General features: G+C 49.0%; 2 protein-coding genes across 3 annotated transcripts; one reads left to right on the top strand and one right to left on the bottom strand.

Annotated features, from left to right (window-relative positions):
- Positions 1-28,795: 28,795 nt before the first annotated feature.
- On the bottom strand, positions 28,796-44,788 carry ZIC4 (Zic family member 4). Of its 2 annotated transcripts, XM_040074157.2 has the most exons (5): positions 44,730-44,788; positions 41,734-41,818; positions 36,140-36,757; positions 31,316-31,640; positions 28,796-29,450 (listed from the first exon to the last, which is right to left on the bottom strand). In XM_040074157.2, coding segments are annotated over exons 1-5 (1,068 nt in total). In that variant the 5' UTR covers positions 44,769-44,788; the 3' UTR covers positions 28,796-29,449. The 2 variants fall into 2 exon arrangements, with proteins under 2 accessions (XP_039930091.1, XP_039930089.1); XM_040074155.2 differs by lacking the exons at positions 41,734-41,818; positions 44,730-44,788 and having other exon boundaries at positions 36,140-37,334.
- A 3,365-nt stretch (positions 44,789-48,153) lies between these two features.
- Positions 48,154-52,457, top strand: ZIC1 (Zic family member 1). The gene is made up of 3 exons (XM_040074115.2): positions 48,154-49,279; positions 50,486-50,649; positions 51,066-52,457. Exons 1-3 carry the CDS (start codon positions 48,304-48,306, stop codon positions 51,261-51,263), a joined length of 1,338 nt encoding a protein of 445 aa, XP_039930049.1. The 5' UTR covers positions 48,154-48,303; the 3' UTR covers positions 51,264-52,457.
- Positions 52,458-70,520: the final 18,063 nt, after the last annotated feature.

Below are 70,520 nucleotides of genomic sequence, written 5' to 3' on the forward strand. Positions count from 1 at the left end.
CACTCCCCAGGCCAGCGCTGCGGCTGCCGCGGGCGGGCAGGGCCAGCGGGGAAGGTGCCTCGGCCCGGGCCGGCCGCTCGGGAGGGCTGGGCACGGGTGGGAGCGGAGCCCGGGTACACGAGTGGGAGCAGAACCGCTGGGCACGGGTGGGAGCGGAGCCGCTGGCACGGGTGGACACGAAACTCGCTGGGCACGGGTGGGAGCAGAGCCCCTGGACATGGGAGGGAGCGGAGCCCCTGGACACGGGTGGGAGCGGAGCCCGGCGCACACGCACCCGCAGCCCGCCGAGAGCTGCCCGACGCCGCGGCCGCGCAGAGCCCGCGGAGCAGCGCGCCCGCGGCTCGCTCCTGGTCCTACGCCCGTCCCGCACCCGCAGCCGGCCGAGCCGGTGGGTCCGAGCCCCGCGTGTCCCTTCGAAGGGCTTTCAGCGCGATGCACACGCCCGCGGGGCTGTTTGCCCACGCTTCCGAAATCACGCAGCGGTGTGAGTCGAGTCGGCTTTTTCCGATTGTGAAATCTTTAAGACAAAGAGTCTCCTTAAATCATGAGACTGACAGACTTGAAAGAGAAAATTGATAATGTTAATAAGTGGAGTTTGCTGGGAAGATGACATTTAGAAAAGGGTGAGATGCCTCAAATTGAATTTGCGCTGGCGATTCTAAAAGGCCACAGATGAGATAATTGTTATTAAACATTTGCACTATTTTAGAAGATAAACCATAATTCATCTGCACTAAAATTTAACGACTTCGATTCATCAGAAAAGTTTACTCTTGGACTCCGCTTCAAAGACGGAACAACAACCCAAATGACAGGCTATAATGATTTTGCCTGTCTGATTTGCAGTGGGCTGGTGTGTTCTTGTGCCCAGACCGAAGATTCATGTTCAAACCCCAAAGTCATAAAATTTAGACTTTCGCATTTGTCTTTTTCAAACCAAAACTTGACCAAACCAGAGTCCAGGATCAAAAGCGCACAAGAGCTATCACTTTCTCAGGGGACTGCAAAAGACACTATCCGCAGATACTCTGGCTGTATTGAGGGCAATTGGGGAAACATTGGGCAACGCGTGTTGTCCCTGGGAACCAAGTTGCGCTGCTTCTCCTGAGGTTTCCCTGTCAGCTCTGGTTCAACAAAAATTGTCTTCGGGAGGTTTTCTCGGGAAAGACGTGCAAGGCTCCATGTTGGACATAGAGGATGGGCAGAGTCAGGGAGGTGTGTGTGCTCTTGGGACTTGGCATCTTTTCCCCCGTACCGCGGTTCCTTTTTAACTTTTTTTTTTTTTCTTTTTTTCTTTTTTTTTTTTTTTCCCTCCAGTGACATTAAATCAAGAAAGAGAAGTGCAGAACTAAAGATGAGTTCAAGGTGGTGATGCCGAGGCTTTGGCTGACAAGTGAGACATCATTCTCCAAACGTGTATCCTTTTCTGGGGGGGCGGCTGCAGGAGAAAGTGATGTGTTCTCTCACGACAATATCTGATCACCCAAGGGAGAACATCACCTGGATGACAGCCCCGAGGCACAGCCCGGCTCCCACGGCCGGGACAGCTCAGCCCTGGCACCTCCGCTGTCCTACGGGAAAAGTGTATTCTGTTATTGAACAGGGTGTTCCTAACAACACCACCCTGACGCGTTCACCTCAGTCCCCGTGTGAGCAGGGCTCTGCAGAAAACAGACTGGCCTGTGTTTGTTCTTCAGGCTTGGAATAAAAAGAAACGGTCTCGTTGCTTCTTGATCTTTTCATTTCCTTTCTCTGGCTCGGGCGGAATCCCCTGCCCGCCCCGCACATTTTAAGCCGTGTCTGCGGGACTCCAACTAACCCCAGATCTGTTTTTTCAAAGTATTTAAGCTGCAGAATTTGCTGACACATAAATAAGCCATCAAGGCTCTCGGAAGCTCATGAATCTTTGACTGTGAGGACTTACACACTTGTTCCACGCCGTGATACTTTAAAAACTTTTACAAAGAAGACTCTGGACGACAGAAAAAAAAAAAAAAAAAAAAAAAAAAAAAAAAAAAAAAAAAAGCGCACCTCTGTTTAACAAGATAATTCTTGCTTTCAGTTTTATTTCTATTTTCAACTTCCTATTCTTTTGTCCCGTGACATGGCGCTTTTTTCCCCCTCGGGGACTCCTTTTTCTTCTTTCTCCCCTTCCATTCTGAGCTGTTTTACAGCCCCGCTTTGTTACTGTCAGGAAAAAATGTCTGGAGAGCCCTGTCTCCTAAAGAAGGAACAGAAAAGGGAGGACTGGAGCTGCAATGTTGCCTATGCATGCAGAACATCCCAATCTGTTTTTGTGCATTGAGTTGGGGAGAGGGCAGCAGGGAGCGTGCACCCAGCCTCCTCCCGGACAAAGGGAGGCCGGACAGCTGCGCACCCGCCACAAAAGATTCACTCTTCTGTCAACTCTGTTTACTTAGTGTTGTTTCTGACCTCTGTGCTACACTTGTTGCTAATACATATGCTTATCAAACCATTTTAATTGGCTTTCTTCATAACAGTAGTCACAGCGCTTTTTTTTTTTTTTTTTTTTTTTTTCCCCTGCATGTGTTTCCAAACAACTTAATTGACTTCTCTAATATTCATCTTCTTAGGCTCTAAACAAGGCGTTTCTCCCGCCACACTTCCCGGCCTCCGGGAAAAAGGGCCAGGGGTGTCTGCATGGAAAAACTTCACCTTCCAGGAGACACGGCAGTGCAGGGAGATGAGCCCCCGCACCCCGAGGGGACAGCCGTGTCACCGGCGTCGCTCCGGCCGGCACAGAGGGTCCGGGCCGCGCCTGATGAAGTGTCCGCTGGTCGATAGGCGAGCCGACTGTCCCCGTCCCGTCTCAAACGTGGTTTTGCTTTCTTCGTGGCGCACTGTGGACCGGTGCCAACCTGAGAGGACCCGTAGCCCCCCCGGGAGCTGCCCACGGATCAGGAGCGCAGCCCGGCGCTCCGCGGGCAGAGCCCGCACCCGCGCAGGTAGAGCGGCCAGGCTCGGGGCCGCCCCGCTCCCCCACCCCGCTCCGGCCCCCTGCGGCCGGGACAGCCGGCGGGGAGGCGCCGAGAGCCGGGATCGGCCGGCCTGGGATGCTGGGATGCAGGGAGTGGCGGAGAGCAGCCAACCTGCCCCCCAAACCGCAGAGCCCCGAACACCACTCCCCGCAGCCTTTGCCATCTATATTCATCGCTTCGCTTGAGCCTCGCCCTTTTTCTTTTTTTTTTTTTTTTTTTTTCTTTCTCTTTTTTTTTTTTTTTTTTTTTTCCCCTCAATTTCGTAATTAATTGTTGCACTCGGGTTTGTAATGGAAACAATCCTGCCGGGCCGGATGGCTGTTATGATTTGCTTTCTTTAGCTTTTCTTCCCCTTCGCGAGCATTGTTCGCGGTGACTGTCTGGGCTCAGATATGATGTTGGGACAGCGCCTCCCTTGAAATGGAAACAGAGGCCTGAATAAAGAAGGGTGGAAAAAAAGTACTTTGTAGTCTGCATCGTCCATCTTTAATTCAGAGACGCATCTATACTCCTGGGAGCGCTGCCTTTGATCTCTTTGATTTTTACACCAGATCTGTTATGGACTAAAATTCCTAGGTTTTCCATAGAAACATCTCCATTCCTTCGGGATATTGATGTTTTCTTCTTCCTAGGGGTTATGATATGGTAAATCAGATTCAGAAAAGCATGGACAATGCCAGCATTCATGGGTCGGGGGGCGGGGGTGGGGGGGGCGGGAGCCTCTCTCTCTTCTCCCAATGAATCAAAATATTGTTTATTCTGTTGCTCTTTAAGCCCAGTCACTTCAGCTGCCTTTCAGTGCCTTCAACTCTGGAAGAGGGGCAGCAGCAGCAGCAGCAGCAGGTTGCGTTGCCATGGGGACCTTACTGTATGGCAGCAGCGCCAGCCCCAAAGACAATGCCTCGCAAAGCGGCTTGAAAAGTGAGGTTTCTGCCTTTGCCACGCAGCCACTTCCGATGGAGCAAGCATTCTCCTTTCGGGACCCTCATCTTGTCACTAGAACAATGTCTATCTTCGCCTGCCAATTTTTTTTTTTTCTCTATCCTGCCTTTGATCTATAAAAAATCAAAAGAACAAAGTCAGGGGAGAAGAGGGGGCTTTTTTTTAGTTGTTGTTGTTGCTGATGCACAGAACAGGCTTTTATAATTTGAGTCTACTTTTGTGCCTGAGAATTTCAGGGGCAGGGAAGGAGGGTAGTTTATTCATGTGTTGGGCTCTCTCCAGTCCTGACGACCCTGGGCATGGCGTGTGCCAAAGGCCCCCCTCCCTGTCCCCTCCTCCTCCCCAAAGCAGCCCAACCAAGTAAGCACGGGTGCTGCCCACCCTGGGCACACCCCACTCCTCAGCCTCGGCCCTCAGCCTCTCCTACAGGTTGGGGCCTTCCCACCTGCTGGGCCCAGGACACCGCTGGGGTGACCATGACCCTTGCTTAGGGCCCAGAGAAGTTCACCCAAACCTACTAATTAATGCTGATTTTAATAACAGATGTGTACGATGAAAAGCACGCCCATCACACTACATTTCAACAAATGATGCAAAATTATGCTGTGTCCCAATTTACGGTTTTGTGTAAATGTCAGAGGCATGAATGTGAGACCAACACCCTTTTCTAAAAAGTCAGACAATTCTTGACCATGTGAGATGCTGAAATGTTGGAAAAAGAACTGGAGTGTTCATGCAAATATGCCAGTGTGCATTTGACTTCTTTGTAAGTGGCAACAGTCATTGTCGCATGTGTGGGACAGGCTATAAATAATCCTAGATGAAAAACTGGGGCTAGTTTTGGTTCTTTCCAGGAGAACAAGTGGCTGGTTGAGTTCACATGTGACTCCATGCATGTAAGCCTCCTGGCATCTCATGATCTAAACCCAGCTCAGCTCTTTGCCTTGCTTCAAATAGCGGGAAGTGTTGATTTCTCCAAAAGGATTGCATTACAGCCAGTTCCTTTTCATTACAATGCCGGCAGAGGAAACAACAGAAAAGACTGGTCAGTGCCATATCAGTTTCACTGGCTTTGGTGCCCTGGCTAAAACGTGTTCCTGCACGATTCACTTGATTAACTCCATCACAGGCTGGTTTCCTACTCTGAAGGAGTCAGTTTCTGGGCGAGATAATATGGTACGTTAGGAGAGAGTGGAAGTTAGAAGAAGGTTTATTATGAAACTCAGACATCCTTGGTGAGAGCTTGTTCTCTCTCTGGCTACCTTTTCTTAGTTATTTTTGAAAGTATATCACCAGCTTCAAAATGCCTAGTTGAAGTCAATTAATTTAGACAAGGGCATCAGACCCCTAGTCTGGGTTTATGCTGCTGGGAAATATTTGCTGTGGGCTGCACATGGAGGCAGATACACCCCTCACTGGAGGGCTGGAAGCAGGGGGTGGTGCTTGGATGGCTTCCTGGGGCTCAGGGACCTCACTTCAGCACTTACGTCAGCCAGCCATAAAACAGGGTGACAGAGCCCTTTTCCAGCAGGACAGAGTCATGGGTGGGAACATGGTTGTTACAGCATCGTATGTCTCAGCAATGTGCTGTGGCAATTTCCAGTCTGGCTGTAGATCACAACTGGAATGTTCTGGTACCGTCCCATACATGGAGAGAGCCAAGTCCCCACTGCTGCATCTCCCTGACATCACCTAACCTTTACCTTGCCTACAACTGGCACTGGATATTTGAACCCAGATCCCATGCCATGCGACAAAAGTCATCCTCTCAGTGCCCAAGAGTCTGCCATCTGGAGCATCCCCATTCCTCACAGGCAGCGCCCAGAAACCACAGAAGTGAGTCTGTCACAAAAATGGTCACTGAGGTAGTGGGTTTGCATGGCGCTGGGAGGACTTGGGGACACATCCACACTGTCCACATCCACACCATCCACTGGCAGGCAGTACCTGGGCTTTCCAGAGAAGGGATGGGAGAGGGTTGTGTTTAACCCCTCTGAAAGATAACCACTGAAAGAAGATGTGGCAGGCCTGAGGCTCAAGATCAATTCCCCTTCCCTCCTCCTCCTGTCCTGCACACCCACCCCAGGGAACCGACTTCCCATCCTATCTGGTCATCTGGTCACATTCTCTTCCCAAGATTAATTGTTGGGTCAGGGCAGATTCACCATTGTATCAGCCTGCAAGTGAAGTGCCTTAGTGCCTTTCTCTTTTTTTTTTTTTTTTGTAAGTGCGCTTTAGTCAAACTTCAGCCCCCCCTCTTTTCCCTCCTCCCCCCTCTTTTAAGGCGGGGGGCTGCTACCCTGATCCGACCTTCTGAGCTGAGAGGCATCATCAGCCGTGCCTTTTAACTGTACAATTATGCATACTCGCTAAATGTTGCTTTAATAACAAAGTTTTTTAAAAAGCGTCCGCGGGTCAGTATTTAGGAAAGCAGCGAGATGTCTGGAGCATCTCGCTCTACCCCTTAAACACGCTTGGGACGGCTTTGTGGGGGCACGGTGAAGGTGCACCCACCCCGAGATGGGTGACACCGTCTCCGCGGGAAGTCCCGGGTCCCTCCGGGCTGCAGCGGCCCTGGAAGGGGCGGGTAGGGGGATGCAGGGAGGCGGCCTGGGAAAACAGCAGCCTGACCGTGGAGCTGGGATCCACGGAGAGCCACGCACGGCCCCGAGGAGAGCCGAGGGCGCGGGGAGGCGGCGTCTCGGCGCTGACTTCAGCGCAGTGGATGGGACCGGGCGATTCACCCTCTGCAGCCGGCAGAGCCGCGCAGCCCGGCGGGGAACGGGGCAGGGCTGCGTGCCCGGCCCCCTGCCGCCCTCCGCACCTGCCCCTTGGCCCCGCCACCGGCACACGAGCAGCGGGGCCCCCCCGGCAGCCCGTCCGGCTCTCCCCGGCCCCGGCAGCCCGTCCGGCTCTCCCCGGCCCCGGCAGCCCGTCCGGCTCTCCCCGGCCCCGCAGCCCGTCCGGCTCTCCCCGGCCCCGGCAGCCCGTCCGGCTCTCCCCGGCCCGGCAGCCCGTCCGGCTCTCCCCGGCCCGGCAGCCCGTCCGGCTCTCCCCGGCCCGGCAGCCCGTCCGGCTCTCCCCGGCCCCGCCGCTCACGGGGTCTGTCCCGGGGAAATTCCCACCCAGTCCTCGCTGCCGTCTGTGGGGTTACAGAGCCTGCCACTCATTTCCCTTCCAAAGCAGCCCTGTAAGGGGTGCTGGGAAGGAGAGCCAGACACCTTCATATCTCAATTTTTCTTCTTTGGACAGGAAATGTGTGTGGAGGGGGGGTCGAGATCGTAAATTTCATTGATTACTTGCAGACTGTACAGAGTATATTCAAGCTTTCATGACAGCTTCTGGAGACATAACGACTGGACAATATTGCCCGAGCACTACAAACTCTCTTTAACAGCTACAAAGAAATCAGCAGGTAATTATAGGCTCGATTGTATACATAATAGGCATCGGAAATCGGAGAATAACTGTAGGCAGCGATTCTGAACTAGAAGAAGAACTGTCGTGCTTCAAACTCTCATACAAAGGCTGTTCATTGTGCTGGGTGCCTTATTCTAATTACAGATACCTGCACAGCATAGCAAATATAGAAGAGAGACGCTTCCTTGATTTTCCTGCCAGAAAAACCGCATCCTTTAGAAATTAAAGATACAAAGGTAAAGCAAGTCATGTGGGTATTCCTGAAACAGTCTGAGCTGTGCCCTCTGCTCTGGAAGAGCCCTTTAATGTGCAAAAGGAGCAGAATTTCTGACCGGAACTGGACTGCTGGGAAAAAAAAACCAAACCCAAAACAAAACACCCCCACACACCACCAACCAAACCCACACTTTTCTCTAAGTGCATGGAGAATTATCTTTTCCACAGACAAAGCTAATAAATATAAAAGAGCGCCCGACCAAAATCAGCCGAAAACAAAAATCATTTCGGGAACACAACAAGCCCTTTTTTGAAATAGAGGTTTATAATATTCGAAATTATTTTTTCTTGACACTCGGGAAAAAAAAAATAGACACACTTGCTTTTCTATACCTAAGGGAATATAAATATTTAATTCTGATATAGAGATTTTTCCCTTTTTAAAATATGGTTTTGTTTTGAAACCATTATTGACAGTGCCTGCGCAGAATAATCTGTCTCTCCTTTAACCGACGATTTCTCCTTCCAAAGGATTCTAAATCCCAATAAAATCATGGAGAACACTCCTAAACACTCTAAAAAGCCTCCCGGTGTCGATGCCCATTCCATTCGAGCGCTTCCTCAATCCCCGTTTCTTTCAGGTGAAGTTTTCCAACGGGTTCCCTGGCCACAAGCCGAGGCGGTGCCTGGCGTGTGCGGCTGTGCGTGGGTGAAGCCACGCACCGCCCGTCCCCGCGGGTCCGATCCCTGTCCTCTCTGGCAGAAACGAGCCCCGGCGCTCTCCGCACAACTTCGCTTTGAATATCATCTGGCCTGAAAGTTCACTTCGGTTGTTTTGCCTCTAGGGGTACGTGCTATGTTATTCTAGGTCACTCGTGACTCACGAGCTTAAATAAACATGCGTTCGCATCAAAACGCGGCCACACAGAGGCGAACAACGCAAGGTATCATTTCAGCCTGCGGGAAAGGTTGTTTCCACCGGGTCAGGTTGGGCTCTGTCAGGAGGCAGAGCGGAGCGAGCCGAGGAGCGCCGAGCAGGGGCTGCGCACCCCCGGCAGCGGCGGGGGCGGCGCTCGGCGGGCGCTGACCTTTGCCGTCGGTTTGACTGCGGAGCGACCCGGGGAGCGCGGGGCGCGCAGGGCTGGGCACGCCCCCCACGCGTGTCCGTGGGGTGGGAAATACACTCATCGGGGAGCAGGCAGCCTGCAAAGATATTAGATCTGGATTCCTTTCAATTGCAAGTATCTTATTCGTGAAGTCCGATCGCTGTTTTTCTAAACGGCGTTTTCCACATTGTTGTAAACGAGATAATATAATTGTCGATTTAAAAAATTCAGATATTTATAAAAATAAATTCTCTGTCTAACTGGCAACGAGTGATAGCTAAATGTCTCACTCGGTGCCATTCAATCCTGCTTCTGCAACTACTGTTCTGGCTAAGCTAGGTTGCTGGTTTCAGCCTATCTGGATTTAATGCCAGGTTAACGTTAGATCTGAAGAAAGATGTTCCTATAAACGTGAATCAGTTTTTTCAAAATGCTCCTGACTAAATCGTGACGTGAAAATAAAACACAGAGAGAGAGAGAAGGAGGGGAAGTGCTGTTTCCCAAAATTGAAAGACAGTAAAAAATTTATCATCAAAAAAAGCCCCTCCAGATGAAGACAGTAAAGGTAAATCAAAGTAGAGCAACTGTTTGCAATATCACTTGTACTTTTCCTGTTGGGCTGCGCAGTATTTTACGGACTGGAAGTGCTAGCAAGATGTGCAGGTATCCGCTTACATCAGAAACTGCATTTGGTATAAATATTCTGTTCCAGAGAACCGCTTTATCACGTTTCCAAATAATAAAAAAAAGAAGTATCCTTTGAAACAAAAGCCGCACATCAGGTGTCATTCCATCAATGAATGATGCGCTGCCTCATAAATATGAAGAGTGGCTGTATTTATGAAAGGTGGCTGTTTTCTGCCCTCTCTGCCGCCCGTCCCGTCCCGTCCCGTCCTCTGCCGCCTCTGGCGCGGAGTCCCGGCCGCCGCCCTGCCCGTCCGGCTCCACAGTGCCTTCCGAGCGGGCTCCAGGGCGATGCCTTGGGCTCCGGGCTGCAGCGATCAAATTCACTCACAAAACACTCCCGCCAAATGGCAACTTCTGTTTGTTCCCCTAAAGTTTTGTGGTGTTTGCCCAATTTCAGCAAGAGAGGCTCGTGAGAAGAAGGATGGGTCAGGTTTACATCGGGGTAACCTGCCTGCCTCCATCCTTTTGCCTGTGTCACCCGTGAATTTCTCAGGTGCGCGGTTGCACCTTTGCCCACGCACCTGTGCCATCAGCGGTGTCGGGACAGGGACAGCGCCCGGGCTGAGAGGATCTGTGCCATGATATGTTTGTCATAGCCGGTCCCAAACCTCAGCTGCTAGTGCAGCTCGGCAAAGCCACGCCGTGGATTGGGCAGATTAAGAATCTGTTGCTCGCCCTGGCCACGAGTTCGCTTTTCTGACCTTCTATCTCCGTACAGCCGATCCTTTGGTTTGGTCTGATTTGGGCTTTTTAAAGCCGACTCTTATTTTACGTGCTAAATAGTCGGCTCTTTAACCAGCAACTAGCAATCATCAGACATTAATTTATACGGCTTTTACAAATACCTAAGCTATTTAAAATGCTGAACTGGGTTGTGTGTGGCAGGGAACATCTATCTATTGAATAGGCAGTGTCACACGGTAGCATGCTCTCTTGTCAAGGGTGATTGTGTTTTAGGCAAACATTTGAGCAAACATAAAGGCAAAGGTCAAGTACTGTTCAGTTGCAGTGTGTGCTAATTCACCTAGCTAACCAATGGGGCAAAAGTTGCATTTTCTGCGAGCACCGCCGACCAAACCTCTGCGAAGGTCATTATTAGCTGTGAGCCGGCTGTGATCGTTTCCAGACAGCTCCCGGGTGGAAGGGCTGGAAGCTCGGAGGGTGCCCGGGGTGCAGCTACTGCACCATCACCTCCCGTTGCTAACAAGTGCCTTCCAATAAGCTGGTGGTTTTTGTTCTGTTCTGACCTCATACTTTTTTTTTTTTTCTTTTTCTTTTTTCCTTTTTTTTTTTTTTTTTTTTTTTTTTTTTTTTTCCCCTCTTTTCCGTGCTCTTTATTTCTTTCCCGGTATTTGCTTCCTCTCCCTCCCCATTCCCCGGACAAACGAAGATGGGCTGTCCATCGCCAGCCGGCTCGGTGCACTGAGCAGCTCCTGAGGAACTGGGCGAGCAGAGACCGGTGGCAGGGAAGTGCAGTTTGGCTCATCATTGAAAGTGAAAAGGGGAGGAGGGGGAGGAGGAACTGAATTACTTTATTATCTTCATTCCTCCCCATGTCGTCGCAATTAAAAAAAAAAAAAAAAAAAAATGGTCATGTTTTGAATAGGAAAGGCTGGAATTTATTTCTGAGAGTGATATACCTGCCGATTTTTCCAAGCAAACCTTATTATTTCTCATAGATTTTTTTAGCCTGTGATCTTTAAAAAAAAAAAAAAAAAAAAAAAAAAAAAAAAAAAAAAAAAAAGAAGATGACCCATTCCTTCCTTCTCAGTTCAGCCTGGAGGGCTCGCACTTTGAATAAATAGTCATTTTATTTGAACCAATGGCTGCGCTTCCACCCAGGCTGTACGTACAGTACTTTTCATAATAAACAGGGAGTTCACAGTTGTGGTCTTAAGGCACTCAGGTCTGGGGGAATGCACGTGCAAAACAAATAAACAAACAAACAAACAAACAACATGACAGTGGGCTGAGAAAGAAATCAACCAAAAAAAGAAACCTCTAACAAAATGCCAAATAAAAACGATTATTTTGGACCCAGGCGAAGGCTCATGAAATTCTTACTTGTTGCCTTGTGGCACTCGCCTCCCAGTCCCGCACCGTGGGATCTGGCTCTGCCTAGCTCTGCTGCTGGGAGAAGCAGGAGGATTTTTTCTTTTTTTGACAAAACTCCAGGAAGAGCATCAACAACATTAGAGACGTAATTCTGAACGCAAAACTGGTTTATGGCTAAAATGACATTAAAATCACGAGGGCATATTTTCTTTGCAACGTAAACTTTAAACACATGCATACACTCATGAGAAAACACGTTGAAAAATAATAATAAACTTACCCCCGCCTGCCAAATCATCACAATTTGTGGGACTCTTCTTAAGTGCTGCAGACAACTTGACCCTTCAAGCCCTGCATTAAACACGGTGGATACAGTGAAACAGGAATAAAATTAAGGGGGAAAAAATTGTTTTGTCATGTATTTCTAAATAGTCTAATGTTCAACTGTCTCGGATTACTTTACAACTCACTGGCTACGGTCCTATAAACACCACCTGGGCAGTTTCACAAGCTTTAAAGTTTTGTGCGAGTGTGTGTGTGTGCGTGTGTGTGTGTGTGCGCGCGTGTGTGTGTGCAGTAAGTTGTTTAAAAGGCATCGTTGCCATTCAGAGGTATAAAAGTGTTGCCCTGATCTTTGGCGTGATGGGATTTGGGTTTTGGATTTGGAAGGGGTTTCTTTTACATGCACCTCTCATTTTACTTAACTTTTTTAAAATGGGAAAAGCTGAAAGCTTTAGTTTTCGAGAGACTTTTCTCGTTATTCATCTGTTTGGTCTCCTTAGCTGCACAAAAGCGTATCAGCTGCGTTATGAAAAATGGCCTAAGCCCAGAGAATGTCACAGTGGTCGACTTATTATTTTAGCCCTTCTTAAAAAAAAAAAAAAAAAAAAAAAAGAAAAAAAAAAAAGAAAAAAAAAAAAGAAACTCAGGGAAAGTTTGCTTTTGATGAATTCAATAAAAGCGGCACTGCAACGGAAGAGATTTTAAGCTAAAATCATACAGCATGGGGGCAAAAGCTTAAATCAGCCAGATGGCCAAAGGTACATAGAGTCTGCCCACTTTAAACCAATCCACCGAAGTTACAGTCCTCCAGACTTTTAGCTTCTCATTATGTGTTTTGTGCTACTTCCCCCCTCGCCCTTAAAAGTGTCTTAACAAACAAATAAACAAAAGTAAACTTTTGCAATTCATATGTCACAAACAGTTTCTTTCCTCCTTAACTCAGAATTTTTCTCTCTTCCCCCCCCCCCCTTGTTTTTTTTTTTACTTTTGCTTTGGGGTTGTTTTTGTTTGTTTTTTGTTAGTTATTATAAATATATTTTTTCTCTTTTTTTTTTTTTTTTTTTAAAAAAAAAGGACACGGCATTCATAGCCCCTGAGCAAGGTGTTACTTTTTAATTTACCAGCACCTCATGTCTCGCCTTCAGGGAGGGCTTCCCGGCCGTAACCCGAAAGGACAGGTCTAAGGGACTGCAGGGATTGCAGCTGAAGGCTGTGCTGTGAATCAGCTCCTGTCCTTCTGCTGAGTAATAAATAGATCTAAATAATACCTGAGATTAATAATTTTAACAAAAATACCACAGGCTAGACACTCTGTGGGGCAGGGGTTTGAATTCGGTGTGGGCTTTGTTTATTGGTAGGAAACACCCATCAACAGCCCTAAAACCATTAGTAAACTCTAATCTCCTCTGTCATAAGAAGCTTTGCAATTCATGTGATCTCAGCGGCACTCGGAGACGCCATTGGCTTCCAGAAGTTGTCCTGGCTGTAAGCGAGGGCAGAGATGTGGAGCCTTATCCTGGGTCCGAGGCTGCGCCCACCTGCTTTAGCAGCAGGACAGTTTCTGGTGCCGCTGGACAGAAGGAGATCGTTCTGGCTGTGCAGGGGTGACAATAATCTGCGGGGGCAGTGCGGACTGAAAGCTCCTTGTCAGCCCTGCCAGTCCTGTCCGGGCTGCTCTCGCCCCGCACCCTTTCTTCCATAATTCTCCCATCCTGCGGAAGAAGTGTCCTCGCCTCGCCGTAGGAGGGGGGCTGCAGCCGCCCGCAAGTGCCTAAAGCCCTAAAGCCGAGCTGTCCCCTCCTCACCTCTGTCCGTGCGCCGCGGGACCGGGACCCTGCGCACCGGGCCGGGCCGCGCAGCCGGCGGGCGGAGGGGCCGAGGCCGGAGCACCCCGGTGCCCGCAGCCCCCCGTGCCCCCACGGCCTGGGAGCCCCCCACCCGCGCAGGTAACCCGGGGGCCGGAGCGCGGGTCCCCGAGGGGCTGCCGCCTCCCCACGGGGAACCGCCGAGCCCACGCGCGGAGGCTGCAGGTGCTGCCAGGCACCGAGGGGCCCCCAGGTCCCGCCTGTGGTCCAGTCTGCGGGCAGTGCCCGGGAGCCGAGGGTTATCCCCGAGAGCCGCCTGTTTCCCTGGGACAGTGGGGATTTCAGCTCTCGATATTTGGCTTAATTTGTAAACGATTAAACGAAATAGAAGGAGAGTAACCGTCTACTCTGCTCAAAGCCACCTGAGGAGTGGAGGAAAGAGGGTGGTTTTGCTTGTCCGAGTGGTCGAGTCGCGCACTGGACACCGTCCCCTTTCAAAGAATAAATTTACTACGGAGTTTCCTGACGTCTAAGGACCTCCGGGAATGGCTCCCCGACAGGCGCAGCCGGGGTGAAGGCGGCACCCGTCACGACAGTGGTCAGGAGCAGAAACCAGTTTACAGTCGCTTCCCCGCTGGCACAGTGGCTTACGAGAAGCGCTGAAATAGGAGTGAAAAGATACTGGCAGGAAAAACTTTGGGAAAAGCAGCTCCCCCACTCGTGGGTGGGGAGCTGAGCAGCCCCGGGAACCGGGCTGTGGGGGGACACCTGTGTCCCACTGAGCAACCCCTGAGCTTGAGCAGCCCCCGTCGCTGCCCAGCGCAAGGGTCTAACTTGTGTTCCTGCCTCCACCTGTGGCTGCGTTTAACGGGTCACCTCGATTTGGGCAGGAGAGGTGTCCGGGGGAATCCTGATGATCTTCTAGACGCCTCTTTTCCCAAAAGGCTTGAGAAATCCGTTAAATCAAAGACCCCGAGAGGCTGGAAATCGCCCCTTGCATCCCTAAAGAAAGCAGGCTGGGTAAATTTGGAGAGCCTTCATCTTGCTGGAAATGACAGGGCACCATCGAAGGGCGTTTAGAAAATTTGGAGGAAGCGGTTAAATCGGTCGACCAAGGAATTTTTAGTTCTGATTTAGTAATATTTTGTTGCCCATAAAATAAAATCGATTCTGAGAGGTTTTACAGAAAAGGGGGTAAATCGGAGGATAAAGGGGTGCGATCCAGTCGCATGCTGCCAGAAGCGTACCTGCCCCTGTTTACACAAATTATCAGGACAGAGAACCCCGCTGCCCCTCGGAGCTGCCCTCTTGGCTCTTCCTCCCCAGCTCTTCCCTCTGCGTGGGACAGGTCCCTCCGCCTCCTCCAGCGCCGCTCAGCCCCGGCTGCGAAGCCTGCGCAGAGCGCTTGGAGAACCCGCGGGGATGCGGGATCCCGAGAGTGCTTCCCGCGGCATCTTCACCCCCGGGTCCCTCGAGGGACGAGGCGGGCCAGCCCCGCAGTTTGGAGAGGGTGAGGGGGCCTGAGCACTGCCGTCTGGGCTGGCCGGCCCCACCCTGGCCACCCCATTCTGGCCACCGGCTGACTGGTCTCTGCCGACACGTTGTGACCCGACTCCATCGGGACCCGGCCGGGAGCCAGCCCACAGTCGCGTCCCGGGACTCAGCCTCGCCGCTGCCCTGTAGGAAATACGGACATGTGGTCATGTTTACCGTGTGCAAGATATCGGATGGGCTGGTGTGTCCTTCCAGACGTAGGCAGCCCGTGAAACGCTGGTGTTCAATCCCCGCCCCGCTATGTTACGGTTCCTCTGCTCTGCAAGGAAACTCGCTCTGGCTCTGAGGCCCCTTGCTCTGGACTTCACACCTTCTGAGGACCGATTCTGGAGCTCCAAACCAACACAAACTTCCCTGAAGCAAAGAACAATAAGGGGTTTTTTTCTCTTTTAATCTTCTGAGCTTTTTCGCAAGTCGGCACTCAGCCAAGGAACGGAGAAAGGTGGAGGCCGTTCCCTCCGGCTGCCCGCTGCCTGCTAAGGACGGGCTCGGGGTCAGAGGCGTCCCCGGCAGTCCTCGCAGTTCTCCAAGGCTGTGCCTTGTTTCAATGTTTACTTCCCGTACTACAAATGTCACCAGAATGCAACTTTAGTGCTTTGTGGTTAATATTTTTCGCCCGAGGTCTATCACTGGCATTAATTGTCCCAATAAATTGAGATATAGTGCGCATAATGCAATGTAACAATATGGTTATATTCCACGTGTATGACTTAATTAAGCTATTTGCAGCCTGATGCTGCAAGTCAACGGGTGTGCAAGTGGATTAACAATGTACTGTTCTCGTATCCTCAGGATGGTGCATAATTACTTTACTGGTGGTACATATCAATTTTTGATGATTGCGGAACACATGCTCACTTTACCAACAAGCTCTTTAATAACTCTCCGTTGTGTTTTTAAAAAGCGTTGTTTGGAAATATTTGGAAGCCTCTGCAAATAATGTTCTAGGTTCGCGGCTCGAGGTTTAGACCCGACCTCTGATGGAGTGCGGAGGTTGCGAAGCAGCGCCCAAGCTCGCTGCCCGCTCCCGGGGCCGGGAGGAGCGCCGGGCCGGACCGGCCGTCGAGGCGCCCGGCAGGTCCCCGGGGACGGGGGCGTGCGGAGAGACGGGGGTAGCGTGCCCCAACACATGCTCCTGACATTTGCCAGCGGAGTAATGAAATTAGGAAACTCGATTACAGAGCGGCGGCGAGGCTGGGGAGCCCCGGGTCTTTGTTCCCGGGAAGATGGCGCCAGGGTCTGGCCGGTGGGTTATAGCGTGTGCCGCTCCAGGCAAAGGTGGAGGAGGACGGGTGCCGGCCTTTCTGGGGACGGGTTAATTTCTGCAGCCTAATGGCCTTGGGGAGGAGGATATCCCCCGTGAGAGCGAGCTCCCTGCGCCACGCCGAGCGAGGCCGGGCACCGCCGCCGGCCCAGCGCACTCAGCACCCGGAGCGGCCCGTCAGGAACACGACAAAAGAGCGAACGCGGCGCTCAGAGCTGGCTCATGACACCGGCACGCTCGGGCGTCCCTCGGGACCCCGACAGGGGTGGGTGGCCTCGAGGGGCCGGGCTGGGTGCGCCCGTCTGCGGGCTGGGCTCGGGCTCCGCCGTAACCAAAGGCAGATGGGTTCCTTGGCTTGGGAGGGCGTGCAGCAGCTCCCGCCGGCCGGAGAGTGGGCTGCCAGCCCGGCCGGGGTGGCGAGCAGCCCGTGGTGCCGGGCGACGACAGCAGCGCACGGCCTGTGCCAGCCCCGGCCCCCTGCTCCGCGCCCCGCTCCGCGCCCAGGCGCGGTGTCGCTGCTGCTCCGGAGGAAGAAGACGATTTGTTCTTGTACCTGAAGCAGGTGATGTTTATGCAGAGACATCTGAATGACAGCAGGAGTGAAGGACAAATCTAATAAAGCCTAATAAACCGTGAGAGTCTAAATGTCATTAAACTTACAAAGATGAGAATCCAAATCACCAAAAAGGTAAATGTCTTCATTAGCCTGATCTCTGAAGACTGTCGAACATTTCATTAATTTATAATTTATGATTGTTTGACAAATATTGAAAAGTATGTAAATATGAGGGGGATAATGTCTTTTCTGCGGGAGATAAGGAAATGACCCAAACTGTACGTGCCTGCTAGATTACACACGAGGTTCCATCTATCTGTTATCAAACTGTGCTTTCCCTTTATACAACATATTGTGCAACTGACAAGTGAAATAGTGCAGATAAACCAATGGTTTAAAACGTAATAAAGACAACAGCCATTTGCATTTTTTACATTTTATTACAAAGGTAATTTACTATGACACATTTCTGAATGTAATTTATGAAAACATTTTAAGGCAATTATATAATGTATACAGCACTCGGAGACACAGAAAGTCAGATAAATAATAATCTTATGGATCTTCAGAGACTTTCTATAACGCTGAAAATATAGACTTTCGCAGGAACAGCAGTAAAACATAAAATCATAGAAATAAAATGCAGAATGATGTAATAAAGAGTAAATGGGAGTACTTCGAACTGGAATTGCAACATTAGATATTCAAGGAAACAAATTCATCTATTCCAAATAACTAGATAATCTCAGACTATTATTTTTTTTTTCCTTCCTCTGCATTGTGTGATGGGCTTCTAAAAGAAAAGAAGGTTTCTGAGCAAGACGTCTCTCGCCCCAGTGCTCCTTGGTGGACCAAGGAGTGGACGTTCCACTGGGGACCCCGGGGAGGCAGGGAACGGCCTCCCTTTGCTCTCCTGCGGCAAAGGCGAATTGCGAGTTTATTATCACTCCTCGGAGAGAAAGGGCAGCAGGCGCGGTTCGGAGTGGGCACAGGAGGCTGCACGGGGCCGGGGTTGCCCGCCCTCTCCGCATCCCACCGGCTGCACCGGGGGAAGGTTTCCACATTCCCCCCGCTTCTCTGCACAGCGCACACTTGCTCACGCCCCAGTGAAGTGCACGGCGAGGTGGCCGCTCTTTTGGTGGGCGAGGGGCACAGCGTGGCCGTCCGGGTGGGCTCCTGCGCCACCTCCGCCCGCGCCCCCGGCCGGCACAGGAGCGCTTCGGTGCTTACCGTGGAGAGCAGGGAGATGCCCAGGAGATGAGAGGGGACGGCATCCCCCGATAAATGTCTCCGTGTGCCTCCAGGGTATTTGCACTCGGAGGGGCAGCGACCCATGGCGTTCAACTGCCTTGAGTTTGGGGTTTGTGTTTGAGCGGTTTTTTTCCCCCAAGCCACCCAGTAGACAATAAGCCACGGAGCAGAGTTTTTAAAAAGCCCCGCATTTCCCAGAATGGGCTCTGTGTCTTTGTCTTTACATAAAATAGTGCCCGTTGGCCAAATGTGCCTGTAACGAGCTTGTAAAACAAACCAGAAATCTCAGCCCTTCCTCGAGACTAAAACCAAGTGGCTTTATGCCCAAATCTCGCAAATATGTTAGGAGTGTTAGAAGTGGGACTAAAAAGCCTCCTAGCAGAGCTGCTTACCTGCTGTGAGCCTCACTGCCACAGATCCTTTCACCAGATATATTAAATCTCTTACCCTAAGAAAACAGGCACTTGTCACAATCGAAACCCGACGTACCGGGGCAGCGGGATGTAAGAGTTTAGGGAACTCTGTATTTTCACCGGAGGCCCTCCCGAGCGGTGGCCTCCCTTTGCAAGAGGCCTGCGGGATCTGCCCAACGTTTCTGAGGGCCATGTCCAGAGAGCCTTCTGGAGAGGTGACCCTTGACGTCCTCCCTGCGCACGGCCAGCGCCTCGCACCTGGACTGGTGCTTAGCTGTTCATGGAGTGAAAGGTTTCGCGGAGATGGCAGGTGACTTCCCCCCCGGAACCTCCTTTGTTACTCTCCCTCTCTCCATCGGGCTGTCCCCTCGACGGCAGATCCCGGTGCCTGTCCCACGCTCGGGGCCGTAGGGCACGGCCGGCGCTGTCCGGCCTTGGGAATCGCCACCCCGGCCCCCCAGCAGCCGGGGCGGGGGGCCGCCGGCTCTCCTCTCCCCGCCCTTGGGCAGCAGCACGCTGGCATTCTTTCCCATCTCTGAAGTGTGTGTTTTATTACAAATCATTTCATTTGATGAACAACATTCCCACCGCCTTGAGCGGAGTCTAAGTGGAAAAAGGTTTATTTGGCATTGTGAAACAATTTCAATGATAATAGTTAAAAAAATAAAGAGTCGACTACGCGCACGCAAGAATATCTAAATATCGCCAGACGGGCTGAGCTGACTTCCACACACGGACCTGGGCTGCAAGGTTTTTCACCTAAACTACAAACTATCCTTTTTTTTTTTTTTTTTTTTTTTTTTTTTTTTTTTTTTTTTTTTACCTCCTGGTGGAGACAAGGAACAAGAGGTCTCCTGTCCCACCATCTCACTTCTAGGGCAGGTCCTCCTCGTCCAGTCCTCACACGGTTGCTCCTGACCATCTTGGATAAAGACTGGCAATTGTTCAAAACTGGCAAAATGTCTCCTGTAGTTTAAGTTCAATATGTGCCAGGCGGAGGAAAGACAGTGGCAACCTTTTGGGGTTTTTTAGGGCTTAAATGATTTCTTACAACACTCTCGGGTTTGTAACTTACAACGAAAGGAGGAAAAAAGGCAGAGACGGCCGGAGGCTGGGCTGGGAGAAGCCCACCGATCCCTGAGTCATAAAAGCGTTCTGTGAAAGGGCTTTATTGTCTCTCGTTAAGCAGTTCATAAGTGACCCCGTTTATTTCTGAATAGCCATGTTTTGATGACTTATAGTATATGCAAAAACAAACTTTCCCGCGGTGTTTTTTTCTCCGTCATGCTTTTCTTTTCAAACAGCCAGATGATTTTAAAAAGAAAAACACCCAGAAATGATAAATCGCGTCGCATAGCTAATGGCTGGAGGGCGCGTTTACCAATTCATAATCATTTATTCTTGGTGATGTATGACCCTTACTCTTAAATCTCAAAAGCTTCTATTTGAAGGTGTAAATAGCTTTCCCCCCCCCTTGCAGTAAACCTTACTGCATTAGCAGTGATTGATCTCCTGTACAATTCGTCCCAGAGTGCTATTTTAGAGGGGGAACACTGGCTTTTGGAGATTAACTGGGGAGTCTGTTACATATTAATGAACCTAGGAGATATACTAACGTTTTGGTAATTTAGTTATTTGTGTCTATAGCTTTCGCCGTTATTTTCTCTTAGACCCCCGCGGTTGTTATACATCGAATTAAAAAGTGGTCCTTCAGCATCATTTTTTCAGTGGCAACTAAACGCCATTTAATGTGAAAAACAAATGTTGACTTGTCTCTTGAAGGAAGTGTGTTTCTTGGCAAGACATCAAAGTGTTTTAAACTGTATTAGAAGGGTTTGTTAGTTTTCTTACCCGGAGCCTACGGTAATGTAAGGAAGCAGCCTCTCGGTGGAAGCACCCGTCGGAGGGGGGAGCGGGCGCTGCGCAGTGCTGCGCATAGGTGCACGCTCGAGAGGCGGCTTTAGCTGCGGCAGGAATGCACAGGCACCTCTTCGCTGGGATTACAGCCTTGATTAACGTGCTAATGAATAGGGATTTTAAAGAGTCGTCCGGAAACCCGTCTGTGAGAAGGAGGAGTGAGAAACTCCTAGGTTGGGCTTAGCCTGCAGAGAGAGCAACTTCACTGAAATGCCATTAACCTACTGCTCCTCAGCACACACTCGGGCAAAGCACCTCGGAGATGTCTGAGAAAGGGCTGAGGTGGAAGCAGGGGGTGGAATCCCTGCTGGCCTCTCGCCTCTGCCCCCGCAGCTGATGCGGGGCTGCGGAGAGGGCAGGGCAGCCTGGAGCCACCGGGCCGGGCACCGCACACTCGGGGCCGGGGCAGCAGCTGCCCCATTCCTCGGCCGAAAAATAGTGTAGAGGAGATGGAGGGGTGCGGGAGAAAGGAGCCCGGCGGTGTTTTTCAGCGGTTCCTCTCCCTATTAACCGTGACATCTTTCTCAGATTTATAAATTAGAGTTCATTATCCTCGAAGATCGCTAAAGTAGGCAGGTCGGCTAAGAATTAGTGCGTGCAAACCCGCTCGCTACAGCTGGCTTCGCCCTGAGCTGTCTGGTGGGCTCAGGAAGCTGGCGGAGGCTTCAACCACTCCAGTGGTCAAAGAGAGATACCGGTCCCTTCTGCCCTCCTCCTCCTCGCCATTTATCGCCGGTAGAAGGTTGAAACGCGGCTGCCCTCCAGCCTGGAGAGAGCAGCAAGCACATCCCCAAGGCAAATGGACCTGCGCTTATTTTTGAAGGAAACGAACATGTTTCTCCCCCCGCGTCCTGTCCCAGAGTTAAACGTTTGTTTAGGACAAACTCGAGAAGCAACAGTCTTTGCGAGAACTTTGTTTTCCCCTTCTCCTTGTGAATAACAAAGTAGTCATAGGCTACTCGGCCAGTTGGCGAGGAGAGAACTTTTGTTTTCTGGGGCGATTTATGTTCTTTATAAATATGTGGTTTGGAAAATAAAAAGAGACTTGAAAACGTTGTTACAATGAAAAAGGACAAATTAGAAGACATTTTCTGTGATCAAAGGAGGAAGAGAAAGCGAGTAGGGGTATTCAAAAAGCTTGACTTATTCACACAACTCCTTTGGAGCCCAGGGGCAACAAGCGTGTCTTACATTGAAAAGGCGGCTCTATTCAGAGTGCAGGTGCGAAGTGGTGTGGCACATTCTGCCACATTATGTAAAGGTTGTTGGAGATTAGTGTTCAGACTTAATAACTAAAGCGCTTGATTTACATTGGAAAAAAGCCCCCTCATCCGTGAAAGCAAAATAATTTAACGCGTGATCATTTCGAGTGCTGCTGATATCCTAATACTTGCATTGTTCTCGGCCAAGTACTAGAGGAGCGCGGATTGATGCTTTTGGGAACCTATCATTTACAGCCACTGAACTCTGCTCAGAACTGGAGGTCTGGAGGGGAGATAAAAGAGGGGCACAAGAGAAAAGTTTCGCATTAGGGAAAAAAAAGGGGAAAAAAAAAAAAAAAAGACAGAAAGAGAGAGAGAGAGAGAGAACAATATAAACGTGACAGTTCTCCTCCTCCCCTCAGAGGACTCCCTGCTTCCTGTCCACTGCCAGGGCGAAGCAGCGTCCAGGTCTACGGAGACGAAAATTGGACTCAGGTCTCAGGCTCTTCCTTACTCCGCCTTCTCCCGTCGGAGCAGAATTACTTACCTTACTAATTATTCATATTTATGTAAATGTCATTAGTTAATGTAACTTTCTATAAAAAGATAATCAGGCGAGAACGGAGCATAGGTATTACCTTAAGTGCATTGGCTCTGGTTGTTTCATTCATATGTTAATACACGTGATGCAGTCGTGCCAGGCGTGGGGAGGGTGGAGAGGAGGGGAGAGAAGGAAGGCAAGGGAAAGAAATTAAATAATAATCACAAAGCCCCACAAAGGCTTTAAGTTTGCATCGCGGGACCAAGGAACACGATGCCTTCTGATGCGCTGAACAAAGGGGGACCCGGCGCCTTCCCAGCCGCGGCGGCTGTCCGGGCATTCCGGCAACTTTGGGTGGCTTTTTGTTTGTTTGTTTGTGTCTCCTCCTCTCCTGAAGGAGAATTTTATTCTTCAAACCGTTTCGATCTACTCGAACCCTCGTGCCGAGCCTAGTGCCCCAATTCCCGACCGACCCGAATTAAAGTATCTTTGTACGCGACACGCACCAATTAAAATCGCAATACCTTTTTGCATCTCCCTCTTTAGTGTAAGCATTTTAGGGCCATTTCCATAAATTCTCTGCGAGAATAAAGGCTATAATGGGAACAAGGTGAGAAAGCTGTTAACCATTGTTTCAGCAAGAAAAGGTCGTAAGTCAGGCAATTGGTGTCTGACCTGTCAGGATAAGGTATAAAGGCTTTATTCATGCAGTCGCTCACGATTTTCTCAGCCCTCACAAAAGTGTTTTTATGGTTCTGTTTTCTTACCTCGTTCCTTAATTAAAAAGCTGAATGATTAGAATAGCACCTGCATAATGTCTGAACGACGCCTGCATACTAATTCGCGAGTCTTTACATCTAGTAATTATAACATAAAATCAGAGATTGAATAAAACAGAAGGATTTTGCCCCTAAAGCCCTGCTAATCCTCTTTTAAAAGAGTCTGCTGAAATAATTCAGAACAGTTTCCGGAAGTTGGATTACCGACTCTTTTTTGACTATTTACAATGAAATGATATTTCACACTTAAAGGACTCTCTGTATTTCTACAACAGGTTTTTTAAGGTGGCCTGTTTTCTAGACAATAACAATCCAGTGATTCCTTTCTTTTCCTACCCGTTTTTTTCCCCTCTTCCTCCCAGCAAGGTCTTCATCTTTATCAAGTATATGCGAGGATTAATCTGTCCTCAGGTAGGGATAACAAAACCTCCCCCCTTGAAACCTCCCTTTGACTCCCCACTCCGGGACTCCCCGTGAAGAGGGAAGAGGGAGGGCTGCGGGCGGGCAGCCCAGTTGTGCCCAAGTTCAGACGCACCCTGTTTCCCTGCCCCTCGCCGGAGCAGGCGGTGGAGCGGGGAGCTCGCATTGCTTCACTGTTGCCCCCCACCCAGGGCAGAGGATAATTTAAGCCAGCAGCTTTGACCAGCGACCGGTCAAAAGTTGAGCAATGATTTTTCTGTGTGTCTTCCCGAGACGGCTGTGGGGAGGATGGGTGGTGTCCGCGCTTTTGTCTGATTTTCAGGGCGTGCTGTGTCAGGTATCCTCAAGGGCAGCAGCGAGGCAGGGGAGGCAAGCGGGGCAAGAGGGAGCTGCTGGCGGAGGGCAGCGCCGTGCCAGGGCCTCCCCCGGGCCGGGCGGGAGGCGCAGCCCCGCAGGGATCAGCCCGGCCCCCCGGGTGGCTTCCCCGGTCCAGGCAACCCGCAATGACCCGGGCATGGGTTTTACGGCAGTATAGAGCCGATCCTCTGCGTACCATGGACTAGGGGGAAAGAAAACGCAATCTGCCGATCTGTTAGAGCGTCCTATTTATTTTAGGAAAAAGGTTTTCTTGTAGACCGGTGAGCTCCAGCCCGGCCATGAGGTTGGCTGCCTCATGACGAAGAAGAAAACGAAGTTGATGCACGGATTTTTGAAACGCGGGAGCTGCTGCCCGCACCCTCTGCAGTTCCGCGGGGTCTCGGCGCCTGATCCAAAAGAGCCAGTGTGGTCCTGGCCTCGGAGCGGGGTGGATCCAAATGGAGAAGAAGCTGAGAATAGTCAGCCTCACGGGAAGTTGCAGTGGTTTCTCTGAGACGTTGACATCATTAAGAACACCTTAATCTGTTGTGCTATTTGTTTTAAAATGTTAAAGAAATGCTTTTGCGGTGACTTTTGCCCTTCCCCTTCTCCTTCTCCTCCCATAGTGTAATCCTGTAAAAAACTCTGAATCATCTATGAGAAAATGGAGTCAATGTGTCATTCAGCATTAAAAATCTAGGGGCTTTAACTAAAAGCTTTAATTGCTATCCTGGACCCATTATAACCATGGGAACGATATACTCTGTTGGAAACTCAGAAACGTTACATATCGCTTTAGCAGCCGCTGCCCTTGTTTGTTTACTGTAGCTTACTTTCATTTATATCCCAGGAATATTATTTCACTAGGAGACACACGAAAAGACAAAGGGTGTAAATAAACTAACATATGGCCCAGAGGTTTTAGAGGAGCTGGAGCCGCTTAGTAAGTCATGTGGGTGATACTGGGAATCCGTCTTCTGTCCTTCCCCCGCTCCCTCATAACCTCCTTCTCCCTGCGTATTCCTTCTACCTTCTCACGATAAGTCCCGTTTGTGTCGCGACCGGCTTTGGGGCACCAGATGGTTTTTCCTTCTGACCGCAAGAATCTGGGCAGCGCAGGGGTGGGGAGGGATGGACGCAGGTCCGTGTGCCTGCGCTTCTACGCGCAGCTGGAGAAAACCCGTTTGACATAAAACGTGTGTGGGGATGTGTGTGCACACGCACACCAGCCCCGCACACGGTCGCTCCCGGGTGGGGGCCCCGGCCGCGGGCCGGGCCGCTCCGGACTGGGCTGCCCCTTGGAGCGGGCTGATGGCGAGGCTCCGAGCAGGGTCGAGCAATCTGGCACCCACAGAGACACTTCACAACCTTTTTGTTGTTGTTGTTGCTGTTGTTTTCAATTGTCATCAGTTTCAGGATTTCTCTCCCAAAAAAGCCCAACCGGAGCTGAGCCCCGCTCCTTCCGGGAGGTGCGGTGTTTAACCGCACGCTGCACCTCCTTCCCCTCCGCTTCTCCGGTAAGGTGGCGGAAACGGGTCTCGGTTACTGATTCATATTTCTAATCTTCCTTTCCTGAACATACAATGTGCTTTGTTAAATGAATGGTCTTTAATTAATGCACTTGCACAATGCAGGGCCTTGCATGGGGATCGATGATAGGAAGCAACAGGGGATGGTTCCCTCCAAAATGGTTTGTCAGCATTGAGAAAGAAAAGGCAATGTCTATAAAAGGGCCACTAATAATGCCCACACGTCTCTCACCATGTTGTCCGAGGGGACATTCCTTCCCTTGTTGACAGTCAAGTGCAATAAGTACATGTCTTCGCTCAATCATTATAGACCATAGAATTGTATTCTTTAATTAGCATGTACTGTTAGCCCTCCTTTCCTTTATGGGCCAGTTTTTGTCTTTTACAGACCAGCAAAAATGTTTTCCTTCATTTCTTTTTCTTGAATTCTATTATTTCTTAAATTATTTTCTTTCTTTCTCTCTCTCCCTTCATGCAGTCAAATGTACCCTCTATTGACAATATTCCTGGCAGCTAAAGCCAACTTTTTGTCATCTCTCTGTGTTAGGCAACTTCTTTCAAGTTTTCCTTTTCTACCAGGAGTCAAGGCAGCGCATGCGCGGGGCGCCCGCCGGGTTGGGGCCGCGGTGTGCCCGGGGCTGCTGCATCCCTCCAAACAGCAAAGCTGGCGTTTGCCATGCCAAGGGAGCCCGGAGCAGGCTCGGGAGCTGCGAACCCTGATCGTTTTAACATTGATCAGGAGAATGCGCAAGGCAAAGAAGTCTTACTTTCAGATTACTTTATCTGGCGAAAGAATTCCCTCTCTTAAAAAAAGAAATAAAATGCCCTAAATCCTCCTAGGAACTTTATAAATAGGTTTTATTTCGCTGTGAAGGGGACTCATTGTGGGGGGGGGGGGGGTGGGGGTGGATGGGAGGGGGGGGGGTGGTGTCGGAATTCTTCAAAAGGACACTTGCGTCCTGCGAAACAACAACTCTTCGGTCGAGGGGAGCAGCAGCCTCTCGGGGTGGCCCCGCTGAAAAGTCACGCCGAAACTCACGGCCCGAGTGTTGGTGCCCAAGATCCCAGTGCCAGTGTCCCCAGAGTGGCACAGTGCCCGCACAGGGCGCCGCTGCGGAGGGAACCGGGACACGCACCCACCCCCCAGGGGGACAGGGCTCCGCCTGGGTGACGCCGGGCTCTGTTTCCGCACCCCGCACCTCGGTCAATGCTTAAAGTACAACTGGTTTGAAGTCTGCGATCTGAAAAATGTCTCAGAAATGAAGCCAAAGAAGGGGTTTGTTTTGTTCTGTTCTTTTAATGGAAATGCCAACCTAAAACGATTAACATTAAAAAAGGTTAAAGACCAACGAAAAAACCCCACTAATTAATACTTGATTGTACACCACATTAATAGTACACAGGCTTGGGCAATTTTTTTTTTTTCAACTAATATAAAAACCAACAGAAAGAAAAGGTTGATTACACAGTTTTTAAGGAATGGCTCGGTATTATCAGTACAAACACATATTTAAAAAGTGCACATTTGTAAAAATAGCCATAGAAATGAAATACTTATAAATATTTATTGTAAAAAAAATCCAAATATTAAAAATAAATAGTACGTGCAAGCACACAACAGAACATTCCTTCATTGCCAAACATGTGATAAAGCAAAATAAGGAATATAAGAAGTCTGGAAAGAGATACAGCATACCAACATTGTGAATGTTTTTCTGCAAGCTACATTTTTCAGAGGCTTCTTCTCTGTACAGTTCACAAAGAATGTGCTAGATTTTCCCATAAATATGACAATACCAAAAAATAATAACAATAAAAATAGTAATACCCACTCCACTCTAATTCGACTGTCTTTACTCAGAAAAGGTCCCATTAAATTAAAGGTTTGTCTTAGAATGGCAGTATTGGGCTCAGATAATTCTTTAACAACTAAAACAGAGCTACACTGATGAGTTACAACTTCAAGGAATTCATATTCCGAACAGGGCATTGCATGATATCCAATGAGAAACTACTAAATAAAACTTGATCAGGGAATCATTTCAGTACAACACCGTTATGTTTATAAAATGAAGATACAAAAGGGATGCAGTTCGACTATCCTTACACGTACAGACAATAAAACATGAGAGCATATGGAAGCCATCACTTTGAATGCGTTAACAACTTCGATACATTGCAGTATATACATGCTTGATAGGTATTCGGACTGTTAAATGATCAAAGAATTTATTCGATGTCTACGCTCTTGCTTTCACTCTACTGGAATAAAAACATTTGTTGGTCACAAAGTGATGTTAATGAAACCCAACATTGCTGCCTTCGCTCAAGAATCGCATTCTGTGCAGAGTGTGTGTAGGAATAATTTATTAGACGGAAAAGTTTGGAGGATGAAATGCAAAAACAATGGACATAATTTCAACTTTCGAACTGTAAGGTCATACAGACATCTATGGACATCTGTACACAGTCAGAGTTTCACGCAGACACATATATCCAGATATATGTCTATACACAGGATTCGATAGTTTGGTATTTTCTGCACCCTCTGGGCCCCTAAAGTTACCTTTAAAAGTTTGATTTTATCTCTTTAGAAACGGTTTAAAGCTAACGGGCAGGGTGAGTTTGACAGAGAGGAGAACAAATCGCTGACAAAGAACCTTTTACGTTTCATCAGCGTTGTTAGGACGACGAGCAGGAATTTCTCAGATAATAACTCCCACTTCAAAGATTTCTCAGCTCAATAGAAATTGGACCATCCTTTTTATTCAACCACAAGGGCTGGCACTAAAGACGACTCAACTGTTTGAATTTTTTCCCCCCGTGTTTATTTTTCCCCTATTCACTAGGGTACTTGGATAAAATAAACAACAAGACAATTACTGGAACATAGACTTCTAACTTTCCCGGGCCCATGGCCCAGCGCCCATGGCCCCGGCCATACGTGTGTCAAGTTCCCCCGCACCGCGGAGCCTCCGCTCGCTGTCGAGCAGCGGCAGCGGGACCGGGCGAAGTGGGAAGGGGGTACTGCCAATCCCCCCTGACCTCACTCCGCTTTCCAGGTCCTGGGGGCCTTCCATCGGGACACCTCCTCCCTGAGACAGAGGCAGCCCAAGGAGGGGGGATCTTCCAGTCCCCATCCTATCCTCCCCTCTCACGTTTGGTGGGGAGGAAAGGGAAACAATTCTCAGGCTTCTTGGGCAGTTTTGCTGCTGGAAGCTGGTCAGAAAGGCCAGGGACAGCGGGCGGGAGGTGCCGCCGATTTTGGGGGGCTGGCATTCCCTTTCTGGGGAGAAGGGGACCGGGGTTAAGGCGTCGGAACGGAGCCCGCCTCGGGGTGGGGGGGGGAGGGGTGTGGTGCGGTGCAAAGCCCGGCAAAACCCAGCTCCGCCGAAGTGCATTAGGTGGAGGAAGTCTATCTCTAGCGGGGAGCAGATTGAGTGTATTAAGCTAGCATGAAACCAAAGGTCAGTGCAAATGTATCTTAATAGACTGTCTCAAATGGAGTGTGCCTCCTTTGAAGGCCGCTTGCTATTGCTCTCCTCATTACCATAGCGATCCTAACGTGGCATGCTGATGCACCATAAAACTCACACTTTCAACCCCAAAATCAGGCCCTTTGAACAACCCGAGCTTGATTAGACCTTTCTCCTTTTCTTTCCCCCCTTAAAAACCATTTCCTTGCCTTTAGAAACTCGCCCTCAAATCCCAAATGCATTCTCTGATCCTGGCAGAAAGCAGAAACAAAAGTGAGCTGAGGCGACGGTTCAAGCGGGCCTTTTCTTCCTGACAGTCTTATCCATTTTTATTATGGTCTGGAACAAGTGCCCTGTTCGCGTGGGTTTTGTTTACCGGAAATTAAATGAAAATGATTTAGTTCACGTCAAACAAAAATATATACTTGTATACACAAGAAAAAGGGCCTGTTAGACGTAAATATTATGTCCTTAATGAAAAGACTGGACGGGCTCCAGACTTCGCCTTTCACTATTTAAGTATGACTTGCCTATTGCCATAGAAATCCTAACTTACCATGAAGATTCACCGTTGTGAAGAAATACTTCTTTGTGCGAGCTTGCTTTGATGTCTAAGGCATAAGATTCAGGCTTTCAGCTGCGTCTGTCTAGATTACCTTGAGAGCAACGGGGTAGACATCTGTAACAAGCAAATGAAAAATTAAAGGTGATTAGCCTGCACAACCAAATACTGCTGTAAATAGAGAAATAAAGAAATAAACAGATCTCAGGACATGATGGAAACATCCTCCCTACCCGCATCTCGCTTCTGCATTTCTCGATTTCCATGCCACAAGTTTCAGGGGTTGGAGAGGGGCACAACCGTCCCCTGTTTAGGTTCCTCTTTCACACATTGCTCTCACCTAGCTAATTCCCTAAGTGCATTACCGTTAGCGGCATGCTGTTGTGTTTAAATAGAAAAATCCGTGGTGTTTAAATAAAAAAAAATTGTTCCGTTTGGGGGAATGAAGAAAGGAACGCCGACTTGGTGCCTTGGGAGAAAAATACGGGTGTATAAGTAAGGAAAGCAATGGGCATTGGGTTGTTTTTGTCACTGACCAGCTATTTATTTTCCTGTCGTTTTTATATTTCTCGGTATCAACATACACGTGCACAGTTGTACACACAGAGTAGCCCCAGTCACCTGCGTGCGGAGGTGATCTGTCAGGCACGAGAGGATGCGGTTACAGCAGCCTTCTCCCTGCTCTCCACAAGCCGCAGAAACCCTTTCCAGCAGCCTATGCTATTTATTTGCCTATACTATCCGGTATTCTTAAACATCATTAAAGTAATTAAAACGGCACCGTTCGGTAGTTTCAAGCTACCCCAGTGGAGAGGTTTGTTTATTTATTTTGGGGTTTGTTTATTTTTTTACCCTCCTCCCTTTTTTCTCTGAACCAGCGCGGTGAACCCTGTAGGTTTGAGACTCTGGGACAGGATGGAGATGCTAAAGCCGCGTTGTGGGAGCGGTTCATTTCTCCTCGGGGCTGTTGGCAGGGCAGAGCCGCGGAGCAGCGGCCCCAGGTCCCCGCGCTGCCGGGGGCTGCCCGGCCCCCGCCCTGGCAGTGACGTCAGAGAACGATCTCCCCCCACCCCGTCAGAACCGCCCCCCCCGGGGGCTTCAGCGCCCACGGTTCAACAGGAGCCGCACTCTGGGTGGGGACGGGATGTTTAGGTATTAGAAGTCATTACCAGTGGGAGCTAAAATGGACAGTCAATCATCGCACCCCCCTGGGCCTTTCTTTATTAGCGACTACTGGGTGGGGGGAGGAAATATATATATATGTATTTATGTACAGAAAGAGGGAAAAGTAAGGAGATTATTTACAGAAACGTCCATCGAACGGGTTAATTAATCAAAAAATTTAATGGATCCATTTTGTACAAATTGGTAACAAATAATAGTTTATATATATATATATATATATATATATATATATTTCTTTTAAAAACCACACTCTCACAGAAAATCCTGGGGGAACAGAACAGTGCAGCACACAGTATTATTGACAAGAGAAAACCTGTACAGAGAAAATCTGTATGAAACCACTGAAGGAAAGGGGAAAGGAAAACGGGAAGAGGAAGGGGAAGGGATAGGGAAAGGAAGGGAAGAGGACAGGGATAAGGAAAGGGAATGCAAATCAGCTGGCATGTAAACAGACCGGAGCAAGGCGGTCAGAGCAGGGGTGTGTGGCACGGCGGGAGGAGGTGGCAGCGCCCCGGCCGAGGCGAGCGCAGCCCTCCCGTGTGCGCGGTGCCGGGGGCGCGGGCAGGGCCCACCCGCGCGCTCCGCAGCCTCTCTCCCTCCGCCGAGCGCCTCTCGCAGCCGCTCCCGCTCGGCTTCCCCGTGCCCGGCGCGGCGCTCCCCGTGCCGGCCGGGCCGGGCCGCCTGCCGCAGCCGGCGCGCCCTAGCAGCGGGGCCGGGGCTCGGCGGGGAGGCGCGGCGGCGGGGAGGCGCCGGGGGGCCCGGGGGGGCCGCGGGGCCCCGCGCCTTGACACACGTACCATTCGCTCAGGTTGGCGGCGGGCTGCGCGGGCGCGGAGGGCTCTGCGTGGGAGCAGGAGGCGGGGGGCTCACGGCCGGAGTCCGAGGAGGGGGACACCAAGGAGGGCGTGGAGGACTCGTAGCCGGAGCTGGGAGGAGGGGATTTGCAGTGCACTTTCATGTGTTTTCTCAGGGAGCTGGGGTGGGTGTAGGACTTGTCGCAGCCTCTCACTTTGCAGTTGTAGGGCTTGTCGCTGGTGTGGACGTGCGAGTGCTTCTTCCTGTCGCTGCTGTTGGCGAAGCGCCTGTCACAGCCCTCGAATTCACATTTGAACGGCTTCTCCCCTGCAGGAGGCAATGGGCGAGCACAGCCATTAGCGGCGGCGGCGGGGCCGGGAGCAGTGCATCCCTCACCCCCACAGCCCACGGCCTCCCCGAACCCATGTCTCTGGCCCTGCCACGGCTCCTGTCCCCGCGGAATCTCCTCTCACTAGCTCTGCCCTTCCCCGCGGGCCCGGCCGAGCATCCCCCGGAGCCGCCGCTCCGTGCCCACCCTGATCCGGGGCCGGCTCCGCACGCGGAGCGCCCTGCCAGGCTGGCTTCTTCTCTTTCCCCTGCCCTGGGTGTGTGTGACATCGTGGGGATTTGTGCAAAAGACAAAGCTCCGAAACAAGGAAAACTTAGAGGAGAGCTGCTCGTTCCGAGCAAACTTATGCGGTCCCTGCAGATTCCGAAGTCCTGCAGAAAGAGCGGTCAGTGATTTATCCCTTCGAAGGCTTTTACGTTAAATACATTTCTCACAGTCCCCCAGGCACGTGGAAATATTTTTCATAACCTGGCTAGATCATATTTCATGCATTTCATACTTGCACTGATTACAATGCCATGGAAGATCCACATCCCCGCTCTTCCTTTCCCCGCTCCCCAGCTTGCTGATACAGTAAGCTAAAGTACGAAATATTTCAGAAAGACATTGATTGTGGGGGGGAAAACGATAAAGATTCAGCAGAAAGATGACTAGGCTAGTGCACGGCACTGTCGTGAGGGTAGGATTCCCTTTCCGTTTCAACCTACACAGTCACTGAAGGAATTGCAATCGGGATTAAACAGTCTGATCATACAATAAGTGATGTTACGCATAATAGAAATACAATCGTGTTGCTGGAGTCCTGTGAAAGTTTAACCTCGAATCGTGTGGACCTAGCACGGTAGACGATATACAGGAGGTTTTCAAGGAAATGCACCGCAGCCAGATGCAGGATGAAATGCTGACGGCATTATTGTCGCTGACAATAGCAAACTGCAAAATCGTGCTTGCCGAGGGGTACCCAGGTCCTGTACCAACCGACTATGAAAATATCCTCCTCACCGGTCAAAAGTAAAAAAAAAATATATATATCAGGACGGAGAGGACTTCACAAAAATACATGGCCTAACCTTAACGTGAAGTGCAAACAAAGCAACTGTGCTCACCATCATGGCGCATGTAGCCAAAATGACTTCCAATACTTGGTTTTGTGTGTTTGTTTTGGTGTTTGGTTGTTTTTTTTTTTTTTTTTTTTTTTTTTAATTTCTTGGGTTGCGCGTTTGTGGTCGTCGTTTTTATTTTCTTCCCCTCTCAATTCATCATGATTGAATTTAGGAGAGACTCAGCCTACATCGGGCTCGGCTGCGAGCAAAGGCAAATAAAGGAAGGCATTCCAAATATTTCACATGAATGCACTTTATGCAAGGTGGGTGGGAAAGGCTCACGGCTCCGCGTTTAAAGTATGCCCTTTCCGCACTGTAATAGTCAATGAGGAGCACTGACGTCCTGCGCCGCTAACATTTGCACAGAGGATGGGTAAATACCTGGCGTTGGAGGGAAGGGAGGGAAAAGGTTAAAAATAAGGTCTCTCACAAAACGATGTGGATTCTGTAACCAAGTACTGTCGATATACAGCGGTGCATATGCATAGACACACGCCCGCCTATAATCTAATTAGAGTTCCACGAAAGGAAATAATTTGACCTTCAGCATCTAAGTTGAGACAACAAATCAAGGATATTAGTGTAGTACAAGCAAGCAGTAAGTTAGGAGACCCCAGGGAAAGCCATCCTCATAAGCACTCCGCTTGTGCAGGGTTCCATTCAGGTAAAGGCGGGCTGCGCCGCACCGCGCTTTGCCGAGTTGAAAAATGTTCAACTTCGCTTAACCTTTCCCTGAAAGAGCCACTGAAAGGTCCGTCCGTGCAGCCGGGTTTCAAGTGGGAAGAGGGCAGCATTTTCTCAGCTGTCCGGGTTGCATTCCCTGAACGCCTCAATAGAGAGGAGACATCCGAGCCATTTGCGAGTATTCCTTCCGCGAGAGCAGGTTTTCTTACGCGTAAATCCCGGCCCGGCAGGGAGAGGACACCGCACAGGTCCCGGCTGCCGCAGCCCGGGCACGGAGCCGCAGCCACGCACAAAGTTCCGCGGGCGATGGAGACTCAACCGCCATTTTACCCCCACACTTGTAGCTGGGCAAAAGTGTTCAGTGAAATTCAGCATGGAATTTGTGGCATAATCCCCCGTCTCCGGGAGTGGATTAAGGTATTTACCAACTTCTCCGGGTGAGTGGTGGTGGGGGGAAGCCGGAGCTGGCGGCTCCCGGGTTGCGGACGAGGCGCGGGGGCTGCGGGGGCCGCAGGGAGGGAGCGGGGCTCCGTCCCACGCCTCGCACTATTGTTCCTGGCCCTCAGGGAAGGCGGTGAAGTGATCCCAGCCCGTCCTGCTCGTCCCGTTGCCGCCGCCTTAACGGCCTTATCCTCCAACCTGGAAAACTCGTACATCGCCAGATATCCCTCTGCCTGCTCCCCAGCCTCGGAGAAATCAGAAGTCATTAATATTTAAGGAGGCAATAATTTTCCTGTTGAATCTAGAACTGTCTTCATGAATAATTCGTACTGACTTCTATTAGGGTTTCAGAAACATTGCGTTTTTGACAACTTCTGGGTGTTTAATAGAAACGGTAGAACCATAAAGGCCCTGCAGGAGTTTGCACAATACAGCAATTAATCACCGAGAAAGTTAAAGCCAAAAGTACAGACGCGCCGAATGGTGTTTAATAAACGCAAATCTCCGCTCTTGGGTTTGCCCTGAACCTGCATCTCCGATGTAGGTCAGTTTTCCCAAGAATTTAACCATTTTCTGCTTCAGAGACTTCAAACAGTGATGCCGTTAAAGAGCAGTAAAAGTTTGTTTACTTAAGAAAAACACTGTCATTAAGAGATGAGCTCTCCCGGTTAATGGCCGTACCTGTGCTGATTCAACAAGGAACTGGCTGGGATACAAGTTACATGACCCGGGGATACCCCTTTTTCGAGGAAAAAGGGGGCCAAGAAGGCAGCCGAGGAACACAACTATGCTGTCGTCCACCACCTCCCCCCCACCCCCCCGCCCCGCACACAGACTTACTCCTCATAGAGCGATGGAAAAATAATGAGGTGACGAGTGACGGTCGCTGTAAAATCTCAGTGCTATGTTTAGACGATAGCGATACGAAATTAGTGTATGTTCTGCATATCATATCACGTCGCGCTCTATCATAAAAAAAATGCAACTCCTGGAAGGTCAAGCCTTGCACCGAGCATGGGGGAAGGGGAGTTTTATGAACTGGAAGGCGAAAAAAAATCGTTTGGCTGTAAGCAGATCTTACAATAGGATTATGTAGTTTCCCTCGCAGTGCATAAGGCCGTACAGAAGGGGGTGGGAGGTGGAAAACCCTACGCTGGAGCAGATTAAATTTTCCAAAAAGGGCTTATTTCTTATCTTCTTCTTTAGAGAAGGGAAAAAAAAAAAAAAAAAAAAAAAAAAAAAAAAGCGCCAACACAAAATCAAAAACCCAAGCCAGCGCTATAGACTACAAACACAGGCTGCTAAACTAATTAATACAACTTCACAAGCTGCTCCTGGAAGTGTGAAAACTTTCTACGTGCAATTTCATTAATTATAAATGCTTTCCTGGCCGGAAGAGTTCAAATGTAGTTTTGCAAGATCGTCCATCGTGTTACTTTATTTTCTGTTAACTAGAACTAACAGATGTTTCTGACACATGTCCCAATTTCACTTAACAGATCTGCAAATGACATTTCAGAATGTACAGGCCGAAACAATACAAGGGTTTATTTTCTTTTCCCTTTTTTTTTTTTTTTCCCTTTCCCTCACGAGAATCAGAAATCGCAGCTCCCCATATTTACGAATGCAGAAAGTCGTTGGAAGGCAATGCTCATTAAAAATGTCAGTGTTATTCAGATCAAACATTTGAAACTCCCTCTGCCCAAAACAGAACTGTTGAACGAAAAGGTCGCAGCTTTGTTATTCTCACAATGTTTGAGCAGCAGCATCTCAGCGACATCAGTCAAAACTGACCAGACAAGTTGTAACTTCCATTGTTCACTTTTAATTTGTGAGCTTGCACAATGATTTCATTTTTTCCCCCAGACTACTCTAAATCGGAAAAAAAAAAAAAAAAATCCTCGCCTGTGTGAATTAGCAGAAATAATAGCTATATCACTCGATATTTACGCAGATCTACCCACTAAACATTACAGCAGCCACTCCGCACAACCAGAAAAAAATATGGACGAGAATTCTGAGATTTGCTCTCACTCTCCCCTTCCCCCCCGCCCTTTCCTCCCCCTTCTCCAAACGGTAAAGAAGCAAACAAATCTGAGAATTTATTTTCCAGATGTACTTGGCGTGCATTCAATAACAACTCAAAGGATACATTAAAAAAAAAAAAAAAAAAAAAAAAAAAAAAGGCAAGCAAAACAGTACAGTGAATAACAGAGAGAAAGAGAGTAAAGAGAGCTTTGCATACTGACCTGTATGAGTTCTTTTGTGTATTTTGAGATTCTCTGATCTGGCAAACACTTTGCCACAGCCTGGGAAAGGGCAGGGGAAAGGTTTTTCACCTGTGTGGACTCTGATGTGATTTACAAGTTTATATTTGGCCTTGAAAGGTTTCCCTTCTCTTGGACACTCTTCCCAGAAACATATGTGATTGGACTGCTCGGGTCCTCCAACGTGCTCCACCGTGACATGAGTCACCAGCTCGTGCATCGTGCTGAAAGTTTTCGAGCATAATTTTTTGGGAGTCTGGTCCAACTCAATCCACTTACAGATGAGTTCCTGTTTGATGGGCTGCCTCATGTAACGAAAGAAGGCACCCGGGCCATGGTGCGGAGCCAGGTTCACGTTCAGATTCATACCACCGTAGTTATGAAGCGAAGCAGCAGCAAAATGATCTGTCCTGGAGGCTGGTACTTGAGTGAAATGTTCAGACCTGGCGTACATTTCTCCAGGTAACCCCAGTCTGAGCTGTCCGTTTAGATGGCCACCTGGAGCTGCATGGGGAGGCTGCTCATGGAGTCCAGTGAACAGAGAGGGATTCCCAGCTTCTGAGTGGTGGTGGTGGTGACCATGGTGTCCGGGGTAGCTACCTGTTGTTGAGACAAACAGTCCGTGGTGAGAACTTGCAGCGGGGTGCTGCTCGGTCAGCCCTGGCATGAGTGGGGCCGGCAGGTCTCTGCATATGAAGAAGTCCCTACCTGCTGCCAGAGCCTGGGCTGGGTGAGAGACGGGGTAAGGGGCTGCTGGTGACTGCGCCGGGCCAAACGCTGCCGTTTGACTAGAGATCACCTCGGCTTGGCCTGCCATATGATGATGATGATGATGATGATGATGGTAGTGGTGGAGCTGGTGGTGGGGATGAGGGGCAGGGCCGATCTTAAGGGCCGCGGGGTGATGCTGAGGAGGAGGATGAGGATGGTGGCGGTGCCCCATGTGTTCTGGCCGGAGCTGCTGTGGCCCGAGGCGGGACTCGGCGGCGTGTTCCCCCGGCTGCGTGGGCGCCCTGGTGTGGGGGTGCCCGGCGACCCCCGGGAAGCCTGTCATGCTCTGAGGGGGGTGGTGATGGTGGCGAGGAGCCCCCGCCAAGTCTACTAATCTCAGCGCCGTGTTCCGCCTGGAGAGAGCAGCAGGGTCCATCACCGGGATCCCCAGAGCATCCACGCTCATTAGCTTCTAACGCTAAAAAGTCACCTGACAGCGGGAGGAGAGATACACAGGGCAGCGAGGGGAGGGGAGGGGGGGGGGTGGGAGCGGGGGAAACAACTTTCTTTTTTTTTTTCTTTTCTTTTTTTTTTTTTTTTTTCTCCCCTCCTTTCTCCCAAAATAAAAAAGTTTCCCGGGCAGCAGGACGCACGGGAGGCTGTGCCAACGGGTGGGCTCGGGGGGCCGGCGGGAGGCTTTGGCGGCGGCCGGGGAGGTCGCAGGCGCGGCCCGTCCTGCCCGGGGCCGGGGAGGCCCTCACGGCGCGGCGGGACCGGCCGGGCCGCGCTCCGGCCGCGCCGCTGCCCCGCCGGCCGCACAATCGCCGCGCCCGCCCATTGGCTGCCGCCGCGGCGACGTCACCGTGACAGGTCCCGCCGCCGCCTGAAAGGGAGATCGCCGGTGCCGCGGGGGGCGCGCGCGGGGACGGGCTGCGCATGCGCCACCGACGCCGCGCCAACCCTTCCCCCTTCCCCCGGCGCCCCCTCCGCGGCCCGGCCCGGCCCGGCGCGGCCCGGCGCAGGGTCTCTGCCCGGGGGGATCCGCCTGGGGCCGGGCACTACCGGGCTCCCGCCTGCCGCCGAGGGAAAATCGCCTCGGAGGGGCCTCCCTCTGGCCTCTGTCCGTTCCCGCTGCCCTGCCCTGAGGCTCGGGGCAGCCGCAGAGTTCGCCCCCGGGAGAGCACTGGCAGCCTCGCCGGTCCCCGCCGCCCGGCCAGAGCAGCGGCAGTCGGAGCGGCCCCGGGGCCGGTCCTGCCGGCCGGTCCTCGACACTTGTTGCCAGCTCGGGGAGAGGGTCCTTGCCCGGCAGAAGCTGCGGCCGGAGCCGCGCCGGCCGCTCGCTGGACAGGCGTTTTCGGCCCGGGACTCGGGCTACCGGCCCTGTGCCTTAGCCCGGACAAAGGATCCCTGAGAGACTTCCCATCCCCTTCCACCTCCTCTGACAAGTTTTAGCGGTTATCGGATTACTGGCCGCCGGAGCAATGCGAGAAATCGTGGTCTTCAGGCTGAATCTGAATGTTTAACCCAGAAGAGGGAGTCTCTCCCTTTCCCTCTCTCACGCACACTTACAGGGTACTTCCATGTAAAATCCCCGTCCCTGAATTGAAGGAAAAACATTGCCTAACATTCATAACGGACTCGGTTCTGATGATTCTCACCTGAAGGAAGTAACCTGGTCTGCAGAGTTGGATGCTAGAAGTAGAAGTGTGGGTTTGGGTTTCAGCTGGACACAACTGAGGCCTTACAGGTTTAGAAAAGCTTAGGGCTTTAGCACAGGAGGAAGTATCTGATTAAGTTTTTAAGAGGGGATTGTGAACTTAAAAAAAAGTAAATGAAACATGGGAAAAGATCCTTCTGCTCCAAGAAAGAAAAACACATCTTTAAATATCTACCCCTTGTATTACCACGGTTCTTGGATCCTGATACAAAAACGGCTCCACCAATAACCTCACAGTCTTACGAAGTACAGCAATGATTAATTCTCTACCCACCTTGTCACATTGACTCGCTGTTGGATTCTTTACCAGATGTATGTCAGGTAAAGTTCCCAGCATAGAATTTTGTATTTCCATAAGAATTTAACAGTGTTGGTCATCAGTAGGCTTTGTGTGAAGTAGTAAAACAAGAAACTATTTGGCAATGTCCACCCAGCTACTTTCGTAACAGAAGCTACAGGCCAATGACTGGAAACCATAAGATTAAAGTTTAGGACATACATAACCACATAGGGAAAATCTTTGTCACAGCTTTGCATACTTTGGATTGGCTGCAATTAGGTATTTTGTCCCTGCTTGCATTTACCGTACTTGAGCTGTAAAATTAGGCTGATATTCAGGTAGCTAGCTGTAAATACATCCTTGCACACATATTTCTGAGTGGAGATGATGAAAAGTGATAAAAGATGCAATTAGCTTCCCAGCTTTACAAAACATGTTTACGCAGGCATTTTAAACCACACACCATCCTCACAATATCTCAACTTTCAAGTCTACTTGCTCTAGGAAATGGATTTGACAGTCCTATTCATGCCCATCCCAATAGGAGTGCACAGAAGAGACAAACGCTAGGAAGTATGAATCTGTTACTTACAAATGTACTGAGACTGTGAATCCCAAATAAAGCTGCTTTCCTCATACCTCCTTAAAACACTGCATCTCTACATACTTGTTTTCCATCAACTGTGACACTTCCCAGTCAAGGGAGAAAACATCTGGAAGAGTTTGCCAATTAAAAAAAAAAGTCATAACCATTTTGCCCTAAGTTAATTTCAAATGCTGTGATGATTTCTTGCCAGGCACTCATGGCTCTCAGCTTACCCCTCACTCAGGGCTGTCTCTCTTCTCTTTTCCAGGCAGAGAAGGAGAACCTGGCCCTCGGTGTCCCTCACTGTTAGGTGAGACCCGTGTGAGCCCCGGTTCGTGCGTGGGGGGAGCGGGCGGGGGCGGGCAGGGGCCGCCACATGACTGCGGGGAGGCGGAGGAACGGGGATGAGCAGGGGAGAGGGCCCAGACCCGGACGGGCTCCGCGCATCTCCCACAATGGTTTGAAAACTTGAACGCCTGTCTGTGCAGCTCGAGCTCATACTGCTGCCACTCGAGAGGTGACCGAGGTTTCCTGCTTCTTGGCAGCGGCCTGAGCCCCGATTGACCGGACACACCGGGCTCTCGGCAAACTCTCAAATGTGTCAATATCAGCTTCTGCAGGGCCAACAGACTGGCAGCTTGATCCTGAGTACGAATTTTCCCGTGGCTGCTGTGTGTCTGCGACCCCGTCCTCAGGCCCTGGCCTCAAAGCTGACCCGAGCTGGAGATCTGTTCTGAAGAAGCGACATGTTGTAAAGACAAGTCACAAGCATTTCTCTGGCCCCCGACCTGGTTCTCGTGGAAGAGCGTCGGGGCTGTGCCCTGGTTAAGGGGCTGAGCTGTCCCCCTCTCTCTCTTCTCTGCCATGCGGGGCTCAGAGCTCTGCCTGCCACAGCTCGGGGTGCGGGGCTGGCGGGGGCAGCCCCAGCCCTCCGGCCTCTGCCCGCACGCACCCACCCCGCCGGGCTGCCGAGGCCTGCGGCATGAAACTGCCTGCACATCCCTTACCTGGGTGGGAACAGCCCCAGCTGCTCATCGACTTTACCTTAGCCTTGTTTTTTTTCGGTAGAAATCTACCTAAAAATCAAGACGCTATTTCTAGCATAGCTTCGCAGATAGCCCCCTTTATAACCGCGCTCAGCTCGAGGCACAGCTCCTGCCCTCCGGAAGCGCTGGAGAGAGCCAAATTTGACCTTCACCCGGCCTGTGCTCTCCTATTTCCACCTCTGCGGAAACTTCCCGACCAGCCAGCTACAAAATATCCAGCCGGTGTCCGAGGACTGGGCCGGGATGCTCTGAACGCTTCGGACAGACTTCGGGGGTTACTTTTTTAGGCTTCAAAACCCGAACGAGAGGAGGGGAACCGATCCATCTGAAACTCCCTTATCTTTACTGTGAGAAAGAGAAAAAAATGCGAGGAGCAGAGACAGAGAGGACCAAGAAAGTCACCCTGCGGAATTCCTTATCCCTTAAACTGACTTTGGCAGACAGGGATGAGGGAAGGATGAGAAGCAGGACCTGAGCCTGAGTCCCTGCCTGCCCCGGCAGAAGGCACTGCTGGTTAGGAAGAGGTGGCTCAAGAAAGCCTTTCGGCAATTCCAGCTTCACCTCAGGGAGGAGAGGGTACCGAGTAGCTTGAGAGCACACTCGGCCTTTGTTTTTATTCCCTCGCCCTATTTCCACTTATGGGGACTTCTTCATTTCTGGGTTCCCAAACAATGGGAAGTCAGCTACCAAACAAGCAACGGTTTATGCCTAGGTTTGCCTCTCACATTTTGTGACCTAGAGCTACCCTAGGACAAGCAAATCATATGCTTATTTTAAATAGAATATTTCATTCAGGACCTCAAGATTAAGGTATTCCTGTCAGATAAGCTGTCAGTCACTAACTACTTAGACACCACATTGTGGAAGCCTGGTATCCCTGGTAAAGATGATACATATCATGTAAACCCCATCAACAAGATCAAAGTCTTCTTCTTTAATAGGATCCAATACATGTCAAACCTCATTCCAATCAAATCGTCCGTAAATGAATTCAAGATGAATATGTCATAGAATAATGTGACAGTGCAATCACATGGGGTCAGGGGTTGTTGTTTCAATGAGAGAGTCGTCAAATATTAATTCTAGAACCTTCAAATGAATAGGCATTGAGCAGGATTAGGCAGCTGCTGGTGGGGAGTTCTGTCACTGATTTGTGTTTATGCAAGTACGTTAAACACTAAGCTGAAAAAAAATAGAGTCTCCTTTGAACTGTAAAAAGTACATATTATAACTTACTTGACTTTTCCAAGATGTTTCTGTAAAGTCGTTTTCTTTTCCTCATTACAAGGGGAGTCTTGTGCCTCATTTCCTGATTTTGTTCCTGTTTGGGGAGAGAGGTGGAAAGTTAAGAGCAAAACCATTTGTGTGTGATATGAAGTGAGCAAGGCACTCTATAGTTGGGCATCATGGATTCAAAAATAAAAGGAAATAAACCCCCCTAAACCAACCCATTAAACCAAGCCAAAACACAAGTTAGGCAGTGAGAGGGGAAGAGAAGCTTTCTCTGAGCGGAAACTGGAGGCTGTCTCCCCAGCAAAACAGCACATGTTTTATGGAGTCATGAAGTTTCCATGGCTGATTTAGGGAAAAAAAAAATATGAAAGGACATCTTTTCAGTTCTCCTTTGATCTGACATTCACCTTCTGGCAGGCTATTGTAAGGCAAGTTTTTACCCACTCGGCTATATTGTTTACAGATCCTTCCGTCCCGAAATTAAATTCCGGACTCTCTGCGAGCCTCCAACACAAGTTGTTGTCTCAGCAAGGATTACTACAGTACCACCCTGGCACTTCTCCCTGCCTATAATTTTCAGCTTGCTCTTTGCTCTCTGTAAGGCAGAGCACTGCCACTGCTACAGGCAGAACTTTGCACAGCTTGCTCTGAGCGGCAGCAATAGCTCTGAGAGCAGATCTGGGGTTGGATGCTGGGTCTGAGTCTGAATTTTTCCAGATATCTTTGAAATTCTCAGGATTCTGTTTGTTTGTTTTTTAATACAGAAAAGCACACTATAATCTGGAATCAGTTACTTAAAATAACATTATTATTATTATCATCATCATCATCACTACTACTATTACTACTACTACTACTACTACTATTATTATTATAAGGACTCCAGAGCTAGTAAACAAAAATCTGTACCAAGACAAACACTTGATGATATCAATTACGAAGCTTCATCATCATATCACAGTCATAATATTTCATAAATAATTTGATGGCCTCAGTATTTTCACTGCTGTGATGAAAATTACTGCCAAAACTTGACCAATCCCTTAGGAATTAAAATTCCTAGTCAACTTCCATTCATCCTCGCACTTTTCTCAAGTCAGAGCGGCCAACACTGCCCCGCTACTGCGAGGTTAGCAGGAGTTGTGCTTCATTGGTTAGAATGGGAGGATGGAGGAGTGCTCAGTTCTCAAGTGCTCGCCAAAACTTGTTGAAACCGGACCAAAAAAAAAAAAAAAAAAAAAAAAAAAAAAAAAAAAAAAAAATCGCTGCACTTAATATTTCAAATGGTTACCAGATGACAAAAAAGAAGGCAAAACAGTTCTGCATTTCAGAGTAAATACTGGCTAAAGCTCTGGCTCGACCTCGCACGCTTTTCTCATCTGCACTGCGCCGTCGTCGGAGCAGGAGGGTGAAGATGTCCCCTTGCCCAAACTGTTGGGATGTCGGGCGATAGTGTGGGGTAGCAGTTCCCCCCGGTATCGCACTAGGGCTGCGGTGGGACGCGTCCCCTCTTCCCTAAACTCGCTCCCGCACCGGGTGGAAGGTGCCCTGGCTGAGCGGGACCGGAGCAGCCGCCGCCCCGCGGGACCCCGGCGGCCCCGGGCGGGGTTGCGAGCCAGACCGAGTGGGAGGAAGCAGCGACGGCGTGTGCCCCGCCGCCACCGGCTTGTCACACATCCTGTACTTCCCGCGGCCGCGTAGGGAGTATTCCCCAGCACGTCTCGGTGCAGAAATAAAGTTCCTCGTCTCCGGGTGGAGAGAGCCCCGAGATAAGCTCGACCAACGGGCCGGACCCGCCCGGGGCTGAGGGATCGTGCGTGACAAAGGAGTGACAGGAAAGGGGTCGGCGAGAAGCCCGCGCCGGTCCCCATCGGCCGGCTCTGTACCGGTGCCTGGGGTTGGCACACGGAGCTGTGCTCGGGTCAGAGGTCACCTTCGGATGTATCGCCCTGGGCAGGGATTTGGGAGCCTTCCCCCTTCCCCAGCCGGCTTCAGCCACCGGAATGCCCCTCGGGGCCGGGACCAGGGTCGCAGCCCCTTCCCGGGCTCTGCGCGAAGTAGGCGGCGGCACCCACTTCCCTGAGCAGCGCCCCCGGCTCTGCCTGCTGGGGGGCGGAGAGAGGCCGGAGGGGGCCGGCCGAGCTCCCGGGCTCCGTCCCTGCCGCACCCGCCTATAAAGAAGGGCTTGCGGTGCAGGAGCGCCGGGTCCCCCGGAGCGCCCCCGTGGCACCGGGAGCGGCGGTGGGCGAGGTTCTGGGCGGGGAGCGCGTCCCCCGGGACACCTCCCCACGGGGCTCGCCATTGTCAGCGCTGGTCCGCCTCTGCGCGTCGCCCCGGGTACCTGGCCCTGCCTGGGATGCTGCAGGACCCGTCCGGTCCCGGTGCTTGCCCGCCCGAAGCGAGCCCGGCCGCTGTCGGGGTCGGGAGCGCCCCTGCCCCGCTCTGCGCGCCCCGCTGCCCCGTTCCGCGCACCGCCGCCGCTCTGCATCGCGCGGACCTCCGGGCCGAGCCTCCCTTTGCGTTTACGGGGGCGGGCGCGGCTCCCGGAGTCCGACAGAAGGTGTCGGACCCCCCCTTCTGTGCTTCCCGGGCTCTTGGCTCTCCGCCCACCCCCGCCCGCCGAGGTGCGGCCGGGACCCTGCTCCACGTGGGCGAGGGGCAGCCAGGGAGCTGCCACCCCCCCTCCCCACCCCGCACCGCAAGGTTCCAGCCCTTCTTCCCGGGGTGGCCAACGAAGTCTCCTCCCGACGACCCCCCTCGACGACAGGGAGCTATCGTCCAGCCCTTGGGGCAAAGCGGTGGGGGCTAGCCAGCTGCCCGGACTGCACAGGCACCCCCTACACCCAGGCACTTACCCCTGCGACCTGTTGAAGGTTTCCCCTCATTTCTGAACCGGCAAAAATAAAAGTGGGGGTGGAGGGGAAGGGAAAAGAAAGAAAGAATGAAAGAAGGAAACAATAACCTCCCCCCCCCCCCCCCCCCCCCCCCCAAGAACCCACCACCTCTTTGGCGCTTCCATCGGGGCGGTCATCCTTCATTTCTTCTTTTCTTGCTTTCTGGAAGCAGTTAGGGAATGTATGATGAAGCAGAAATGAGCCGTCAGGATGATATTTTAATGGCTTATATGTCACGTTGGTGCATGTGGCTTTGAACTGGAGCAGCTTTCGTTTCCTGCAGAGAGCGCACCGCAAATCCCACTTGATAACTTCTACAACCCACAACATTTTTTTTTTTTTTTTTTTTTTTTACATTCACTATTACACTGTATATTTAGATACGCTTCCTAAAAATACCTTCTAGTCTGCCTTCTCGTATATTTTGCACCGACCTGGAATGATCGCTGGTTTCCCCTTGCACTGGGAGGCAGGCTAGCACTGAGCTAACCTAACTTTCTAGTTCTCCGAATGCCATCGCCCAGCACACTTCACAATAACGCTGACAGCTCTGTCCTTCGCTTCATTTTAGCACCAAATACAGAAAGTAGTGCAACACCCGCCTTAAGATTGTGTCCACACCCAGGCGCTCCCTAGAGCGGGTATACCTGTTGCTATAAGCTACTGCAATTCCATCAAATAGATTTAGTAGAATAAATGTGAACGTGTAGAGTCAGCTTACCATTATTCTAAAAAAAACCCACCCAAACCCCACCAAACCCTGTAAAGCCTCCCATGATCCAGGGAAAATTACATGATAGATCTGCTTTGAAAGCTATCTGCACGCACCGAGCACAGGCACGTTGCGTCTGCAGATAAACTGCAGTGAAACATTCCATCAAGGCGTATCAAAGTTTATTTATTGTCGTCGATGTTTGTTTGTTTGTTTTCTAGCCGCAATGGCCATTTTATACCCCTCAAAATGAGGCAGTTCTCACCCGAGAAGGGTTCTCGCAGCAGCGCTGCTGGTCCGACTCCCCAGTACCTGCGCTGCGGATTGCTTACCAGCGGCTTTAATTAGAGAGGATGAGTTTAAAGTTTCTTTGTTTGGTGCTAGGAATTGGAGGGGCTCGGACTGAGCTGCGAAGGAGGCAAGTGAAGGGCTGAACAAAGGCGAAATGTATGGAGTCTGACTCTTAGTGAGCTTTTGGTGTTTTCGTTACTAGAAAATAATTAGAGCTAATGAATATGCAGGCGACTGAGTAAATAAATAATTTGCCAGTTTTATATATATATGCACATGGGCGCATACGTAAGTGTATCTATACACACACACACACACACACATCAACGCCTATATTTTAAAGTTCTTGAGATTTTTTTTCAAGAGCTGAAGCACCGTTTAAAATATTGTACAAATGTTGCTTAGCTTAATTGATTAAGCCACAAAGGTTTTCTGCTTTTAAATACTATACTTATACCTTTCAACAATCATTTTAATATATAGTCAATGGTTCTTTGTAGCGGGAACAAAAAAGAACTATCCACAGTTTTTCAATAGACTTCGAGCTGGGGAAAGACAGGTTAATCGAGGGTTGCATCTAGAAAACAACCAAGTGTTGTATGTTTGCACTGAATCCAAATGTCTGCATTTTTCTAACTAAATCAAAGGGAGTGTTATTTCTTTTTCTGCTCACTCATCTGAAGGTAAGTAAATTTTCTCTGGCGATCAAAAGCCTGGTCAGCAACAAAGACACCGCCTGCTTTTTCCACCGTCCTGGTGTGGCAAGTTGAGGAATTTCAATAACTGTGACAAGGGTGACTGATTTGTGAACTAGAAAAGGTTTGAATGTCAGAAAATTTACATTGCTCCTATCGAGGATTTAAAATAAATTTTTACAAAAAAAAAAAAAAAAAAAAAAAAAAAAAAAAAAAAAAAAGAGAGAGAGAAAGAGAGAGAGAGAGAAAAGCAACCGTGAGTTACATGCAGTAGTAGGAGAAATAATGTAGGTTTCGAAAATTTACAGTTTTACCTGAATGAGAGAGACTCCGTAAAAGAGAGAGTAAGCGACAGCGAGACAAAATGAGGGCGAGAGAGAAAAGAGAAAGAAAATAAATAAATAAATAAATAAATAAATAAAAATAAGAGGCGAAACAACAACAACAAAATTAGAAAGTTAAGAGTGCTCACCCACCTGCGTTTTGATGGGTGCAGAAAGCAAGATTTATTTCAGAAACCTGATGGAGGGATAGAGTCAGCTACACAGAGAAATCACGCTTGGTGTTTAAAAATAAAATCAAGTGCACCCAGCACCTACTCTCTGAGAGCTTCAGTTTTTAAATAAGAAGAAAACACCTTCAAAAGACGGGAATCCCTATAGGGCTTCTCTTTCCAAAGGCTAAAAGTTGCTCAGTGATCTTAAAAATTCAGGATCTCCACGAAATCATCATAACCATCATTATCAGAATGCTGGAGACAGAGGGACAGAGAGCGGGAGAGCGGGGGACAAAATAACCCTAATAATAATAGTAGATTTTTTTTTTTTTTCCTTAGCATACACATACACACAAAGAGATGCCCTGGAAATATTTTCTTGGGGGGGGGGGGGGGGGAGGGGGGGAAGAAAAAAAAAAGGCAAAAGCAGGGGAAAAAAAAAATAGCCTTATATATATATTAAAAAAAAAAAAAAAAAAAGAAAAAAAAAAAGAAAAAAAAAAAAAGTTGGGGCTGCCGCAGCCCCGTTTGTCAGAGCGGTGTCAGGGCGCCACAATACCTGCGATGGATGAGGCGGCGCGGCCAATCAGCGCCCGCAGCCGGCGGGGCCGGGGGCAGCGACGCGGGGAAGGGGGAGCCGGCGCCGGCCAATGCGCGCCCACGTCCGCCCGCACGGCGCTCCGCCCCCGGCTCCCATTCATCAAGGGGGGGGACGGTGTCGTCTTTTCAATTCATTTATCTGCAGGAATGATTGCCGCTATCAGTCTCGCGTTCACCGCCCGGCTGAGGAGGTGAAAGTTTCTCCCCAGGAAGATAAACCGCAAAAGACAATATTGTGTATGATTTGCGCCTTTTTTTTTTTTTTTTTTTTTTTGCGGAGCGAAAAAAAAAAAAAAAAAACCCCCCGAAAAAAAAAAAAAATCGGGTGAGTGCGGGGAAGCTCGAAGAGGAGAGAGAAACAATCTCTCGGCCACTTTGCAACATTCCTATAGCCAAAAAAATCACTGAAGGAAGTTTCTTTTTTGTTTTGGTTTTTTTTTTTTTAATTTTTTTTTTCTGCCTGTGTTGAACTCTCGCCGTTATTGTTATTTGCAGCCAGTTTATTTTTGAGCTCACCCAACCCCCCCCTCCCCACTTAAACCTCCCTGAAAAGTCAAAGCAGAGAGACAGTGAATATTTTTGGGGAACATTTTTATTATTATTATTATTTGCAACTGCGAAGATCTCTTCCCCCCTTCCGCACCAGCCTTTTTTTTTTTTTTTTTTTTCTTTTTTTTCCCTCCCTTTTTTTTTTTTTTTTTTTTTTTTTCCTTCCCTCTGCGCTGATGCCGAAGGGGGTGTTTTTGATGTGGTTGCTTTGGTGGTGATCGTCGCTGACTTTCCAAAGAGGGTGTTTTCGCTGCCGCCGCTGCTGCTGCTGCTTCTCTCCGCGTTGTGTGTGTGCGCGCGTGATTTTTTTTTGGTTGCTGCATCGACGCTGGGAAGATGCTTCTGGATGCTGGACCGCAGTATCCCGCCATAGGAGTCACTACCTTCGGATCCTCTCGCCACCACTCCACGGCTGATGTCACGGACAGAGAAGTGGGGCTGGGGATCAACCCCTTCGCCGACGGCATGGGCGCCTTCAAAATCAACCCCAGCACCCACGAGCTGGCCTCGGCCGGCCAGACCGCCTTCACCTCGCAGGCGCCCGGCTACGCGGCGGCGGCCCTGGGGCACCACCACCACCCGACCCATGTCAGCTCCTATTCCAGCGCCGCCTTCAACTCCACCCGGGACTTTCTGTTCCGCAACCGCGGCTTCGGGGAGGCGGCGGCCGCCAGCGCCCAGCACAGCCTCTTCGCCTCCGCTGCCGGCAGCTTCGCCGGACCCCACGGACACACAGATGCCGCGGGACATATACTTTTCCCGGGGCTGCACGAACAAGCCACCAGCCACGCTTCGCCTAACGTGGTGAACGGGCAGATGCGCCTGGGCTTCTCCGGAGACATGTACGGCAGACCCGACCAGTACGGCCAGGTCACCAGCCCCCGCTCCGAGCACTACGCCTCGACCCAGCTGCACGGCTACGGCCACATGAACATGAACATGGCAGCCCACCACGGGGCAGGGGCCTTCTTTCGTTACATGAGGCAGCCCATCAAACAGGAACTCATCTGTAAGTGGATTGAGCCCGAGCAATTGTCAAACCCCAAAAAGTCCTGCAACAAAACTTTCAGCACGATGCACGAGCTGGTGACTCATGTCACGGTGGAGCACGTTGGAGGACCCGAGCAGTCCAATCACATATGTTTCTGGGAAGAGTGTCCAAGAGAAGGGAAACCTTTCAAGGCCAAATATAAACTTGTAAATCACATCAGAGTCCACACAGGTGAAAAACCTTTCCCCTGCCCTTTCCCAGGCTGTGGCAAAGTGTTTGCCAGATCAGAGAATCTCAAAATACACAAAAGAACTCATACAGGTACGGTAACCTTCTCTGTCGCTTTTCTCGCTGCGAGTGGAAGCGCCGAGCGCCGGGGCCGGAGCGGGACGCGGGGCCGGGCCGGAGGGGTCGGGGGCCGGCTCGGCCGGGGCTCGCACAGGGAGGAGGGGGTTTGCTCCAGAGACCACTGCTTTTTTTTTCCGGGAGAGGCCGGCTCGGAGCTCCGCTGCAAAACGAGCTCGATCACAGCCACGCCAACAGCAGCAACAAAAAGAAAACGATCCCTGCCGAGGCAGAGGGGGAGGACGGCGGGGTTTGCTGCTGGAATTGTTAGGGCGGAGGGGGTGGGGTGGGGGATCGCAGCAACCTGTCCTGTTTAAATTTATAGCTTTTAATTAATTATCGTTCGGCTGTTTTGGCTGTGGCACGATGAGAAATTGTGCTAAATGTTGCAGGCAGCTCATTCGTCTCCTCTCTGCAATTCAGGGCTTGGTAAATATTTAATTCCGTTGAGCGATATTAAACAAACCGAGCCCGGCGCGTTACTGTGTTATTGTTGTGCGGAGGGGAGGCGCCGGTATTCTTGAGAACTTTTTCCTTCGTGGGAGGTGGGAATGCAGCAGCCTCTGGCCGGGAGAGAGATCTCCCCTTGCTCCCACCCCCGAGCGCTGAAAGCCAGAGCCGCTTTCCCCTGCGCTTTGCCGAGGGTTTGCGGAGCTGCCCTCTCGTTGATTTCCCGGGCCGGATAATTTTCAATGTTGCAAGAAAATATGGGGGGAGGGGGCTGGGGTGGGCGAGAGAGTAAAATACTAGGAGAACGAGCTATAAAATCGGAAACAAGGCGCTGAGGATCGCGTGCAATATCCCAGCTCGCCTGCTCTCTCGCTCGGAGCGTTGTGAAGAGGGAGAGGTGCCCGGGACTGGGGTTGAAAGGAAACTCGCCCCTCCAAAGGGAAAGGAAGGAAAAAAAGGAAAAAAAGGGAAGAAAGAAAAAAAAAAAAAAAAAAAAGAAGTTGTTTAGCTCCCCCGCTCTCCTAAAAGGGCACTTGGTGGAAGCCGGAGGTCCGGAAAAGATAGAGACTAGAAGAAAGGTTTTGGGATTGGAGCCTCGCTGAAGTTAGAAAGTTGCAAGTGTTTGAAATGGAGCCCCGAGCTCCGTCCGGCGGTGCGGTGACAATGAGCGATCCAACCGGCCCTGCTTAATCAGATCCCTTTCCCCCCCCCTCCCCCTTCCCTCTGCAATAGGTGAAAAACCATTTAAGTGTGAGTTCGAGGGCTGTGACAGGCGCTTTGCAAACAGCAGCGACCGCAAAAAGCACATGCATGTGCACACTTCCGACAAGCCCTATCTCTGCAAAATGTGCGACAAGTCCTACACGCACCCCAGCTCCCTCCGAAAGCACATGAAGGTAAATGGAGGGCGCCTGGCTTGCGGGCCTGCCCGGGCGGAGGGCGGCGGGGCCGGCGCGGCCGTGCCTGCGGGCGGAGCGCGGCCCGAGGCCGGCGGGGCCCCGGCTCCGGGCCCGCCGCGCCGCGCTCAGCCCCCGCCCCGCCGGGCCGCGCTCGGCCCGGGCCCGGGCCCGCCGCGGGGCCTTCGGTCGGTGCGGTTCACCCGGGGAGGGGCAGGGAGGCAGCGCCAGGACGCGGCCGGGGGGCGCGGCCCGGCCTCTCCCGGCGGGCAGGGGCCGGAGCCGGGGCCGCCGGGGAGCCCCGCAGGAGAGCCCGAGCCCGGGGCCCGGTGCCGGGTCCCGTTGTCTGGCGCATCCCCAGGCGAAGGCCTCCGTCCGCCGCCGCTCTCTATCTCTGCCCGGGTTTTCTCTTGCAGGTCCATGAATCGTCCTCGCAGGGGTCCCAGCCTTCTCCCGCCGCCAGCTCAGGCTACGAGTCCTCCACCCCTCCAACCATCGTGTCTCCATCCACAGAAAACCAGACCGCCAGCTCCTTATCCCCTTCCTCCTCCGCAGTCCATCACACGTCCAGCCACAGCACGCTTACATCAAATTTTAACGAATGGTACGTCTAAAACGCTAAAACAAAACAACAACAAAACGCAAACCGAAACAAAACAAAACAAAACAAAAAAGCCCCAAGCGAGCAAACAATTACCCTATTTAAAGACTCCAAAATAATGGACACTCTGAAATCAAAATTTAAATGAGCAAACAAAAGTAAAATGCTGCCAGTAGACCCAGGACTGAGTAAAATGAAGACTTAATTTTTTAAAAATATTTTTTTTTCCTCTATTATTTCTCTCTCTTTTTAAAAATAGTGGTGGTTGGTGTGTTTTTTTTTTTTTTTTTTTTTTTTGGTTTGTTTTTTTTTTTTTATTTTTAATTTTTTTTTTTTTCTGACTGTTCTGCTCTGTTCCAAGGCTTGGTAGGCGAAGGGGTTAGTAGAATGCATAAGAAGACAAGGTTACCAGGGCAAATGCCAACTGTGTAGGGCTTTACTGGAAACCACTGATTAGAGATCGCCAACTGCATGTCTGCTCGGGCAGCGGCCTTCCCCCCCATCCCCTCTTGTAAATACAGAATTATTAGCTTCAAAAACAAAACAACAAAAAAAGTGTACTGTTTGATTTTGTAAATAGTTATATCGCAAGTTGAATAAGGGGATATGTGGATTTGTGGTCTTTGCATATATGTGGGGGGAGGGGCGGGCGGGCGGGAGCGGCGGCGGGGGGGAGGAGGAGGTGGGGGGGCAGAGGGAAGAGGTAGAAATTCAACTATTTGTACTGAATGGCAAGAATGTTCTAGTAAATGTGTATCAAAATGTGAATTACTTTGTATTATTACAGTCTAAACGTCGATCTAACAGAATATTATTGGTATTAATGTGCTTTTTTGTATAAAGTGCAACATTTCGTCCCAAAGTCCAGTCTAAGTAGTGCAGTAAAATGTTGTTACACGTCCTGTCAAGAAATTCGTATAGTGAAAGCCTGGATCTGCGTGTCAAACTGTTACATTTGTTTATGTAAAGTGATATTAAAAAAAAAAAAAAAAAAGATATAAACTATATCTGTCCGTTGCTTTTGGCAAATACAAGAACATAATGTATATAAATCCTAATTTCCATATTTATCCGCATGTAAAGGTCCGGTTATACCTGTTACAAGATATTCAATATTTATGGCTAGAAGAATTGGTATGTAAAATTTAGTTTACAGAACTGTTTGGTAACATTTCGTACCTTATTAAAGATTCTTAAATCCTAAGAATTGTGGTAGGAATTCTTATTCACTAAGTCAACCTGCTACAACTCCTACTAGCTTTAGGATATTAGAATAAAACTGTCCCAGTTTTTCACTGCTTTCCATTATGTCATCACTAAAGCAGCGAAGGTGATATAAATGTGATAAATGAAAGGATCCCTGCTGGCATTACTATAGTGTGTAATTAGTATTTATATCAAAATTTATGAAACAAATTTTCGGCCGCAGTATAATTTAAATGACCTTTGCAGACATAGAATAACAACCATAAAAATAACAGAAATAGATTGCATATGCTACATAAATATTAATGTGGGGAATTGTTACACGAGAAGTGCTGCATTCCACTCCAACACTGTCCATGAATCTGCATAGACTGGGTCCCTAAATTAAATTAATTCGGATAACATATATTAGGAGATTTAAAACAGAGGAGATTTCGGTTGCTATTTTAATTTAAGGCATTTATGACCATAACTAATTCTTAGGCAGTGGATTCATGACTTTCCTTGGGCCTTTTACTCCAAGAAGTACAGCACTGTTTCACGAAGGCCGTTGTTGTTGTTATGTGTATTTTTTATTTGGTTTTTTTTCTTCTTTTTTTTTTTTTTTTTCTTTCCTGATATTCCTTAAAACGTGATGTTAATTTAAATCAATTACTTCTTATGTTATGTTATTATTATTACTATAATTTTGCTAGTGTTAATAGCTTTCTAAAAAATAAATCTAGGGAATAAGAATTATTTTATGTAATTTGATTATCTTTCTATCTCTTTTATTTATTTCTCATTTACTTAAGAAATTCGTTCCATTGGCTGGCGTTGATACAGTAAATTTGTAAATGAGAAGACAATATAAAAAATCTAAATTACTTGTGCTTAATGACTGTAGCAGAACGCCTTTTCTCTAAATCAGATTGTCTTCCTTGCAGTTTAGTTTGATAGATTTGCAAGCTGTACTGCTTCCACTAACTTAGCTACGGTTGTTGGAACTGTTGGGCTTTGTTCCTGGTTGTAGCTTGCATGATCGCCCCATTAAGCAGACAACATATCAACAGACAACACAAATCATGAGGTTGGCTAAAGCTGCGAGGGCTTGTGATATGTCATAGAGTGAATTGCACAAACTGACCTTCCAGTAGACCAAGATGACACTTTAACAGCTTCTTTAAAGAAATATTATGTGTACAGCGAGTCAATAGCCATATTAACCGCTCGAGGGGCGGGGGTGCGGGGGAAGCCACTCTCCCCTCACATTCGTGCGGGCACTCCGCAGCCCCGGCGGTAACCCGCCCAGAGCACAGCCCGCTGCCTCTCAGCAGCCCTCCGCAAGAATTTCTCTTTGTCCGTGACATTCGGGGGTCTGCCTCAGAGACTTTCCACTGCCCGAAAGCACACGCCTCAACTCCCACCTCAAAAAAAAAAAAAAAAAAAAAAAAAAAAAAAAAAAAAAAAAAAAAAAAAAAAGAGAGAGAGAGAGAGAGAGAGAGAGAGAGTTTGTCTTGCTCATCCGAAGCCTCACTCCTGCCAGTTCGGCATCGCCGCCTGCTCCCTGCAGCACCCATGGGAAGGCTCCGCTTTAACTTTTCTTTCTACGAAATGTTATTATTATAAGGCTAATATCAGTTTTCAATGAAAAGAGCGCCACCTTGCAGGGTTTGGCGAGATAGGAAAAGTTGGAGCCCAGCGGGACCGGGGCAGAAAGTGTTGGGACTTGAGGAAATGTAGCCCACCGGGCAAAAGAGCCGGGGGGAAAAGTGTTTCATGCGCCGAAAATGTTGCTTGTTGCGAGTCTTTCAGGGTAGCTGTCCCGGAGACTTTATCGGGCACTGGTTATAAAAAATGTAACTTGAGCGTATCTAAGGAAAAAAAAAAAAAAAAAAAGAATCGTTGAGCTCTCTGAGCCACCCATCTGTAAAGTAAACCCGGAGAAATGTGGTGAGGGTGAGATATTTTAAAGATGCGTATTGCAAATTTCTTTGAACTTGTGTAAAGTCCCTAGTGGTCGGTTAATACAGATCTGTTACTTGTGTGTCTTGGAACTCTTGGTTAATGAGTATTCTTTTAAACTTTCAGTCTGAGGTTTGTTTGAGCGTCCTACAGCAGAAAGGATGATCCTAGTGTTATTGTTGCTGCTGCTGTAGGTTTTTTATCTGGGGCGAGGGGGATCTGTGCGATACTGGTTGATCTCCATCCCGTGTATGTTCTGAATTAGCGACGATCACTGGGGCTGGAATTGTTAGCGTTGAATTCAAGTCCACGCCATGCTGGTGCTTGTGCTATTCGCTTGGCTCTGGAGAGGGGAGCAGTGCTCTGAAATCCCCGGCAGAGAGAGGGGTGTTTTTCAAGCAGGGCGGTTGTGAGGTTTCTCTCGGCGGTTTCTGCACTGTTTTAGCCTCTAAAGTCAACTTTCCTCTAGCAAGGCTCCCTTTGCGGATTTACTCACAAAGCTGGCGAGGAGAAACGCCGACCCCAGCTCTCCAGCCTCAGCGGAGGCCATAATTTTCTTTCCGATGCCTGGCTCTGGAGATGCTGTCTCGGTACTTTTCCTGCGTGGGAAAAGTAGCTTTCGCAGCCCACGGCAGGCCGTGCCGACAGCTCCGCGCCGCTGCTCGCTGCCTGGTCCGGGACAGACTAACGCTTGGGTCCGATGTCTGCCGTCCGCAGCCTCCCGCGCCCGCGGAGGCTCCCGCCGCCGCGGGGGAGTATTTGAATATACCCAAAGCAGGACGGCAGTGCCGGCGGGGGAGTGTGCAGGCGGCTGTTGGGGTGTGTGTGTGGAGGGCTGTGTGTGCTGGCCCCTCTCGGATGGCAACCCCTGGCCGTGCTTGTGCCGTTTGCACGCAGAAAGTTAAATGCAAAACAATAATCAGGCGCTTCCACTTCCCCCGCGAAAGATTCGCCTTTCAGGTCGCTTTAATGGTTTGTGAGTGATCGCTTGAATTTATTAAGATGCAAGTCCGGCATCATAAGGCAAAGTTAGCTTCTTTAGTCCAGGCACTGTTTGAAATGGGGACACCCGCTCCGCGCTGGCCTCGTCTGGTTATTGCCCTTCTTTTAGCCGTGAGGAAGCAGCAGTCCCTGGACTGATGCACGGAGCATCCACTGCTTTTCTGGCCACTCTGATAAACGGCTCTGCCTTTGTAAGTTTTCCTGTGTCCAGAACTCTTACTCCTGTCTCAGCAACTCCTGAGGGCAGCGAACAGCGAGCTGGGCCGTGGACCGGGCCGGGGCGGCGGGCACGCAGAGCCCCGCTGCACGCTCAAGGCCGCAGGAGCCCCGGCGCGGCCGGCGAAGAGCCAGAGCCCCGCCGCAAAGCCCGCTTCCAGCAGGCAGGACGGGGAAGGAGATCATCTCTGGAAAGGGCAGAGTATTTCAAGTGACCTGAGGCTAAAAGAACCCGTGTACGTTTTGCCGCCGGAGCTCCGAGTGAGAGGAATTGGTGAGCGATGCGCCCACGAAGGAGGCCGTGCATGTACCGGGCACGCCGTGCATCACCGTTACAAAGTTTGCATCGGCGTTCGCACACGCACGCACCCCGCTCGCACCCGCGGCACGCCTGCCGAGCAGCCCACGGCCGTGCCCGCCCGTGGCTGGGACGCGCCCGCCGCCCCACGCACACGTGCGCGCCGGGCACCTCGAGAGGAGGGCTCGATCCCCGCGGTCAGCGCGGCGTTCCCGCGGGAATCAACACATTCTCCTCAAAAGGTGGCCGGCGATTCCCCGCCGAGCGGGGCTTTGCCGCCGGGGAGAGGCCGGGGAACGCCGAGAGGCCCGGCCGGGGCCCGGCGCGGCCGCGCAGCCCGGCCTGCGGAGCGGCTCCGCCGTCCCCGTCCCGCGCGGCTCCGCGGGCGCGGGGGTCCCGTGCTGGGCACGGACATCGCCTGTGCTGCGGCTGCAACTCGCGGGACACGCGGTCACTGCCGCAGATGCACACAAGTTCGCCGAAATCACCGTTCGCCTTGCTGATTGTATTATAAATATGAGCGTATCTGTGCATTACCACTCTATATCTACATTTGCACGTAAAGAAAGAGCGGTGTTTCTAGAAAGACACATATTCATGTGTCCACACGGAAGTATGTTTTCGAAGGCTCAAAGAACCTCTGTTATTCAATGCAAATGTTTCTGTACAATGGGTGGCGTGTGTAACAGAATGGGTGTAATTTCCAAATCCACCCAGAAAGATTAATAATTGAGATTTCTGTTTTGAATGAGGGGCAGGTCTGATTTCCCGAACCTGCTGAACGTATGAAGGTGGGTTCCATTTCACCGCAAAGATACTGCTTTTTAGGGAGCATTGTTTATTAAAAACGGCCCAGGTTTTTATGTAGTATCATTTTTTTTTTTTTCCCCCTGCTGCGAGCGTCTATGGGTCAGATTTGGTTCATCTTCGATAACATGAAACACGATCCTGTGAAGCGAAGGGGCTATTTTTATCATGCAGCTGGAAGCTGTCATCAATTCATAACATTTATTTCGGCTTTAGAACGATAGTATAAAATAGCATGAAGTTTCCAGATGACGCCCGTACTGCAGACAGGATTTTTCAAGTATAATAAATCAAATTAATTACCTTTTAGATATATACGACCATACTACCTCTCTATGAAACTGCTATTAAAAAAATGCTCTATGTGTGCATCTGTGACTGTGCATGTGTTTACATCTGGGGACCCAAACACAGAATTAACTGTCTGGGGTGGCTGCAGCGAGGCAGGGCGCAGGATCAATGGGGCACTCTCAAGTCCGAGTCCTCACATGCCGCTTGTCGAGGCATGGGCACGGTTTCGCTTAGCAAGAAAATGAAAGTTGTGTTTTGGCACGGGGCAGGACTGTAAGAGCCTTTAGAACCCTTTTCACTTCCAAACATCCCGTGAGGAAATATGACCAAAGAGTGCAGAAAAAATAAGCCCGGGAAAATACCCCCACATCAGCAAGCTTCCCCCCGCCGGGACATGTGTTCTGTGTTTGACGCTGCCCCTTTCGGTGGCCGGGGGGCAGCGGGGAGGTTCGGTTCTGACCACCTGGGGACGGTTCCTGGAAACCGCGGCCGCGCGTGGGGGCGGTGCGCGAGTGTCAGCGGGGCGTGTGCCCGTTTGTGCGAGCGCTCTGTGCGTGAGTGAGCAGCGCGGGAGCGATGCGGGCGCGTGTGTGCATCTGCGTGCGCCTGAGGTGTGTGTGTGAGCGCCGTGGGAGCGCGTGAGTGCTCCGGGCGAGCTGTGTGCGCGTGATGCGCGTCCGTGTGTCTGTCCGTGTGTCTGTCCGTGTGTCTGTCCGTGTGTCTGTCTGTCTGACTCCGTGTGCGCGAACGCCCGCCGCGCGCCCCGGCGGCAGCCCCGGCGGCGCATGCGCGCTGGCGGCGCGGCTGCACGTGCTGTTGAATATTTATGACGCGGCCCCGCCGCCCGCGGAGGGTGCCCGCGCCCGCGCCCGCGCCCGCGCCCGCGCCCGCCCCGCGCCCGCGCACGGCAGCGCCGCCGCCGCACGTGCTGCCCGCCCGGCCCGCACCCTCCCGGCCCGGCCCGGCCCGGCCCGGCCCGTCCGCGGCTGCCCCCGCCGCGCCGCGCCCCCGCCGCACAGCGATGCGCCCGGGCGCTTTCAGCCTCCCCCTGCACGCTGGACAAACGCGACCTCCCTCCTTTAACGGGCTCTTTAGCGAACCCCCGGCCCCCTCCTCACAACCCTTCTCAGCGCCGGGGGTCGCCGGCCCAGTGGCTTTTCGTGGGTTTATATGTCAAAACGCGACGGGTACAGTCACCAGACGAGAACCGTCTCTGGGGAAGGGAGAAAGGTTCTTGTAATGGATGCCTTTCTGTCTCTCTCCTCGTAAGAAAACCTCATGATACTGTATGGCCCATCATATTTTATTGCTGATATATTGACATCGCATGATAGATCCGAGGAAGAAAGACAGGCTCTTGGCATTTATTTCTTCGTAGGCTGTAGGTGTTTTGGTTTATTTTTTAACAAATAGTAGTAATTCCCAGTACTCATTGTTCAGCGGCACAAAGTGATTTTAAAGCCTTTTGTACGGTGGTAAAATGACATCCCGTGGTATCAGAAATATGTTTCTGTATCTTGGTAGTGACGTGGATTTTTCTTTCCCCTGAGCCCAGTTGGGAGCGGGCAGGATGGAGGCAGAAGCCCTCGGAACCCGCGCGGGCTCCCGGTCACACCGGGCACTTGTCCCGGCCCGGTCACGGCCGCGTCCGCACGGCCCGGCCCAGCACCCCCGAAGTTCCCAGAAAGGCCCTTCAGGGTGGAGCCAAGCTGACTGGAAATCGCCTGGCGAAAATTTCCTCTCCGCAGCCTCTGGCCCCTCTTCCCCCTCCGCCATAGCCCACCTCTCTCCACCGCCCCCTCTCCCCTCCTTGCCCGGCGCTGCAGACCACCGCGCGCCCGTAGGTGTGCGAGCCTCGGCTGGGCTGTGGAAGCCTCTCCGGCCAACACCTGGAGTGCCTGTGCCCCCCTCCCGCACGGCTGAGGCTCCCTGCACGCCCCAGCCGACTACAAGGGGCTACAATAAAGCCGACGTCCATCATGTCGCCTTTTCATTTCAGAAAGGGCAGATCCTCACCTCGGTTCCCCAAGTGGAAAGCTTGTCTTGGGCGCGCACTGTTGTCACCATTTGCTCCAACATTTAAACGCATGTGTATTCATACATATTTCCCCCCTGCTTTCCATCCAGGCTTTTTTCTTTCTTTCATTTTCCCTCTTAGCCGAAGGGGAAGCTCCCCGGTAATTGCAGGGGCGCGAGAACGGCGTTCGGGGGGACAGGGGCAGCCGGGCACACACCTGAGTCACATGCCCACGCCTTCGCGTGGGAATCCGCTCCCATCATTTAGCTCCCAAGAAAACTGTTGATCTCCAAGCGTGAGCTTGAACCTTTGCATTTAGTGCTCATGGCTGCTTCATTTCCTCCCTCCCCCCAGCCCTTTCCCCTCCGGGTCTCTCTGTTGTGCTTCCAGAGATAACCAGGTCCCCCCGGTGGGCTGGGGCAGGCGCGGGGGTCTGCGCCAGGACGGGACCGCGCAGCGCTCGCTGCGGGGGCAGAGGAGGGGGACGTGCCCTCGCTTCTCAGCCAACTGGACAAGAATAGGCTCTATTATTATTGTTGTTGTTGCTGTTGCTGTTAGTAATATTATTGTTATTGTTATTGTTATTGTTACTATTATACTAATTTAAAAATTATCCCTTTGCAACTTGCAAAGCGTCTGTAAATTTACCTTAAACCTGCTTTTTTTCCCTAGCCAATGGTGTCAGGGGCCGGCTAGCCTGTCCCTCCGGAGCATTAACCCTTGTCGCTAGCTGGAGTGAGTGAGAAGCTGAGGTTTGGCCCTGAGGAGCCGTGCGTGTAGGTCTGGCACAGCTTTGCTCCCTTAACTCCTGGATCTTTGTTTTGGTGGCGACCAGGGAGAGCAGGGAGCGCTGTGCTCGCATTTCCCTCTGGCTTTTACACACGCACACACACACAAATCCCCCTTTCCAACTTTCTGCTTTTTGCGCTTCCCTTCCAGTTTTTTCACTTCTCAGACCTACTGGCAGCATTTGCCGAGATCTAGATCCCCGTCGTGGTAAGTGATGCTTTTCTCCGTTGCAAAACTCGCTCAGCTCTCGGCTAGCTGTCCCAGGGATGGGTGTAGAAGTTGTATTTGTTTGGAACAGAATTGCCCAACCCCAGTGATTTTACGTCAAGCAGCACAGAGTAAAACTGTGTTCGTGTATTAACTCTGAATGGGAGCAAACATACCAAATAATCACTGCTGGCTCCGACAGTAGCACGGCAGTAATGTCATTCTGTCATTCTTTCTAAGTTTGCAAAGAAACTTTTTTTTTTTTTTTTTTTTTTTTTTTTTTTTTTTTTTTTTTTTTTAATGGGGAAAGCGAGCCTGTGTTTTCGGTCGGAACTTATATATTTACATTACACACCAGATCATAACAAACTATACAAAGAATGCAACTGCCATATGTGCTTTGTGAACATGCAATTATGATTGGGGGGCTCAAGCATTCAACTTAAGTGTTGCAGACACACTAATATCACTCTGCAAGGTTCGTGCAGTACCTGAAAACTCACTCCATCTTTGGGAGAAGAGCTAGACAGACGTTGCTTTTTTTTTTTTTTTTTTTTTTTTTCTTTTTTTTTTAATAAATCAACTTTAGTAAATGCCTCCTGGACGTTTATTTTTAATGTACAGTCTGCAGCTCTGACTGGATCAAATTCACGATTATTCAGATGAGGGTGAATTTGAATAACTTGCTGGTTTCTCTCCCCCTCCCTCCCCCATCACACTCCCCCTCCTCTTTTTCTTTTTTTTTCTATTATTTTTTTTGTTTGTTTGTTTGTTTTAAAAATTAAGAAAATGAAGAGAACCGCTGAGTCCGGCTGACCTTTGGCTGACATAATTTAGCAGGAGACCGGTCTCAAACGAGGACTGGATAAATTAGACGCTCTATTTCTCCGAGTAAAACGATACCCAGCGCCCGGCTCCCAGCCCAAGGAGCCGGGCCAGGGGCTGCCCCGCAGCTCGGGAGCCCCAGGGCGGCGGCAGGAGCCCGGTCCCGGCGGAGAGGCGCGGGGAGCAGCGGGCACCGCCAAATTCAGGGCTCGTCCCCTGCGCGCCGCCGAGAAGCGAGCTCGGTAACCGCCCGCTAATGGCTCCCTCCCGCGGGTCCCCGCTCCGCGGCCGCGCAGAGGCCGCGGGTGCGCCCGAGCGGCGGGGCGGCGGCCGGGCCCGGGGGCTCCGCGCTGCCGCCGCCCCGCTCCGCGGCTGCGCCCGGCCACGCCGCTGGCCTCGGGGCCGGGGGCGCGCAGCGGCCGCTCCGCCGGCGCGGGCAGCGATCCGCGGCGGGCCGGGCTCGCCGGAGGCGGCGGGGGCGCGGAGCGGCCGCCGGCCCCGGGACGCGGTGCCAGCCCTGCCTGATTAGCTTGTCAGGGTTTATCTCGTTAAGTTGTGCGGGACCTTACTGACGTGACAAGGCACGGGCAAACTCTGGAGAGGAATTAATCTCCAGAAGTTGCTGTCGTAAAAAGAAAAAAAAAAAAAAAAAAAAAAAAAAAAAAAGGACTGATAAAAGAGAAGGAATCGGGGTTCCGTATTTTAGGCGATCATTTGTTGAGCATCTGCACGTACTGCTGCTTTGCTCAGGCTGGCTGGCCAGGGGATCAGCGCTGTAGAGACAGCGGAGTTCTCGTGGCGCAGACTGATGTCCTTTCCCCGCGGGAAGAGGTGAGCGCCGCTCCCGCACTGCAGCGGGCGGCAGGGGCACGGCGAGGGGCCGATCCTGAGCTCCTCAGGCAAAACTTCCACCTCAAGCGGGACCGGGTTCCCGGCCGACAGCAATTTCCCCCTCTCTAATGGGTCGCCTCTGCTAATAAATGGTGACTCTACTCAGGTTCCTCAGCGGGCTGCAGCTGAATCCGAGAGATTTTGATCCTTTATTCCAAGACGTGTTTTAATAAAACTGCTATAACGTTGGCATTTTATTAGGAGCTTATTGTTTCCAAATTAATCCTTAATCTATGAAAACGTCTATCCTACCAAACTGGATTCACCTCTGTGCACCCCTTTCTTCATCTACATCCATTTTACTGCTAAGAACTTAGCTCTACATTTCCCTGAATCATCAGACCATTAATTTGCTATGGAGCTAGCTGTTTCACCCAGATGGATATAATTCTGAATAAACTCAGAAGAAATGCAAAAACATGTACTTTTCTGTCATATTACTCCCCCCGCCCCCTTTTTTTTTTTTTTTTTTTTTTTTTTTCCTCCTCTTTAGTTGGTTTGTGTTGAGCAACGCCTTCAGAAACTTCATTATCTAAAAGGCAGACCTAGAGGGCAGGGACTTTGGGAATAGTTCCCTTTTATTCTGAAACTGTCTAAACTTAGAGCAGGGTTGAACATGTCCTCAAATCTGCACCTTCCAGGAAGAAATGAATGATGTGCCAGGCACTTCACTTCTAGTCAAAAAAATATAAACCAAATGCTGTGAGGTTCAAAATTCTTTCTCAGGCCTATTTTCTGTGCACGTTTTACAGTCTGAACATAAAATGGTCCCTTCAGAAGCTGATAAAAAACTCATGTAGATGCTATGGTATATCTTTTGGTGTTTTATTTCAAGTAGATTTTACTAACAAATCATATGGAAAGAAAAGGGACAGTCAACCTGACAGGATACCTTCACAGGCTGCAGGCCAAGCAAGCTCAGACAGCTCACGTTAGATATAAAGTTGGATTAGGTGTAATATTTCTGAAAAAAACATTCCCCTTCCCCCTTCTTCCCCTCCTTTCTTCCCCTCCTTTCTTCCCCACCCACCCCATGCAAATAGATATATTTTTGCACTTAAAACAACTATTATCTAAGAAACACGCTGAAAATGCTCATCTGCTAGATAACAAGTGCTAAATAGAAATGTATTTCCACTAGCTTTGTGATGCAAATCAAGAAACACTGTTAATACGTATGATCAAAAAATCAAGAATTTGTAAATACAATGTCAGTATACAGCACTCAAGGTATTTCTTTCCTATTTATAAAAAATAAATATTTAATTATTCAGGTTTGGATTTTTCTTATGGTCTCTTGAGGCTTTATTGGCACGTTAGGTTTAGGAAGTGGGGTTATAATACAGGCAGTTGCATACCTAATGTGAGTACCCATGTTTGAATCAAAATCATTATTTTTCACATAGGTGAGTGAAGCAGGTTATATATACTTACAGTAATTTTTGTGTCAGTCATATTTTTTGATCCATTTAGATTTTGTTATTCATTTTTATTTACCATTTCTGCTTGCTGCAGGACTTTCACTGAGATGAATATCCCTAATACGAGCATTTATAATTGTCTTGTTAATTTGTTTGAAATACTCAGGATATTTTTTAAAACTAAAATGAAAATATACTTTTAATGCTCTGTTAGTTTTCTGTTGTGATATTTGTAGGAGTTGTCCAGCCTTTATGTATGTTTGGGCAATATACAATGTGGTTCATACTTCCACAGACGTTTTTAATCATACAGCAAATCGTTGAATGTTCCTATAAGGAGCAGTGGACAAAGGCTACCAGGAAGGGTGACTACATTGAACTGGTGAAACACATGAGGGCTGAAATAAGGGACTGAACCAAACCACACTGAAATCAGTGTGAGACTCCTATTGAGTTGGAACAGGCTTCAGGCTCAGTGTAAATCACTGTACAGGTACGGCACTTTTTGTCTCTGTCCAGTTTTGCTTTGGTTTATAGTGTGTTGTTTACAGGTAACATTCTATATTAAAATTATTTACAGGTAACATTCTTGATTAAAATTTATTGATTTGTGTCTGGCATAAAACGGTCTGTGTTTGGATGCAAGTGCAGATAAGAAACCTGGACTGGTATTGCAGAGCTGATGGAAATGACATATGAACCACCTAATCCAAGCAGTGGTTGCTTTCAGGATATTTCTTAAAATATTGTTCTTTTAGACAAACGTGTGTTTTTGTAGGAATGCAGCAACCATATAAAAGATTTGGTCAGGTCCTTTCCAGTAAATATTTTTTTTTCAGCCACATGACTAAAAGTTGAAATTTGCCCAGATTACCGTATCTATATTCTTTGCCAAGGAGTAACAGCAATGAGGGACTCCCCCCTCCCTTCAGCTGCTCTTTCAGCCATAGCATAGTCCTACAAATATAACATAATAATTAATTCACTGCTAATATTGGAACTTGACTGTGAAAAAGCTGTTTTCTGCTAGGAGAATTCTGATGCAGTAAACACTGCTACAGCAAATGGAGTGTTTCTGTTGGGATATGCTATAAATGGTGTTTAGTTGGTTCCCACTGGAGCCATAAGTTTAGGATCAGATCCTGCTTAATATCATATTTCTCCTTCTCGTGATACTTATTGACTGCAGCAAAAAGCACAGCTATTTTAAAAACCCTGCCCCTTAAAAAATATATGGGCTTGCTTATCTAGACAAATCTCAGTATCGATGGATTTTTTAAATTTTCTGCACACATCCACAAAAGACTTAGAGACTCCTTTACAAACTTAGCCTACTACTTAGATACTCTCTCCTTTTTAGTTCTATTGTGTACTGAAAAATAGCTCATTTAATTAAAAAATCCTAACAGCATGAAATTGTGGAGTGTTGTCAGTAGTTGCAGAGAAAGGGCCAAATTCTTGTTTTCTTATTCTGGCAAAATTTCCAGTTGGTGCTATGTTCTTTATGAAGCTTGGACATATACTTTAAGACCTCACCAGTAATAAAGAAAATTGTTTTACTCTTGCTTAAGCATTTTCTTGCTGGCTGACAGCAGCAATCAGAAAACTACATGCTCCTAGTTTTTCTTGTCATAAACAAGGAAGTGTTAAGATGGTTCAAAAAGCTGTAAACAACTCACTTCTGATATGAATCTGTGCAGGAACAATCTGTCCATCCTCTTCCAAGAAGGACTTTGAGTTAAACTACAGGATGAATTCTGCAGCTTTTTAACTTTTCCCCAATCAAAGCTGTCATTAGTTAAAATATTATTTTTACCTGTAAAAGTACAATGAAAGGGCTTTACAATGCAGGTCTGTTTATACACTGTAGGTCCAGTAGAAAACCAAAGTTTCCCCTCTGCCATGCCCAAATAAACAATGCCCCTATTTTCAAGTTCCGCTCAATAAGTGTGCTAAATGCAGAAAGTATTTTGAGTAAATGTCATGCAGCTGTTTGGTCACTTGCAATTCCTGTGGTATCGTGTCTGCCTGTGTTCTGCGTACTGCTATGGATACTGCAAGTGGACACTGCTATTTCTGACACAACTCGTCAGATTTTCTATAAGTCTACAAGTTTTTTTTTTCCAAGGAGATGAAAATAATGAAACATTATAAATATTAGATGGTCTTGCTCCAGTGTGTGGTGCTGTAAATCTCTGGAGATTTACAAAGAGACAGTGACAACACGAATGCAATTACACACGATACAACTTTATGAGCTAATTCTATAAAGCAGCATCTCAGCTGTGCACCGACAATAATTTTTCACGGCGACTTTTGGAATGTCCCATGGAACCTTTTAATAGATTAATTATTTGCTCATCCCAAAATAAATTTGCACGTGGCTGCAATTAAACAAAAGGCCCACCACTGCTTGAGGAGTTTTGCCTGAGAAGGAACTCAGGACAGAACCAGTTGTTTCAGGGCTCAAATGGAAAAGCTGAAATACTGTGGTAATCTATCAGGATGCTCTGCTCCGGCTGTGCACCACAGCCATTTGTGCCCCTGCAAAGCCTTTGCACCATCCACTGGGCTCTAAAGATTCTAAGCTGGTGAAGGAGAAATATTTCTTCTCTGTTGGTTCAACAGGTGACTTCGAAACGACCTATGAATTCTTCCACTTTTATCAAGCTGAGATCAATAGCTAGCATCGTTCTAGGAAAATACATGTAGGTATTTTCTCAAGGCATGCTAATTTAAAAAATAAGGTCTGGAAAAACACTTTCAGTGTTAGAGGATTCAAAGACTACTCAGAAAAAAAACAACTTTGGAATTGTTATAGCAGCTGCTATAATCTATTATGTAAATCATCTGGGAATTAAACCAAAATATTTTGTGAGATAGTTTTTGTCAAATAATAAATATGCTATCATTTAGACTTAATGTTTTTCCAGAGGTGTTATTGTTATGTGATGAAAGTGAAACCTCAGAGTACTCCTTGTTTTGACTGATGAGGATTTAATATTTATTTATAGCTGTGCCAATGATAACACTCATATATCTGTTCAAGAGAACATATGTTTCTCAAAATTGGGTGTTGGAATTAACACTGTTGATCCATACCAAGTTATATTTATCTTCTAGGTGTCACCTACATATTCTCACCAAATTTAATCAGAGATACTAAAAGATAAAATATGTGAAAAGAAACCCCAAAAGGCATAAGTGCCTTTGGCCACATTATTACTTATTTTCATGTTATATCACTGTAAGCCTCTCTATAGAAACTTGATGGTTACTTTTCATTGCTTGAGTGTTGCAAAACTGGCTTTTATAAAAAAATAAGAATCAGGGCCTTTAATTCATTTTACCCTTCTGTACAGGGCTGCTGTTGGGACATGTCAGATCATCAGCCTGTTGACTAAAGTACAGTATGATTTCACTAATGACTTGGATGCATACTACAGATTACCACATTTTGCAAATTAGTGAGTAATCAAACACCATAAAAATCAAGGATACCGCATAATGAAAGATACTTTATTCATTTATTTTTACAACCATATATTAGTTTTAATTATTTGCGTTAGCAATTCACTGGGTGCTGGAACATGGAGCTATAGAATGTGTTTTTTCTAAAAATTATATTTCAATGTCCAAAAGCCCCCGTTGTAGCACTCTGATATGCAATCCTTTGTGAGAAGGTGGGTGAGCACCTCTTCCTTGAGTGGGGAGCCTTGTTCCAGGGATAATCCCTAAGAAGGCACTGAGTTGTCAGGGCCAGCCTGACGCATCATGGTGAAGATGCTGGGTGAAGGTACTGGCTGTCACCTCGGGAAGGTCACTGCATCTGGGCTTGTTCCTCTCCTCTTTCAGATTTCAAAGAGCTGAGGGAGAGAAGCTCATGCTGGGCAAGGTAGAGGGGAAGCCTGATTTGAGTGTCCTTGGCCAGTCACTGGAAGAAATCTCTCTCTTCTGTGCCTTTATTCCACTCCTTCCTCCTGCTTCCCGGCTCCATACATGAAGCCCAGACCAAGAAGAACACCAAATTGTATGCTTTACCCCTTGTTTCTGGTGTAATATCTAGTGATGGATCAGGGAGTGGAAGTTTCTCTGTTAGGTGCCGGTAACCTTCAAGGAGAGCTCCCCTCCGAGATGTCCACCTCCAGCACCCGCAGCTGCCTGCTGCCCATTCCTTTCATGTCTGCAGGATTAACTTCTGCTTCTCCTGAGCTAATGTGGGCCTCTGGCATGAAGAAGGACATCCCCTCAGGGTCTTAATTTCTTGCCATTTCTTCAAGAAGAGTACTGATTTTTGAAAGTGTCAAGTCAAATATTTTGTGCATGTATAAAACCTATCTGCAATGTGCACAGTCTGTTTTGTTTTTTCCCTCTGTACATTTAATTTTCTCTTCCATATACTAGCTTGTCATCTGGCAGTTCCATAAGCTTTCAGTTGTTAAAACCATTTCTCTTTTTTCCTTAAATTTTAAAGTTTGATCCATGAATGGCCTGTCAAGAGTTTTGTATTATTGTAAGCTGAAGTTTGGATGGTAGCAGCGACAGGCCACTAACCATAATTGTGTTGCTGTTACCACTGTAACAAATTTGTGTCATTTAGCTATATTGAAGCTTGGGAAGTACATAAAGGCAAATGTAGTACTGATGAATATTTATTACACTGCTGTGGGATCTTAGGTTTAACCATGTTTGCCTCATTCTGCTAAAATTTAGCGGAGTGGATTATATCAGAAAATGAGGGAGAAATGTGAAAAACCTTGCTGCAAAAATTATTTATGACTGTGGAAAATACTTAGTTATTTAATTTCAATAGGAGCAGCATTAGGGATAGTCTTCTTGCAAAGACTGGGGTAGGAGACACACACTTGACCTGACCTGAAGTCAGTAACCAGTGTTGGACAAGATGCTGAGCACTGTGTGCGATACTCAGATTTTTCTCATTTGACAGTATTCAACTAAATACAGGTTTATGCCCCAAAAATCTGTGTTTCTTGGTGACCTTATTAGAGAAAAGAAAGTTTCAGCCCCCTGATAGTCTCAGCAGGAGCAAGCCTTTTCCTGTATCACAGTCAGGGCAAAGGAAGGTTGTGTTCTCCACTGCTTCTGAGGCTGGTGGGGTATTATTAACCTACTTGAAACATGGTTTTAATGTGTATAAAACATGCTAACAATTTCAACATATTGGCAGGACATTGAATTTTTTCTCTTTCCTTTTTTTTTTCAGATAAAAATGAATATAGGCAATAGAAAATTGATAGGCATGAGTCATAATGTTTCCCTTCTTTACTTCAAGGAATAATCTTTTTGAAATAGCCATGATCTGGAAATAATTTTTTTTTACTCCTGTTGATAATATAGTATGCATTGGAAACTTGACATAATGAATTATATTTTAGATAATTATACTCTTCTTAGAAGCATAGCAGCCAGTATTTATCACATATGGAGGACCTCTGTGAGAATGGATCTCGATTTTTTTATTTTCGGTTTAGTGAGAACTGCAGTTATCTAGCAACCAGTGAGTCACCGCTAATGGTTGAGTAAGAACCTTGAAGAAATTGTAAAGCGTTGCAACAAAGAGCACTCTTCATGCGCTGAGTCTCACTGTCCATCAGCGCAGCTGGGACAAACTGGACTGGTCAGCATCAATGCCCTTAAGACAAGAACGACTAAAGTCAAACAATTTTGGAGGTTTAAGTAGAGGCTAAACAGACCCTGGATGATCTTATGACTCCTGCAGACAAAGAACTGAATTTCATCTATTCAAACCTAGCTAATGGTTATGGTCTTCCCCTTGGCCAGGGAGTGTGTGCAAAAATGACCATCTCTGAACAAGAAAAACTCAGACATTTACATGAGAACATCTCTCAAGGTCATGAAGTATGTGTGCTAAAGACAAAAGGATATTAATTTGACCATAATTTGTGTGAGGGCTTTCAACAAGGCAGTGGAATGCATATTTTAAAGACTTTTTTCTCTAGTAATTTAATTTCTCTGGAAATGCTGCCATTAATATTTTATTTTGAGCACTGGGGCGCTAATGGTATTATCCATGTTTCTCTTTACTCCTGACAGTATACTCAACACCAAAAACTTGCTCCTATAACATATTTATCCCCTGGTATACACAAAGTCTTCTTTTTCTTTCTATCTGCCATTTTTTTTTTTTTTTCCTCCCCAATGCCCCTAACTTATACAAAGCATTAATGTTTAGAAAGGCTGGAAAAATAACGAGATGGGGTTCATATGAAAAACTGTGATTTTTCCAAGTGAAATTAGAAACAAGGTCTCTTTAACATGGAAATTTGATTTCTGTACAATTTGAGGGCTCATTTCTGCAACTGTCACATATGTAAAATTTCCAGTGAAGTCAAAGAGGCCTTTGAATACAAAGAAACAGCACAATCAAGCTCTGAATATATATATATATATTCCATATGCTTTTCTCTCTCTCCCAGTGATGTACATGCTATAATAATTTCATCCAGATAAAACTGTCATCATTTTAATTTTTACAGTCCTTAAGCTGTTTAAAAAATAAAATTAATAAAAACAATTTCTGACAAGAAGAGCTCCTCTTTGTGGGAGCAGTTAATTAGCATCGCTATTTTTTTATTTTAATCTGAAAGGGGAAATATTGCATTGTCAGGACATCCTTGAATGATATCCTAGATATTTTGTTTGTTTGGAATGGCTTGAAATCACACAACTTTACTGAATTATAACCAGATAAATATATCTAAGCCTGAGGGCAGGAAGTCCTGGCAGTTGAGATGTGAGGAACATGCAGTTTGTCCATACCGGAGTCTTCTGTTCCCTTTTACTAATAAATCTAGTAGAAAGCTTTGTTTTCACTCTCTGCATGATAAATAAAGTCCCTGTCTATGGTGCCATATTAGTGCTTGGTACTTACGCTTGTAATTCCGCCTATTCTCATGGAGAGATGAGACCTCTGTGAACCAAACCTCATCAGGTCAGGTTTTGTTTGGGTTACTGCCTGCTCCGAAGCAGGGAAAATATCACATATTGCAAGTCTTCTGGGATTGATGAATCACACCTTGGCTTCATAAGGTCATCTGCAACAGTTATTCGAGCTGCCAGACCACCCACCTCAATTTTTGATTTTCCACGGTGTCCAGTTTTATCTCCTATTTACTAATTTTAAAATTTCCCTCCCCCTCTCCCCCATCTCACTTGTAAAAATCAGTTGAGAGGAGAATGTGAAAAGTCTTTTGCATGTTCATACAACTCTGTTAGGTTGAGCCCTTTCGTAAAAAATTTTTCTTGCATGACAGAACATGTGCTGTGTGGCAGACATTTTTATGAGGTAGTCTAGGACAGGGCTAATCACATCAC

Source organism: Hirundo rustica, chromosome 10, assembly GCF_015227805.2.
Source record: "Hirundo rustica isolate bHirRus1 chromosome 10, bHirRus1.pri.v3, whole genome shotgun sequence".
Lineage (NCBI taxonomy): Eukaryota > Metazoa > Chordata > Aves > Passeriformes > Hirundinidae > Hirundo > Hirundo rustica.

Bases quoted from the DNA above. Each gene is read 5' to 3' on its own strand.
- ZIC4 (XM_040074155.2), bottom strand. From the start codon at position 37,334: ATGAGCGTGGATGCTCTGGGGATCCCGGTGATGGACCCTGCTGCTCTC. The intron at 31,641-36,139 runs GTCAGTATGCAA...TGCCTCCTGCAG, and splicing joins ACACAAAAGAACTCATACAG to GGGAGAAGCCGTTCAAATGT.
- ZIC1 (XM_040074115.2), top strand. From the start codon at position 48,304: ATGCTTCTGGATGCTGGACCGCAGTATCCCGCCATAGGAGTCACTACC. The intron at 49,280-50,485 runs GTACGGTAACCT...CCTCTGCAATAG, and splicing joins ACACAAAAGAACTCATACAG to GTGAAAAACCATTTAAGTGT. The intron at 50,650-51,065 runs GTAAATGGAGGG...TTTCTCTTGCAG, and splicing joins CCCTCCGAAAGCACATGAAG to GTCCATGAATCGTCCTCGCA.